Below are 59,447 nucleotides of genomic sequence, written 5' to 3' on the forward strand. Positions count from 1 at the left end.
GTAAGTAGGTAAAAGTTAAAAGCAAAGTGACAGAAATCCCAGCTGGTAACAACCATCCTCCATGGTTTTCCAAGAGATATAAACTGTATGTATTTAGATTTCTTTCATTGCCTATAATAGCATGGAGTATAACTTACTGCCTATGTGTTCCCTTTGTGTGTCTGCCCCCTACACCCCTCTCCCCCCCTAAGTCATTTTTGCTTCTTTGGGCTCTCCCCAGCAGAGTTGTAAAGTCTCATCTGAGACAAGAGCAAAAATTTCTGCTTTTTTTCATTTTAACAGGAATTACTGCCTTCAATGACCACAAATCCCATTTACAAACTGAAAATAGAATTATGATATCCAAGCTGGATTTCTGATACAGTAAATTCCAACTGAGGATCTGGCTTGAGATCCTTTCTGTATTTATTAGTGACACATCTGTAGGCCCCAGAGTTCCCAGCTCTCCCTAACAGGAGAGCCATGCAGATGTCAAAGGTAAAGGAGGAAAAACAGCAATTGTGTACTGGTTGCTTGTCATTCAACAATGTGCTTGGCTGTGATGGGTCATACTGTCAAGAGAAATCTCAGTGCTCACCTTTCTCCAGTGACTTTTCATCTAGAAAGACTTTTCCTGTGGCTGACTTGGTCAGTGCAGGCAGCATGACAGTGTAATTTGTCTCCCAGTTAAGGATCTTTCAAGTCATTCTTTATACACTATGTACAAAGACAAAAAATGCAGAAAAACATAAGGAAAAGCTGTTCAGTTTAAAGATGAGCAGCACTCCGTAGCATTAGAAAACACAAGATAAAAATAATTAGAAACCACAGCAGTACCAGCCTTCTAACAAACTTCCTCCCTTACCTTTGCTGCAGGGAAGATGGGCTGCTGGAAGCAAGAGAAAAGAAATACCTGGACTTTTCCCACCCTGATCCTCTGCCTCTATGGATTCTGCTACATGATGAAACCATCAGAACCTTTCCTAACCCCTTATCTAACAGGACCAGATAAAAACCTTACAATTGATGAGGTATGGTTTTATTCTGCTCGTCTTTTCTTTTTTCTAACAGCATTAAAATAAAAATGTAAAACTTCGACATTTTTCAACGAAGATAATAAACAAAAAAACCCCACACCGTAACCACATTTGATAGGCTATGATTTGCAGCAGACAGCACAAAGATACATTTAATAGCCTTAAGATCCATTCGTCTGCTCAAGCCACATGCTGCTTCAGCATGGGTATGTATTTTATGAATTCCTACAGAGCAAAAGCTTTCCACTACAATGACATTTTAAATAAATGAACTTATTTTCCCTAAGAATAAAACCACAGAGGTTTCCTCTTCTCTTCCAGGTTACAAACCAGATTTTCCCAGTGTGGACATACTCCTACCTCGCACTCCTCATCCCCGTCTTCCTCATCACCGACTACGTGCGCTACAAGCCCGTCCTCCTCCTCCAGGGCATCAGCTTCATCGTCACCTGGCTCCTGCTCCTCTTTGCACGTGGAGTGCTGGCCATGCAGGCCGTGGAATTCTTCTACGGGATGACAACAGCCACTGAGGTCGCCTATTACGCCTACATCTACAGCGTCGTCAGCACCGAGCGCTACCAGCGGGTGACGAGCTACTGCAGGAGCGTCACTCTGCTGGCAGCCACCCTCGCCGCCCTGCTGGGACAGCTCCTGGTTTCCCTGGCAGGTGTATCCTACTTCCACCTCAACGCCATCACTTTGGCTTCCGTCTCCCTGGCCTTCCTCTGCTCTTTTTTCCTCCCCACGCCCCACAGGACTATGTTCTTCCACAGGAAGGACGGCCCAGAGGCTCTCCCGGCGCCACAGAAAGGCCTCGATTCCCTCAGGCCGGAGGACCGGGACTCGGGATCTGACGGGCAGGGACCCGCACCCCAGCAGCAGGCAGAGGGTGCCCAGGCCCAGAGCAGTGTGCTCAGAGTGCTGGTGCAGCTGAGCAAGGACCTCAGGGATTGCTACAGCTCCAGGAAACTTCTCTACTGGTCCCTGTGGTGGGCTCTGGCTACGGCGGGCTTTAACCAGGTTGTGAATTACATCCAAGTGCTCTGGGACTTCAGAGCCCCCTCTCACAGCTCAGCAGTGTACAATGGAGCTGTTGAAGCAATAGCAACTTTTCTGAGTAAGTCAGTGTCTAAGCATCAATCACAAAGGCAGCTGATAAAGTTTTACTTCATAACAGTTTTTAAATGCCATGCTAATTCAGGTGCTCCAGGAAGGCAGCACATGCATTGTACTTGCAAAATCTAGTTACTTGCTGTACAGAACAGTCTGACTGGAAGCTATGATATCTTTCTTTATGACTGGGACACCCAGTGCCTCCTACCAGTATGCAGGGAGAGAGTTACAAGTCACACAGACCCTTCATCCAACAGCTAAATCTGCTAAGAGGCCCCTGTGTTTCTTTTAATGAGCTTGGTGGGGCATTTTTCCCCCCAAACAAGTAATCACACAGTTCCCATACAAATGGCATCAGCTTACACAGAAGAGTGAAGTTTCCCAAAAAATATTATACACTAAACAAACAAACAAAAAAACTAACCCCAAACCCCCCCCTAACCAAACCAAAAAAACCTTAATCCTCTGATTAATATCTTGCTTTAATGAAATACTCCTGCACAGCAGCAGATGAAAGGAGAATTTTGGCCATGCCAAAGTAGAGATCTGCAGAAAAAGACCTTACAGAATTAATTAGGCTAATGATAACTATTATTCTCTTGCACCGGAAGCAGATGTCCACACCATATAACCCAAATAATGTTATCAAAATGTAACATCAGAGGTTACCGCCCTGGCCTGGCAGTGTTTCACAAATTCATATTGTTCTACTGCAAAGAATTTGCACAAGACACAGGGGTGTGATCCACCAGGAAAAATAAACATATCTACATCATACCTGGCCATTCTGCTCACTCTCATAGTCAGGAAGGAGAAACATATTTCTAAGATCAAAAATTACTCTCATCTTGAGGTAGGCAACTAAATAGACCAACTGAATCATGAATTAGAAGTACTTAAGTCTGATAATGCACACTCCTTTATTAATTCCTTTTCCCTATGAAATGGCCTATTTATCAGCTTAGAAGTGTCTACAGAACTTTTAAAATATCACAAGACCCCTAGGAAGGATAGCCTACACTTGAAATAGATGTGTCTGCTTCTGCTCCACCAGAAGCAAACAGTGCCTATCCTTTTTCCCATTTATCTGAATTTATTCACTTGACACCTTATAAAACTGCCCCCCCACCTCCTTTTTTTTTTTTTTTTTTTACAGTTTAGCCTGTGTATGAGCTGAATAGAACAAGACTGTTAATCTAGAAGGCAACTGCTTGCTAGTTTATCTATAAATTAAATTAGTAGTAACGGGAAGAATTGTTCTGCTTGAGCTCCAAGCCATGTCCCTAAGCCTCTCCCTAGAGATACAAGCCAGGTACAGACAGCTAAATAATGAATCCTTCTACAGTTTATCCTGTGAAGTGAAAAAAAAAAATGTTCAGAAAGGAATGGATTTAAGCAGTTGTCTAAAAATGACCCGTCATCTGCCTGACTTCAGAAGTGATTAGAAATGCTCTCAGAACACTTGAACTACTCAAGCTTCATGCTTCAGCATTGCCCATCAGCCTGTGAGAGTGGCAAGACTTGGTGATAACCAAAAATATGTAAATCTGTATCTGTAGCTTTGGTTTGTTTTTTTTCTCCTTTTCTAGGCTCAGTAACATCTTTTGTAGTACAATATATGAAAATTAACTGGGACCTTTTTGGAGAAATGGCTTTAGGGATTTTCTCAGCAATAGATGCTGGCTCTCTGTTTCTCATGCACTTCACTACCAATACCTGGGCATGTTACGCCAGTTACCTCATTTTCAAAGCATGCTATATGCTCCTCATAACAATAGCAACGTAAGTATAAACCCTTATGCTGCTACTATTATCCATGAATTGTTTCTCTTCATCAACTAAACTGAGAGGAACAACCCTCACCCTAGCGTGAAGCAACTGACCTGGCAGTCTCACCTTAGGTTCCAGATTGCAGTCAACCTGAGCATGGAGCGCTACGCGTTGATGTTTGGCTTCAACAACTTTGTTGCACTGGTGATTCAGACCATCCTTACAGTTGTTGTTGTGGATTCAAAAGGACTAGGACTGGACATAGTGACTCAGGTAAGTCCTATTAACTTACTTCCCCCTTATTGCTCAGCCAATTCATCTTAGAAAGTTGCCAAGAAAGACATCGTGAAGCCAAAGGACAATCTAATTACCTCTACAAAAATCTAGGCACCTAGCTCTTCCCTCATGTTAGCCATCATTCCTCCTTTTTGTCTTTTAGTGCTGCATTTAGGATTGCAGATTCTAGCCTTTGACTTTTTAAAGGCAGCTACACCAGAACATAAATAATCAGGTCCTGATATCTTACCAGTTCTTGCCGGTTAAGGGGACACTGAGTAACATCCTTTCAGCCCAAAATTCAGACTGATTCACAGATGCAGAATCAACACAGCCACATGTTGTTAGGGGAGTTCTAGACCATGAGATACAGCCTGGATTACTGAAGTTATTTCAGCTCAAGTAACAAGGAAGAGCTCAAAAGACCTGACTTCTAATTCCAGTTCAGAAGCATACCTAGTTTGTATCTCAGCATGAGGAGTAGTTTTCTGCCCATAATTTTGACACTTAATTTAGGGTAGGATCTCACAACAGCATCCCTAACTTTAGTCATCCCCATTCTAACTCACACTGGAGTCAATTGAAATGTGCTGATTTCTCCATTTTCTCAGATGGGATCTGAGATGGGGCAGCTTCCTACTCCCACGGATTTGAAGATGACAAAAGCTTTTTAAATATTCTGCACAGAGAAAACAAAAGTTACTTTAAAAGATTAATGATTGAATTAAACTCTAAAAATTAAACCTTTAAGTTAAGGATGGGAATATATAGGACTTCATTAATAGGCTTGGCACTGTTTTTGGAGATACAGAAACAGAGTCATAGTTTATTTATGGAGCCATTATGGTGACAGAAGTGAGATGTGCAAGTAAGAGCAAAAAATGACTAACTCAGACTCTTCACTTACACTATTCATGATTAGGTGGGTAATGAAGCTACTTCTACATTTGTACTGATAGAAAGTAAACAAAAATCCTGTGCTTATCCCTTCCCCTCTCTGATATTTATAGAGAGGGATAATGATAGGAAGCAAGGGGTGCTTCTCCATTCCTGAAAGATGTACTGTTTGCTGGAAATGCTAAAATTTTGCTTAATTATGAAATAAAAACTTGAACAAAGAGAAACCATGTCAGAACACAGGTAAATCATATAATAGAGAGCCTGTCTTCCCCAGCAGAAACAGTATTTCCCTGATGTGTTTTTCACTAATTCTCCTGCTTTTTTTCTCTCCCTCTCCCAGTTTTTAATTTATGGCAGCTACTTTGCAGTCATAGCTGGGATTTTCTTGACCAGAAGCATTTGCATGCTTGCTTCAAGCAAATGCCCAAGGAAAATAGCAAGATCTTGCAAAGAGCACCTGAACCACGCTGAAGATGAATCCAAAGAGCAGGCTGTAACTGGGTCCCCGACATGGCTGCAGGAGTCAGGCTGAGAGGTTCCTGTGGCCAGGCCCTTGTGGGAGAAGAGCTCCTTCTGCAGCATGTAAGGACGAGCAGAGGAAGGTGAAGGTGAAGATGAAGGTGAAGGTGAACAGAGCCTCCCCAAGCTGCGCTGAATCATCATGGCGCTTCCTCACAACACACGCCAGCTAAGAGATCATCATAATGGCACTGTGCCAAGAAAAGATAAGTTACATTAGATTCTTATTTACTTGCCTATAAACAGCTTAACAGCAGCAGCCTGAGTACAAGAACAGAGCAAGCACCTTGGTGTCCACTGTGGCTCAGCCCCACCTTGCTTGCTCTCTCTCCTGTACAGGGTGCTGCCAGCTGCTCCACACAGCTCTGCTGATGCACAGCAGTCCAAGGCTCTGCTGCCTTTTGCACAGCTTTGTTCTGTGACAAGGAACAAGGGATGTGTTTGCTCCATGACATTCTTCCCTACCCAACCTCCTTTCTCATTTTAAGATCCCTCCTTTCTCATTTAAAAGCCTATGCCAAAAGTGGGCCTTTTGCACACAATGGTGCAGAAAAGCAGGGGCTGCTGCACAACCTGGGAAGATTCATTAAAACACTGCAAAACCAATACACTGCAAAAAATTGTTGCTAAGCCCAAATTTGAAAGGTGCAACCTAAACACAGTATTAAGCCTACAGAAAGCTCAGTCCAGAAAGGAAAAACTTCAGATTCAAAACCAAATGCAGAAGCTCCGCTCCTTTCCCAGTGCTTCCAAGAAAATTAAATGCAGGGCTGAGCGTCTTCCTCTTTCCACATGAAAAGAACGCAAAGGGGCTGAGTAGCATGGACCAAGACAAGAGAAGTATGGTGTTGAGAAATGTGGCTAATTCTGCACAGGAAAATTCCAGATTAGTACAAATATCCAAGAAGATTCAGAACTAAAACAAAAAGCTAGCATCATGTGTGCTTCCAAGTGCCAAATGAGGAGGTCTGCTGATCTTGGCCAAGGATTTGGCAGGGTCAGCATTTCAAAATTTATCAAGAAGCTTCAAGTCATATGGCTCATTTACTCCAGCACAAAGGACAGTTAGTTCTGAAGAAAAAGAAGAGGCTATAAATGAGTTTTCCTAGTCAATGTTTAATTTAATATAAATCATATCTCTATGTTAAATTTATTTCTATATTGCTGTTTGCTTCTAGCTTTAAATACCTACTCCTAACTAATAAAAAAAGCATTTACAGAATATTTCTCTTGTAGAGGCACAAGGTCTCATTTGCAGAGTCATCTGTGCTTTTCATACCACTGTCATATCCTGCAACAAGATAAACTGCCCAGAGGGGAGAGTAGACAGGAGAGATCCAATTTGCTTCAAGTCACAAGAAGAATTGCTGGGATTTGATGAAATGAACCCACAGCTCATATTCTAGTCTTTTTGTTTACTATTGTACACTGTGTGGACTTTCTCTGTTGTAATTCAGCAGCATGACCACTGCAGTTGTAAAAGCAGGAGACATACTTTGCATTCACTGAAGCAGTAAGCATCATTTATGACTGCAGAAGGGAAATCAGGATATTCCTGCCTAGAGAAAGTGGGACAAAGTCCAGGAGAGCAAGGTCTACAGTATATTACTTTTCTTCAGCAGCAGGAGTCTTCTTTCCAAGCATTTAGTTAAAGAACTAGATGCAAGTGGACTGGAAGTCAGTTAGAATCTGTGTTTAAGAAAAAGAAAAACTTTTTCAGCTCCATGGTCTTTAAGCATTTGGTACAGAAAGCTAACAGTTATTTCTCTCAACAAAGCATCTGCCAAAAGGGAAAAAATCAGCAACATTAAACTTTCTGCTATTAAGACAATAATGGCAGTAGGTAGGAGACTGGAGGAAAGAAGCAGGAAAAACTGGTAGAAATAACCAGAGAAGTTCCATTCCAGTTGGAGCTCAGTGCCTTCCATGTGTGTGGGATGCCACTAAGGAACAAGGGAACCCAGCAGACAAAATGGATTTGGTTTGCAGCTGTAGAGAATGCCATCTTTGGTAAGCAGAGAAGACTTTAAAAAAAAAAATTTAAACAGTTTTATCTCAAGCTTCCAAAAGAAAGTTTCCAAGGTTGGGAGCTGGGGAAGCATTTGGTGAACAGTGAGGGGGAGGCAGTGTGAGGAACAGAGAAGAAAGAGGGCAGCTTGAGAGTGTTAGTCAGGACATGATACACTGGAGGCAGAAAAAAACATCAAGAGAAGGGTAAGGCTTTGCATTACTCTGGGTTTTCACCTGCAAATCAGTATTAACCCAGCAACCAGTTAGAGACATCAGCCAAAACAGTAAGATGCACACAGCTACCTGTGCAGTGATGGACACCCCCTTTGGAGAGGAGCTAGTTAAGGCTTAGCAGGTTACAGGCAAGGCTGGAGCCAAAGGCTCTCTAGATCTACAGGAAAAGGAAACTAAACAAATCCACCTCTCCTTGCAGCTTTTAGAATTAAACATTTATCATTCTCCCAGCACACCAAAAGATTCTGTGCAAACATGAAAACCCAGAGCTAAGCACACTGTTCCTCATAGCTACAACCCTATCTAAACACACCACTACCTGCCCTTCAGACATCAGCAGTGGGGGGCACAACTCTTCCACCAAGACACAGTTAAGCAAGCTCATAAGGTCATTTCCAGGCAACAAGGCAGTGAACAAATTGTATCTTTGTGTTCAGATCAGACAAGTATTAAACCAAGCACTGTGTGGGTTACCAGGGACCTACTGCCTCATCTGGACTTCAACAGACCTACCCAGCATCATCTTCCCCCTGGCTCTTTTCTTTTCTCAGAAGCCATTGATCAAGAAAGAGCATGAAACACAGGGGCAGAGCCAAGCCTGGCTTCTCTGAACACTTGCCTGCCTGCTTGCACTACACATAAGAATTAGTGTGAGAAGTTTCCATACCTGTGGGGAAACACCAAGTCCCAGAGCTGCTCTGCACAGCAGAGAGGGCCCTTCCTGCCAGTGCCAAAGCCTTTGCCTCCACTGTCCCCAAACCTCCCCCCAGCAGCCTGCAGAGCCAACCCCCTCCTCTGAGGAGCCTTGGAAGACGTAGGGAATCCTGTTTAAAACAAAAAAGGTAAAGGAAAGGAGAGCAGCAACATTTATCCGAAGCAGTGCTGTCTCTACCTGTGAACTGAAAACCAGAGCTTTTAAAGGTATTTATTAACACAAACTAAATCAAGTGATTGCTTTCTTGCTGTGTCAGCTTCTATTAATCATTAGCTACTTCCAGTCTTAAAGCTTTATCTTAAAACGAGAAATCAGTTCGCTGACAAAACTTGTGAAGGAGAAAGTATCCCCAGCACTCTTCATGGACAAATTGGGTGATGAATTATCACTAATATTTATATTCTGTTAACATTTTATCAAGTTTAAAGAAACCTTTTAGGAAACAGGCAAAGATACTTCTTTCTACTTCCATTCCTAGAGGTCACTTTCTGACTTCTCTTCAAGAAAAAGTTTTCCTAGGAGGAAACTGCACATGAACCCACAGCAAATGCACCACAGCCACGGCTTTGACAGGTAACTGACTGTCTTTGTAGTTATCTGAGAGTGTACTGGCCACTCAGTTGTTCAGTGCATTTGGAAGGGATGCAGTATTTATCCTTATTTCATTGATCAGCCCAGGGTTTAATATTTTCTTTTGAAAAGATAACATATCAAAGGATTTCAAAGCAGATGTACAGAGCTAAGGTTGGGACAGACAGACAGACACACACATATACACACAATAATTTGTGAGAGTAAAATGATAGAGGCAATAATTTGAAATCAAGTTTCAAAGTTAGGGTTGGTTTCAGTAACCTTCCTCTGGGGCCATAGAAATGGTAATATACTACTTATGCTAAATATAAATAAATGTAATCTCACAGTGCAAGTAGAAGCACTTTATCAAAAGTGCCCACTATAAAATGGAATTTAACAATATAGAAGAAATAATTTGTAAAAGCTTGACTAAACATCAGTCAGTGCTTTGTTTTCATGCTGTTACGGTTTCAGAACATTCTTGCTTCATTTGTTTTCCAGGAATGGTGGAACCACTGGTAGGTGGTTATAAAGCAGAACAAGTTAAATAAGCTTTAAAACCACAAATCTCTTTAGATTTCTTTTTTGCTGTCAACTACAGTGAAGAAACAAGTCCCATTCTTTTTCTTTTAACCACTTTGAAAAGTGAAGCTTCCTCCTTTAGATTTGTGAGAAGGTATCACAAGCAGATGGTTCCTGCATCTTTACTTACTGACTCAAATTACTAGGGTGCAACAGATACTATGATTATTAAAATATCTTGAAGGAACTGAGCTCACTTGTGAACTAGCTGGCTGGTGGCTTATATTGTCTGCAAAAAGGCTTGTACTTCTATTGTTCCACTGGTCTCTCAAGCAGCAAATCAGCAGAAAAAAGCCTCCTTAAGCCTACTCATTTATTCACAAATGAGGCCATAATAGAACTTCATCCCTCCTCTGTGATACATCCACTGAATTCTAAGTGTGTCATTAAGAACCACCTTTGATAGGTGGCACAGACACTGGAGTTTACCACCACCCACACTCCTTGATCCAGGTTGTTCATTAACAAGCTGCATCTGCCATCACTGGCAGCTCTAGTGAAAGGAGCAGGGCTAGATAAAAGTAAACCTACAAATAAGTTTTTACCAGCTGTGAAGAGCATCTTCCAAATTCCTGGTGTTGTCATTTATTCACCACCTTTTCTTTTTTTTTAGATAGACTATGGATTGTTGGAAGGAAGCCATGGGCCGCAGCTGGATTTATCCCACTCTGATCATTTGCATAAATGGATTTTTCTCCACTATGAGACCATCAGAAGCTTTCCTCACTCCTTATCTGACTGGACCAGACAAAAACTTAACGATTGAAGAGGTATGTAACTATTCTTTTAATAATTAAAATGCTTAAAGAAGTAAGTCTTACAGCAATGACTGAAGAGAAAGCATTCAATAATACAGATACATTTCATCAAGAGATTCAAGATATTTCTGGAAAAGGGTAAGAACTCACCTCTTGCAGAAGGTCAAACATTTAAAGTCCCTACATTCTTAGGGCTTGGAAACTACTTCAGTAGTTGCTTAAGAAATGGATGCTTTCAGCAAAAACAGGTCAGCCAGTTCCTCTCCCCACCTATAAGCCCAGAGGAGGAGAAACACTTAAGAATTATTTTGACTTATCATGGAATTGATTACACTGACAGTGACAGAGTGATTGCAAATAAGGAAACCAAACAGACTTCCCCTTATGAACTGTTCAATTATTAACTCCACTACAAGACTGTTTTATGCATTCATTGCCCTCTGGAGGTCACATACATATTCAATTTTTTTTTTTTTTAATAAAAACATGCAGTGTTTGTTTCCTTGTTCTGCTCTCCTGTCAAGCCCTGTTTCAGGAGCAGGCTCCCCAACAAAAGGGGCTGTAGTTCACAAGTGGCTGAGTCATGGATCTAATGGTATAATAAGATGACAAGCTCACTACACCCACATACAGCTAATACGAAGCAGCCATTCCTGATGAGTAGTAGCAAACATTCATGCAGAATTTCCTAGTACATTATGAAAGATACCAGTATAAACCAAAGTTTTTTCTGAGAAAAGGTATTTGTGGCTTGGGTTATCATGTTTTGTTTCGTTTTTCCCTTTAATACTATTATTTTTTTTTAGCCACAAAGGAGATTTTCCTCCTTTACATTTAAAAATGCACACATGGCAAGATAGAATGCCTTAATTCTGATTTCAGCAAAAGTCCTTCACTCAGTAAGTGCAGTGCAGATACTGGCTTTTAAGCCAAATTCATCTCTGGTAAGCTAATTCTTTTCATTTCAGTCAAACACCAAAAAATTCTTATCAAAGTCCACAGAAACAAAAGAAGTCAACCAGAACGCTACAGTGAACCTGCTGCTCACCATGCCACTCTACTAAAAGCTCAGAAATGAAAAGATAACAAGCTACTATTTTTCCTTCAGGTGAAACAGTTCCTCTCTAGTCTACTTTCTCAAGCAGAGAATGAGTGATCAAGGACACCCTAGCAAATCCAGCACTTCCTAAGACCTTCACAGATCCTGCAACATGCACATCACAGAAAACTTAATCTATGGATTTATCTAAAAGGAGTCAACATCATGGCTGCAGTTGTAGTCAAGCACTGAGCTTAATAGTGACAGCAAACAGCACCTTCCAACCTAAATGCAGATGAGTAAAAAAAAAAAAAAAAAAAAGAGGAATTTGTTTTCAGAGCACCAGTGCATTGAAGACCAACTGAATTTTCCCAAAATACTGTTCCAAAGACTTGCTCACTTCTTATGCTTTACATTTGAAGAAAATGGAGATGGTGAAGATAGCACAGGAACACTCACCTCAGGAAGTTAAAGTCTGCACAATTCACACAACTCAATAATTACTGTAACAACCATGTTCCTTCAATACAACCATCAGGAAGCTTAAACCACAATACTTTCAGTCCTTTAAAAAGAAAAAAATTCCTTTTTTACTCTCTTCCAGGTTACAAACCAGATTTTCCCAGTGTGGACATACTCCTACCTCGCGCTCCTCATCCCCGTCTTCCTCATCACCGACTACGTGCGCTACAAGCCCGTCCTCCTCCTCCAGGGCATCAGCTTCATCGTCACCTGGCTCCTGCTCCTCTTTGCACGTGGAGTGCTGGCCATGCAGGCCGTGGAATTCTTCTACGGGATGACAACAGCCACTGAGGTCGCCTATTACGCCTACATCTACAGCGTCGTCAGCACCGAGCGCTACCAGCGGGTGACGAGCTACTGCAGGAGCGTCACTCTGCTGGCAGCCACCCTCGCCGCCCTGCTGGGACAGCTCCTGGTTTCCCTGGCAGGTGTATCCTACTTCCACCTCAACGCCATCACTTTGGCTTCCGTCTCCCTGGCCTTCCTCTGCTCTTTTTTCCTCCCCACGCCCCACAGGACTATGTTCTTCCACAGGAAGGACGGCCCAGAGGCTCTCCCGGCGCCACAGAAAGGCCTCGATTCCCTCAGGCCGGAGGACCGGGACTCGGGATCTGACGGGCAGGGACCCGCACCCCAGCAGCAGGCAGAGGGTGCCCAGGCCCAGAGCAGTGTGCTCAGAGTGCTGGTGCAGCTGAGCAAGGACCTCAGGGATTGCTACAGCTCCAGGAAACTTCTCTACTGGTCCCTGTGGTGGGCTCTGGCTACGGCGGGCTTTAACCAGGTTGTGAATTACATCCAAGTGCTCTGGGACTTCAGAGCCCCCTCTCACAGCTCAGCAGTGTACAATGGAGCTGTTGAAGCAATAGCAACTTTTGTAGGTAAGTAAAAGATCATCAGCACGTACCTGTAGCCCCCCCAATGCTGATGGCATTCTTCAGCAATGTCTCTGGTGCCTGTTTTATTTTCAGTGGGAGCCAACGTCAACAACAGCAGCCTCCAATATGTAATATCCAAATACTGTGCAAAACATGCTTTCACTCTACAATTTTATCAGTGAGGCATTCAAAAATAGTCTTTAAAAATATATCATATATATTTTTCCTTGTTAGTGGAATCTCATTCCAAATTGCAGTCCAGAAACCCTGTGTGATGACACCCTGTCCATTCCTCCCTCACACACACTTAAGGTAGGTGATACAAAAAAAAATATATTTAAAGTACATTTTAACAAATAATCTGTCTAAACACACATTGTCTGGAGCAGTGCATTTCAGGTAAGTGCTCCTGAAGAAAGATCTGTATTCTGATCAATGAGTTTGCCTCTGGATGTGATGTACAAGGAAAGGCTGTGAAAGCTGTAATTGCTTGGCCTTGAGAAAACAAGGGAGCTGATTAATGTACATGAATACTGGAAGGGGAGGAGTAAAGAAGACAGAGCCAAACTCTTCCTAGTAGTGCCCAGTGACAGGACAAGGGCCCAGGAGCACAAATTTGTATTGTAATTTGGCCAGAGGTTTCAACATTCCATACCTGGATTTCAAAACCTAGACACCATCCTGAGCACCTTAGTCCAGCTGATCCTGTTCTAGCAGGGCTTGGTGACCTCCAGAGTTCTTCCAACCTCAACTGTTGTGATCCTCATTGGTGATTTGGTCCATTCAAATGGCATTCCTCTTCAGACACAGATCAGAAGGCATATGGATAAAGTGCAACTACATTTAAATAGCTGTGCAGTACCAACAGAGCCTCATTTTTAAGCACACAGTTATGTTTCCTTGATACCAGGAGCTTTATCTTAAATTTCCACAGGGAACTCAGTTTACTCTTTCTCCCTGCAATCAGCATGAAAATGCATTTTACTAAAGCTGTCCCAAACTTGTCAGACTACTGGTTTGAGCAGTGTTCCCAAGGGCTTTTGTTGCTTTTATACCCTCTGGCACTTTACCCTATTTCAAGTGCAGAAAGAAGTACTCAGAACCTCTGGGAACAGCAGTGATGGAAAAGAGGAGGAGATATGACTGATATGACTGAGTTCTGATGAAGAGGACATGTAACTAGCAAATGAAGTCCCAATTTTACACTGCTGTGCTAGCCTGCCTGAAAACAACTGGGCTTCTGGTACTCTCTGGACTCTTAGATGACTGCTGAATAACCTGCCTGGTCCCTATACACTTCTCTTTGTGTCTGAGCTAACCTCAGGATACTGTGTTTCAAAGAGCCTTCACAGATCTAAAGGAATCTCCCTGCTAAAGAATAATTTAAAAAAACCAGCACACAGCTGAATTACCTTCTGGCAGCAGCAGAGAGTATGACTCCAAAACTGAATAGGGGAGAAAAGTAAATCTCATTACTACAGAGAATAAAAAAATATCAAATTTGGACTGTTACATAACACATGAATAAGGGCTTTTACTATTCGTGATGGTCAATAAGGCACCAACAAATGCATAGAATTTGTCACCAGAAGCTTAAAAAAAAAAAGAAAAGAAAGCTTTCATAAAGAAACCATGAAGGAGTGCAATAAATTTCTCCAATATACTTCCATATTTTGGCAGAAAATGCTTAGTGGGATTTTTTTTTTCTCAGTTACAAAGAATAACAATAGACTGAACACTGCTGCCTCCAGCCTTAAGCATGAGGAACTTTTTTAAAGTAAAAAAAAAAACCAAACCCAAACAAGAAGACTTCCACACCACTACCTGAAAACACAAGCCACACCATTATTGAAGCTCACTGTGGCTTTAACAGTCCCAAGAGCTCCTGGCATGGTTCACTGATACACTTAAGCAATGGCTCTAGGAGGACAGTCAGTGTTTCAGAATTTGAATTGTTACTTTTAAATTTTTAGGCTCAGCAACATCCATGGCAGTTGGATATGTCAAAGTAAACTGGGATCTTTCTGGAGAATTGGCTTTGGGGATTTTCTCTGCAATGGATGCTGGTTCCCTGTTCCTCATGCACTTTACAGACAACATCTGGGCATGCTATGCCAGTTACCTTGCCTTTAAGGCATGCTACATGCTCCTTATAACCATAGCAACGTAAGTAAAACACACAACTGTTCTAATAACATGGATTTAAATCAGCAAATGTCATGTTTTTAAATTTATCAAAGTTATACTGGAAGTCTCCCTAGAAATAAGATTTAGTGAGTCATGATAGCAGCATGTACTATTTCTAGCTTATATAAATCTACACTTAAATTATATAATCTAACCATTACAATAGGTTACTCTAAGTGAGACACTACCTTATTCTGCATTTAGCTGTTAATGATCTTTGTACAACTGTTACCTAAATGGTCAAACATATGCAAGTCTTTATTTAGCAAAAATACTCACTCAGATAAGTAGGATTCACAGAAGTGCCCAACTCAGAAAAATAAGGACCTTCTGCCAAAATGAAGCTGCTAAAGCTTAGTAAACAAGACTTAAGATGCTTTAGGTTATGGAAGAATCCACTGTGTACATTAAATTCTTCCCAAACTTCCTCCTATAACTAAAATATAAGAGTCCACACTGTGCATAGTTAACCTGTACATTAATTTTCAGCTTTCAGATTGCTGTCAACCTAAGCATGGAACGTTATGCTTTGATGTTCGGCTTCAACAACTTTGTTGCACTGGCAATTCAGACAATTTTAACTCTTGTTGTAGTAGATTCAAAAGGTCTGGGACTGGATATCAGCACCCAGGTAAGTTCCATTACTTTGCTCTAAAAGAGGGTTCTGCTCCAGGATTTCCCTTTGGGAAGATACTGGGTAAGGACAGTTTAGGAAAGCTTGGGACAGTTACTCACTTGAAAGAAAGGTTCCTTTAATGTAACTGGCAGTAGATAACACAACCTATTTGTCCTCTGGTCCTTCCAATTTTGCGTTTCTGCAATGATTTTAAGAGTATTTTCATAGAGTAGAAGGTAAAGACCAAGATCTATTACTCAGAATGAGGTTTTTTAAAATTAAATGTTTAATTTTAAATGTTTACTATTCAGAACTTTATTGTCAAAATAGCCTGAATAGAAACAGAAAGCAAGCTGAAAGAATCTATGGGTCTATTACCAAGGCAATTCTAAGTTCCATGGTTTCATTGGATGCATCTTTAGATTCATGCAATTCTGAGAATTAACAGCCTCATTACCATTTATTCCAATTAAATGTCTAAAATTAAAGTTTAACCAACCTTACATGATGATCAAACTCCAACCTTCTAGCTTTCATTTTTTCAGAGAACAGTCAAAAAGTCCTCCCTGACTGAGGTGGGGAGAGGATGCATGTCACAGAGTATTCACACCCCCTCCTTATACTACCACATTTGTCTGAGAGTATGAAATCAAGCAGCCAGGCTTCTTGAATCCTTTCAACATGGGATCATTTTGGGCCACAGGGAGTGACAGGGAAGGCAAGGCAACAATGGAGGGACATCCAGTAAACTATTAAAAACTGCTTTTGCTGTTAGGTGACTCTCCCTTCTTCTCCACCTCCATTTCCCAGTTTCTCATTTATGGCAGCTACTTCACACTGATAGCTGGAATTTTTCTGATCAGAAGCATATACACCATCATCTCCATCAGATGTAGAAATACCAGTGTGGTTGGTGAAGGCATCAACCAATAAGTAAGGAGAGAAAAGTAATACCTGCAACCAAGAGCACAGAGGCTGCTGCATCATCAGAAGAGTGCCCATCAAGGAAGACTGCTATCAGCACCAAGAGCTTTGTCTACAGGATGGTGTGTTTTGCCACTTTTCTTCACCAGCAGCTCTAATGCCAAACAATCCTCAGACCATCTTCTACTTCAAGTCAAATTTAATTCTCTCACACCAAAATGTGTATTAGCACCCACTGAGCACAACACCCAAGCACACACCGATGCCTGAACCTAACAGCAGAAAAGCTCTTAGAACACACACCTTTCAACTCCCACTCCTACTGAGTATTTCAACTCAGGCAGAAGATATTCAAAAATTTCTAGGGATCTAAAGAAGCAGTTGCCCCCATAGCAGGAAGATCACTTGTTGGAAAGATTGCCACAGAAAACTTGTGAAAACGTAAAGACTTGGTCTACTAGAAGCTGTGACATGCATTTTTAAAGCAACTTAAATAATAAAATCAGTTTTTTTCCAAAAGACACTACCTCTATGTTCAAAAGCAGACTTCAATGCTACATAGCACAGCAATACTACTTCAGTTTTAAAAAATGGCCAAAGCAGTCATTTTGGACTCCTTTCAGACAATGCACTCCTCAGAAATCTTTAGTTGCAGGACTGTTAGGGAAATACATCATTACATATGGATAAACTTACTGATACAGTGACAGCTTTACTGTGAATTTGTTGGAGATGTACAACACATATTAACCTCTTTTAAGTGTCTGAATGGGTAAACATATGCACACTAATTATGTCTGGAACTGTCATCACCCCCAAAAACTTCCTTTTGGAAGCAGAAAACCCTTCTAAACTAGCTTATTTTTAAGCCATGGGGAGACACTTATTTCACATACTCTTCTGATCACAACTAAGTCTTGTTCAGAGACTGTCATTAGCTTACCTATAATAACTTGTCTTCTGCAGCTAACCATTTCTTGAGTAACTACCCTCCCCAGAGCTTCCAGTGTCCATCATACAGCTATTCTGTCAAAATAATCCAACTTCACTGAACATTTTCCTGATTGATGGGTCACTTCACTTGAGCTAGAACAGCAACACAAAGAAACGTACATATCCAAGTGAGGCATGGGAAAATTTTAGGTTTAACTCAATTTTAAATATATTGCTCTTGCTAGTTGATCTGTAAGATTCAACATAGGTACATATTTTAACCCAATAAAATGTTACTGAACAGAAATAATGCTACACAATTATTTTTTCTAATATTTATTTTTTTCACCTGCAAACTGTAGCAAAACATGATCAGCTTTATTATGCAGACAGGTATCCCTCTAACATTAGAGATTTAGGCATGTATAAATAGAAGAGCTCTTAGGAAAGGAAAACATTTTGAGAAATGAACAAACCTTCAATTTAACTTCATGACTTCCAATACCAATGGTTAAAATGATGTAGCTCATTCATTCCAAGAGATACAACAGCACCTTAAAGTGGCTGATCTATTTCCCAGTAACATTTTTCACATAACAATGTGTTAAAGTTACAAATACTGATATGCACAAATAGCTATTTTCTAAGAAAAATATGTACAGTACTGCAGCATAATGAATGTGGTATCTGCAATAACTTATTAGCCAATTTTAATATACATGATACCTCTATGTTTTACCTGCCAGTTCACAGGTTCAAGGATGTTACCACAGCCCTCTGTTTTGCACGTTATAACCTGGTGGGGGGTTGATTTTCTTGGGTTTCGTGTGGTTTGGTTTTTTTTATTTATTTTTTAAAGGTACACAATGCAGGCTTTTATTTTTACTTCTTAAAGACTTCTTCTGTGTTTAAAGCTAATATCAGTGAAACAAGACAACAGTGCAAGAGGCGCAGAGATGTTATGTGACCACATAAGAGTTCTTTTGGGTAAAGTGTCTATAAGGCTATAAGAAAGGATTGGTTGATGAGCTTCCTGTTGGAAATTGTCCTGTTGGTGCACCAGCCTGGAAAGAAAGAAAAAGTCAAAGAAGGAAGTAAGACAACACTGAAAATATTTTTTTCCGTATCATAAATCATAAATGTATATATAAACAAAAAAAAGCCCATTAGGAAACATTTCTGGTTTATGCTGCAGTTTTTTTTTTTTGTGATTCTCTTTAAAACCATGGTATACAAGTACTTAACAGCCTTACAAATGCCATGTCATTGTAATAATCAATTGCATTCAGGAGATTCACATGCTGCTTTCCCTTATTTGAAGCAAAAACAAACAAACAAAAGCTATGTGTCTCTCTAAATTAAGCACCACAGTTTATGCCTATTTGGACATACAGAGGTTATTAATACCATGCAACAACTCACCATAAAAGGGTTACTAGATACTCCAACAGCTGCAACTTGTCCAAAAGGAGTTACTACAGGCTTTGCCTGTCCAAATGCAGCAAAACCTGCTCCTTAGAAAGATAAGTGAGAAAGAAAGATAAATACTAGTAACCAACCTTCAAAGAGTTCTTTGCTGCAGCTCCCACACAAAAATAAGTGGAAGATTGGACCACATGATCAAAAGGATTGATCATACACTCCTGATAGTGTTAAGTGTATACAAAACACCACTAGGGCTATTGCTTGTTTGGTTGGTTTGTTTTTCAGCTGTCTGGAACTAATCAATTTCCAATTTCTACATCTGCATTCTACATACCTAGATGTTATTTTATCATTTAAATTTAGGGAGACAGTGAGTATTTCCCAATTTTCTTGCCTGTGTTCTATGAGTTAGAAAGAACACTCCAATTGGTTGCAGACACTCCAAAAATGAAGACAAAACAATCCTGCTTGCATAAAAACCACGGGAATACTTACAACTTCTGTATCAGACTATGGTAAAACCTCAGTTATATCACTGCACACAGCCAAACCACAAAGTTCAGCTACAGAGCCAAAACAGAGTGTGAGAACCTATAAACAATGTTATTACCCAGTTCATAGAGAAATAAATACACATCCTCGACTGCTAACTTACATCGTTTTCTTTATTTGTCTGATGTAAATAAGATTAACTAAAAGGTATAAAACCTACCATTTGGCTGCTGAGGAAAAGCAGTCTGTTGAGGAAAAGCTGCCTGGGTTGGGAACGTTGGCTGCTGGAAGTTGCCACTGTAACTAGTAGGAAGACTGTAGGAGGCAGGAGTTCCAAATCCCGCAGGCATGCTCATGGATGCAGTACCAAATGTTGCTGCTGGTAGGCAAAATATCAAATTATTGGTAAGAAATCAGTTGTTTCAGGAGACCAATTACTACACCACCATGCTAAGAAATGTCTCCTAATGCCTTGGTGACCACGGACAAGCAAACTTCCATCTCTACAGCCACTGAACTTATTTTTCAGTTTGGATCATCACCAGCTAGGTGCAAAATTTACTTTTGCCCATTAAAAATGAATGGAATCTGTAGAGAAACAAGATAAACCAGGTGCCTCGAGTTGCCAAAGAGAGAATCCTTATCTTGGCTTCCCTCTGCTCAGGGGTTTCCAATCCAAAGAGCTTGCTGGTCATACCTTTCAGGGAGAGTGTTAGCCCAGGCACTTTTTCAAATCAGGGAGAATGTTCCTGTTGCCAGCTCCTCACACTGCTGCTTCTTTAGACATCTGTACGGTGCCTGCATTCTCCACCAAATGTTGTGGGAAGGGCCTTTCTTGCTCCTGAGGCTCGACGAGCTGCTGGCCTCTCCATTGCCTTGCACAAGAGTGAGCTTCTCTCTGTGGGTGTGTGTCCCACCTTTATTGGCCCCTTGGTAATAGGGGGCCTGCCCTAACCAGGCACAGGTGGACTCACACCCACTCCCTGGCAACTCGAGGCACCTGGTTTATCTTGTTTCTCTACAGGAATCACTTAAAATTCACTAGATTCAGCACATATATACTTTCTGACAGTAAATTAATTTTTTACATTAACATGTAGTTCCCCCAGAGGTTTTTTGGTAAGCATCAGAAACAAGCACTTTCTGGCAGCATAAGCTCCTCTGTTTTTCTCATTCTGAGAAAAGCATGAAAATCTTCCTAGTTCAAGGTGCATTACATGAAGTTACAAGTTTAAAAAAAAAAATATGGGATACATGCACCCCTTCTCTCTTTATCCCCTCCTTAATGCTACTTCACAGGAAATTGTCACCATGCACATTATTTGCACACAAAGTTCCTACTGCAAAAGCTCTTACTGTTGTGGTAAGACTTAAAACAAAAAATCCCCAACTTGACATCTGATTCTCTGCTGAACATTTCAAGTAGAAACCACACAGCTCATATGCAATTCCACATGCCCTCAGCAAACAAACAGGAGCACATCAAGTGCAAAAAACATAATAACAAAACCATTATTCTGTCTTTTGGGAGTTATCCTTGAAAGGAGAAGGGTATAGACCTTTTTTTTGATACAAATACAGACACTAGGCATTTTATTCTAGTCCAACATTACACATTTGAACATTCTGTTTTGACATGTTCAAACTAAGACTTCATACAAGCTCAATTGCTTTGAAAATATATATATTTAATGCATATAGCTTAATTACTAATTGAAAAATTTACCCTAAATGTATTCAAGGGCAAGACAAACTGTTGACAAAGCACAGGGAAAACTAATGCACTAACACACTTCTCATGTTACAGGTAGGGTAGCTATTCAACAGGAAAACTTGCTAGGAGAACACAACAAAATGAGCAGTGACTTGGGACATCCCAAAAGGCATCAAGCTACTGTTGGTAGAAACTTGCAAGAGTCACTCAACTTGTTAGCATGATTAGAATATCAATAATGGTTTTGTTTCAGTTGCTTAGGAGGCTGGCTACGTTTGCTGATCTGACTGCCCAGCTGCCAAACACCCACACCCACTCCATTTTGGAAACCAAGTCTTCCAAAATTCTACGTGCAGAGAACCAGATAGGCTATCAAGAAGCTTTACAAGCAACAACTTTTACAAGCCACAAGAAACTTGATACCAAATGTGGCCACCTACCAAAATGAGCCTGAGGAAATATGTGAGAGTGCATTGCTCCCGAGAGGCCTTATGGAAGCCACAAAGAGACCAGACAATGTCAAATCATTTACACGCTCTTAAACAGTAATTCCTTACTTTTAAATATATATAAATACTTATACACACACATATATGCAACAAATCTGTCCATAGCATGACCAGCAATAGATTAAGCTCAGAAAACCATTAGATATCAAAGCTACAAAACACATGTCCCATGTAACAAAAAGAAAGGCAGCTTAGCATAAAGGACATGGTACAACTTTACACCTTACACTGGAGAGGATAGAAATTATCTTTACTTATCATCTCTGTCACCCAGTACATATCAGTGTAGTTTCCAAAAGGCTGGAACCTCTGGCAAGCCAAGGATAGCTCTTTAGGAGGGGGAAGGATAGAGCTGCCATATTTAAGCAAATTTAAAGAAGCTACAAAATAGCACACTTAGGAATGAGATTGAAATAAGAAAAGGGATATTTGAGGAATTAATTAAAACAAGTTTATCTCAATTAATCTCAATTAATGCATAATATCTCAAAAGAGACTGAAAATCAAAGTCATTTAACCAAGAGGACATGACTTTATCGATTCAGTTTTATCCCAGTAGTTTAATTCAACCTACCTAAAACTCTGAACAAAGCACAGTGCTATGTTAAAATGCATACATCAGCAGATTTTAATCTGTGGAAGTCCAGTTAATAGGTAAAAAGCAACAAAGTTTAACAGTTCCTTTGCATAAGAAAATAAGCATAATCTAGCAGTCATTTAAATCCAAGGTCAGGGTTTTCAAGCAATGCAAAAGTTTGCTTTTCTAAAAGATGGGGGGGTTGTTTATGGAATTATGATTCTACAGAACCCTCCCATAAAAAATGAACATAATTAAGGAGTATGAGGATTACATTTAAACACATTCTTTACTGTTAAAAGACCAATGAAAGGAGGAAGTGGGCTGGTGAGGAACTAAGAGCCCAAAAACCGTTTCTTTCCTGGTTCTAGCCCCAGCTCTTTCAGTGTGAGGGCTGGACATATAAAAAGCATGCTTCAAAGCCAAAGTCTTTAAAGGTGTCCAAATGGTAATATATAGACTAAAAATAGCTGAGATAGTATTAGAAGATTTAAGCAGATCATTTTCATATTTCACATTGTCACCTTTTGAAATCCTAGGATTAGGTCAGAAATAAACAAAAAAAGTAACATCCTGTTACATTCTCAGCCCAATAAAAACCAAGAAGTTGAAGTTGATTTCTTCCAGCCTGTTCATAAATATTGTTCTCTACATTGAACAAACACAACACATCAAATAGATTAGAGGCAGATAAAGCAGAAAAATCTGTAAGGACCAGATTAGACAGCTCTGAAGAAGAGAAGCAATGCAAGTCTTGAAACAAGGTTTCTCAAACACTACTTTTTTCCTAACCTGTTGCTCCTCGGCTATTGGTCTGGAATGGATTCGTTGAAGGTGCCACTGGGGCAACAGGGGCAGCTACAAATGGATTTGTGGAAGGTGTTGCTGAAAGATTAAAAACATTTTATTTCATTAAGCCTTCTAAAAATAGCCTAAGTCACATTAGGTTTATACAGCTTTTATAGATAATGTTAAGTATCAAATTAAGTGAAAAATTAGAACTTAATAATAAAATGCTTAATTGGAAATGTATCACAAGAGTACTTTTTTTGGCATCCTATAGTAACTTCACTATCACTAGCACTATCAACTAGAAGTTAGTAAGATATTTGCTTACAGTCCACACAAAAGGTGTTAGCAACACTTATATACCTCCAAATGGAGCAGGCACACTCGAAGATGCAGACTGTGTCTGTGCAGTAGCAGCCACAGGTACTGTTCCAAAAGCATTGCTGAAAATAATTGATACATTCAGTGAAGTCAGAATGGCTTAATAATTAAATACAACTTAAAATCATCATTAGCATGTGAAAGAATAGAAAAGAAATGCTTACATGGGTTTTGCAACCTGCAGTATAACTCACTGATGCCAGGAACTGAGCCCCAGGTGCCAGGGTCAGAGACTGTAACTAGTGCTAAGCCATGAAAAGTCACCTCCACCAAAAGAGAATCCTGAACAGACACCATCAGCATAAAGGTTGCAAAGCAGAAGCTTTAGGGGTACTTGCAATACCAAGCAGTGTTATAACAGGCATTTGGTATTTAATGATCTAAAAAAGTGGCTGGCACCATTTATTTTATAAATATCTTAATATTCTTTTTGCTGGGGATGCTAGGATTTTCCCTTTGAATGCAAATCATCTCTGCAGGAAAATGTTAACATCTAAAAGGTTTAACACATAATGACTAAAAAGATGCAGAGAACATTCTGCTGGTAGAAAGAACTCTTAATTTTATCTTACAATATCCTATCAGACAGTACTGTTATTACTTAAAACAACAGACATGGTTTCAGTAGTTCTTAACTCATTTAAAATTTCCCCATTTAGTTAAGATAAAACCAGGTTTGAGAGGTTTGAGTAAGTTCAACTTTGAGTAAGTTCTCTGCATATTGCTCAAGTGGAAGTAGGAAGCCAATTACTTCTAACAAAGTACCTGCTAACATTACTGGTGGAAGTATATGCATTGCTGGAGGTTGCTGTGGAGCTGAATACACTGTCTAATTCTGCTAGAGCAGCATACTTGTCTGAAGATGCACTTGATGGATTTGGGGCTGACAACACAGGACCTCCTGATGCTGACACTACTGTACTGAAGCCACTTCCTTGCTCACTACCACCTGGAAAGAAACCAGATTTAAAGTGATGAGGGTGGTTTCACTTTCTGCCCTGCCAACACTGAAAACAACGTAGCAGTTCAGACAGATCAGGTTTCATACTTAAAAATTAAATAGGCACCACAGAACACAAGAAAAAAAGTCCAACAACCATTAGCTATGAGCTAAGTGTCACGCTTGTATAGAGATTCCACAGCTCCAGTGAGCCACTGGTTTCCTTGGAACTGATGACTCAATACTACAGTCATCTTCAACTAGAAAACTGAACACAAGACATACCTTTAAATAATCTATTTCAGAACAAAGCTCTACCTTACAGAACAACATGAGTTTTTGTAAGCCATTTGAGAAGTTAGAGAATAACTGTTTGCTCCTTAACTTAAAATCAACTATATTCACATATCACTGCTATTAGTTTATAGGACACTAGAGCCAAATCTTTTTGTTGCAGAGAGGCAGGTAATCCACTCTGGTAGTTCTCTCCAACAACTGCAGCTCACCCTTCTAAAACCAGGTTTTAGATATTTTCAGCATTGCAGTTGTTTAGATATTTCCACTTACAAGTGATTCATGTTGGATAGTAAGTAGGTTCCCCCCAAAAATGTCATCTGATAATACGCTTTTGGAGTAAAGTTATTAAAACTTGCATCTCACACATAAAGGGTACACTGACATGAAATCCTACTGATAATTTAAAGAAAAGACTTTTTGAAATATGGTTACTGCTTTGACAAGCACAGCCACTCTTGTGGAAATATATACACATATAGGATAATAAGAAGGAAAAAGTTCATACCTTGCCCTGCACTGAAGATGTTGTCTAAATTAGCAAGAGCTGCGTATTTGTCAGCGGACTGGAGATTCGGTTTATTCACTGCAGCTTTACTGGCTGCAGCTGCTGTTGGGTTGCTCTGAGAAGCATTGAAGGCTCCAAAATCAGCACTGGAGGATTTAGGGAAGTTATCAAAGTGAGCAAAGTTAGCATTCACTGATCCAGCACTTCCACCTGTAACAAATTAAGTTAAACATGATCAACCCTTCGAAGTCAGAAGAAGACTCCCCAGCTGTAAGGGAGGGCACAACAATCCCACCTCTTGGAGTGATGTCGGGCAGAGTGTTCCCCCCAACCCAGCCCACATCTTCAAGATGTGCAGTGTTCAGTCTGCAGATGAGGGACCTAAAAAACCCTTGAACTTAAACAGCTTTAAATCACAGCCAATTTGATCTTGAAAAACTGTGTTACTAATGAGCTGTTGAAGTAATTTCAACAATAATGTTCTGCTAGAAAAAAATATTTTTCTGAATATTTACTATAAAAAATAGAGAAGGTTCATTTTCCTGTTATAGTATCTAATGAATAGTGGTTATTAATTCACATTAACAGTACAGTCTTTCACCATTCCAGATGTCAGTTGTTGTCTAAGCAAAAAACAGAGCATACAAGCTGAAAAGTACTATGAATTCATACTGAAGTTGACAGAGATAGTTTAGTTGTATGGTTTTTTATTTTTAGGCTACATCCAATCAGGAAAGAGGTGAGGTGGAAGATACAACACAGCTCTTTTTATACCAAGTCTCCACTGACGTCAGAGATACATTAATAAAAGAGGTACAGAAATCAATTTTGAAAATTTGACTTGCACCCACACAACTGAATTTCAGTTCAAATATGAAACAGTCAGCTTCCATCTCTTCACTGTCCAGACCATTTTATCTAGGCAGGTCATGTACTTAAATTTCAATTAGTTATTCCACTGAACGCATCATGTTTTGTAAAGGCTGAGGATTCCACTTGCACTACAGGACACACAACTTTCTACTGGCACAATCAATTAGTTAAAATAACTGATCACTAGAAATGAAAGTGCTACACTACAATGGCATAAAATGAAGCAAGCTGAGTTCTCCACTGCGTGGAACTTACTGTGTACAGCCTGGAGAGGAAAAGCTGAAGTAAATTCACCAAAACTGCAGCTAGATGAAAGCGTTCTGAACGCTGGACAGCCAGAAATTGTGTGGGGGTTAAAGTTAAAATAAGAAAGGAGAAAGAAAATTTGAAAAAAAGTTTAAAACGACACCACACTCAAAAGAAAAAAAAGGAAAAAAAAAAAAAAGGAAAAGAAAGTCAGTCAGCCAAAGATCTAGACAAACAGTAAGTGTAAGCTCAAGCAGAAGTTCTAAAGCATGATAAAAATAAAGGAAAGCAAAATAAATCTTAGCAATATGCTCTACACATGAAGTCAAATACACTGAAGTGTCTGCATATGTTACACATATGCACAGATGCACTTTGCTTTTGGTACTGTGATGTGCTTTTGAGTCTACCAAACACTTCTCTTACAAGATAGAGAGTCAGCTCAGTATTTATCAGAAGCAGAATGTTTCACTCTTTTCGTACTTATTTCAGGTGTAGAGCTAACAAGCACAGTGCCATAAATCAGACTTCTGAGAAGCATTAGGAAAAAAATAAAAAAATAAAAAAAAAATCAACACCAAACAAGGAATTAATTTTGAGTTTCCCCAGAGCTTGATGGCTTGATTGCATTATAGCAGGCAGATGCAAGAAATAAACTCAAGTACCTTACAACATAAAGGTAAGGATTATTTCAGTTAAATATTCATCAAAAGTGCTAGGAGTTCTACCTGTATTTTGGGGTTGAAATGACTGTCTTGCTGTGGGGAAACCTCCAAAATTACTCGAGCCACTAGACTGTCCAAATGCATCAAAGTTTGCAAAACCCTCATTTGCAGAGTTCTGCGCTGTAAATTGCAAAGGAACAAAACATGTTAATGGGCATGGGAAATAAACACAAAAACAGATGTATTAACTGAATTCATGGTCATGACAGCCACCAAGGGTTATGTACTACCTTAATTCTTTTTATATGGAAAAATTAGACATAATACTCTATGACTGAAAGGTGTCTTTGAACAAGACCTCATAAATCACCTTCACAGAGCTGTACCAGTTCAGGCTACTTCTCTCCTGCTCACACATGCTCCTACTCTCAGCTGTGTGACTTGAGTTTAACACTAAAGTGCTTGCAGTGGTGGATGGTCAGGGAAAAACAGCCAAAAAGTACCCAATACCAGATGAACCCAACTTCCAGATGGTAGTTTCCAAAACTAGTATTTGTAGACTAACTCAACGTATCTTTGGAAATAAAAATCAGAAGGTATTCCTGTAACATACTGAGAATTCAATGGGCTCACACACAAGGTGCTGCTTCTTGGATGAATTTAGTTTGGCACCACCTGAGTAGTTTTGGCTAGGTTTTTAAATTCATCTTACTAGGAAACTGTTATAAAAAAAAAGAGTACAGAAATATGAAAAACACTACCAATGTCAAGAAGATAGCATTCCTAGACAGTACCCACAAAATAAAATCCAAGGAAATTTGCAACAGAATTTCAGTTTTCACCTTCCCTCCATGCCATACTATAGGAGAATACAAAAATTAAACCCATCTAATTTCAAACAGACATTCAAGCATCCATAGATTCAACAGGAATTGTGTGCCTAACTGCTAAGCTCCACAGAAACTCTCAAGCACTTCCAAGCCATGAGTAAGGGAAAAAATACAAACTAAAAACCCCCTACATATGGGTAACAAATTACTATCTAAAGCAAGCCCATAGAATAGCAGATGGCAATTTACAGTATAATGGGGCCAGATTTGTTTATTCTGGAGGGATTTTGTAGATGAAGTATACATAAAACCAATAAAGTATGCTAATTACTTAGGTACTGTTACTTAGTATCCATATAATGCTAATAAAAAGATTCATTTTCCCACCTGATTTCTGCATTTGCACTACAGATTTATAAATAAATAGATATTTTTATACAAACAATTGTGTTCCATAGTGCTGCCAAAATGAAAGTGCAAGTATTTCTCTTTACAGGTGATGTCTGACTCTACTTGGTACCACTTTTTACTAAGTGTGCATGCATATTGGGTTTAGATGGCAGTCAGGAACTGGGGCTAATGGAGGGGATCCCACACAGGAGCAGGTTTCCTGGCAGGACCCACCCTGGAACAAGCCCATTCCTGAAGGACTGTGCCCTATGGAAGGGGCTCATGCTGAAGCAGTTCTTGAGGAGCTGTGGTCCATGGGAAGGGGCCATGTTGAAGAAGTTTGGGAAGGACTGCATTCCATTGCAGAGGAAGGATCCCAGAATGGAGCAGGGGAAGTATGAAGCATGAGGAGGCAGAAAGGACAGAGATGAAGTGTTACAAACTGACTAACTCCTATTCCCCATCTCCTCCCACGGGGAAGAAATAAGAGCCAGAAGTGAAACTGAGCCTAGAAAGAAGGGGTGAAAATAGTTTTAGATTTATTTTTGTCTATCCTACACTATTATCAATTGACAATAAACTAGGTTAGTCTTTCCCAAGTCAAGTCTGTTTGCCCATGGCAGTAACTGGTAAATGATATCTCTGTCCTTGTCTTCACTCAAAGGCTCTTTCCTCCTATTTTATCCCTCCATCATGCTTAGGAGGAAGAGTGAGAGGGCATCTTGCAGCCATTCAAGGTACAGTCCACAACAGTGTGAATGTCAACAAGAAAAAAGAGAGAAATCAAGATCTTGGGAAAGTTCGGTCACAGAATTTCACCTTCTGATTATTCAAGGAGAAAAAGTTTACACAGAAGAGGAATCATTTCTATTATTACATCATCTGTACTGGTTCAAACAGCATTCTGCAGGCTACAACTCCAACTTCCAGTTTAGTGGGTTTTGCTTGTTTTGTTTTAAAACAACAGCTTTTTAAGAGGAAGAGATCAAGCACCTTCCTTTAAAAATTAAAGCAATGCTTTCAGCCCAATGCAGCAGTTGCACAGGTGCCACTCTGAGCCTGATGCGCAGCTGATCAAATATGATTAGGTATATAAATGTCACTACCATTGTGACAATTTTTCATTTTAACCACTCAGAATACTGTACTGACAATGTTAAATTAGAATGCTCGTGTGTCTAGATTAAAAACTTATATTAGAGGCCACTTTTAGCAATTTGCTCACTTTTACCCTGAGCAACTGGGCTCAGGTTAAAACAGTAAACTCTGCAAAAGAGTATTCAGATGTTCATCTTGCTTTGGTTTATGTGGTTAAGTCTAAATCCATGTAGAAGTGGCACATAGGTAAAGACCACTTAAAACTTGTACTTTCCTGTGTCTAAACAATACCTAGATGATGTTTTTAAGGATGAACTGGCAAGATAAAACCTAAGCAAAGTAAGGAACTGCAGTGGATTGCAGATTAGCACAGATTTCCAACAGCTGTTGTGACTGCAGATCAACGAGACAGTAAAAAGTTAGATTATTAAAGCTAGTAGAAGTATGAGAACACTAGTCATGGCAATGGAAGATGGCCCTGTGAGGTTTGCACTGGCTCATGTGGAATAAAGGCATGAAACATTGCAAAACCAAAAGAAAAAAACCTGTAAAAGCCTGCATATATTACATTACAAAATTCAAAATCATAGTCTAGAAGACTATAACTCTGTTGTACTGTTATTTTTGCTGAGTACATTCTCTTTCCCCACGCTTGACAGAGTTGTAATGCATTACTACATCTTTTTCAAAATCTTTTGTGCAGGTCTTGTAGCCCCTTAGCTCATAGGAAGTCTACATGCTAATTTTTTTTTTAATCTTTTATATCATTATTACCAGTCTGTAAATTATGGAGAACAGTTATCCATAGTCACTTGAAAAATATCATTCAGCAGAAGTTATGGAACTTTGTAAATTAAATACAGGCAGTAGACATAAGGTCAACACGTGAGGGCACAGCTAAAATGAATCCCCAAAACAAGAGCACCAGACCCATAAACTTCAACAAAGTAGTGCTGGACTAAGTGCAGTTTTTTCCATCTTCTTCTTTAGTGCATGATTACTAACAAGTACTGCATATTTATGCAGCTCCCTAAATAAGCAGCATTTAAAACTTACTCAAAAATAAGCAATTTATCAAACAGAAGATGAGGGATTGATCTGTCACACACTTCCTGTGTTCCAAAGGGAGAACCTGTAACCTTTCATTATTATTTTCAGTTAACATTGCCCTGTAGTTACTGCATACAGAACAAGACTTAGAACTGTTTTACCCTACTGAGTCAGAAAAAAAAACTTTAAATAAACCACTCTGCAATACACATTCAGCTATTTCTGTCTTTTAGAAACTGAAGTACCAGCCCTGAAACTGTTTTGGGGTCTAAAGCTTTGGGAGAAGAGTCAGGGCAAAGACTACAATGGTTTCCTACTGAAACAGAAAACTAGCCAGTGCAGCTGACTACTCCTATGAACTTTGATTTTCTGCACTTAAGTATTTCAAACAGATATTAAAATACTGTCATAAGATTACATTTCTTCTGGAGTGTTCATATTGCTTTTTATCCTTTTAAAACTGCCCAGAAGACGTGCAGTGAAATTTTACCTGGATTTGGAACAAAGTATTGAAATACTGCTTTGATGGAGGTTTCATCTCCTAAACCCCATGAAGTGTAATTAAGTGCATTTAACTACAGAATTGTTCAGCAACAAGTTTATAAAGAATACATTATCAGAAAGAAAGGAGTATCTGCAGTCTCTTCAGCAACATTGTACAACATTGGCCAGTTGTCCAAAGTTCTCCCAATATACCTTCAAAAAAAATTACTAACATGAAACCTTATGGTAAGGATTTTATAAAATACATTGCAGCAGCAATTCTTATTCTGCATTACTAAATTCAGCCAATTACTGGTATATTTTTTGGTTTTTTGAAAGTTAACTTTGAGAAAGCCTTGAAACTTTGGCCCAGATCCTCAGGTGCCCCTTTGGCCCTTTCCATCGTGCTTCCTCCTCTCAGCTATTAACAATTTCAGGACTGATTTGCAAGAAATACATCTTATTCTTGCTGCCTTAGCATCATTGCTGTTTCTCTCAGAAAAGCTGATGAAAAGGCCATTCAAACAAGGCAAGCAAAGGTACTTTCCCACAAACAGCATTATTTCACTGACCACAGAATCAACTTTTTATCTAGGATAGATATCTAGAGCTCAAGATCTTTGGCTGAAAATAAACCTTTAGGGCTCAATATAATTTACAGAAGTCATTCTTTAAGAATTCAAGGCCTACCCCTATCTTCAGTCAAGACATATGCTCAAAGCTTATTTATTTTTTAGGAAACTACAGAATATTACCCACATGGGTAGCATTCAGTCTCCAAATGGACACACACACAAAAGAAGAGGTCATTCTTTAAACTGAAGAAGCCTTTGTTTTTCTCCTAACAAACTGAGTTGTTTTCAATGCATTTGAAATCCCTTGAAGTTTCTGTATCTGCTTTCTTTCCATTAATGCTTTTCCTAATAATTTTCAAAAGGCAAATTGAAGGACTAATAGCAGTTTCTCCTTAAATTGTTACTCATCCTCTTCACTCTCACATAAAGGATTTAAAGTTCTAGTAGTAGGCAGCAGTCTAATCATACATATCATAGAAAATAGCTTTAGCAACTCCCATTTCAAAAAGCAGGATTATCAGCCTTTATGTCTTCAAGCTTTCTTTATAAAGATTTTAGGGAAATCTTGAGCAATATAACTTAAGTTGCAGAAAGTACACGTTTTGAAGAAGTTTAGACTAAAGGAATCAAAAATTAAAACCACATTTCATACATTTAAAAGGGATGCACTGTTCAGAATACTTACCTGTATGACTGTTGAAGTGTGCAAAATTAGCAAAGTTTGCTGTAGCAGTTGACTGAGGAGGAGCAGAAGCAAAGATATCTGAGCCAAGGTCACTGAGGAGGTCAAATTGTTTCTTTTCCTGCTGTTGCTGTCCTTGAGATCGAACTACAACAGGAGACTACAAACAACATTGCAATTAGCTGATAAAATCTGGTGTTTCACCAACTGACTTTTGCAAAATATGAGGACAGAAGGAGCATATTTCATTAACAGGCTATTAAGTCCTGATGTTTATGATGTCTACAGAGCAGACCCTTCTCCTATAGTACATGGAGGACAATCTATTTATGTGCTCATGGTGGCTTTTAAAAGAGCTCTACAGCAGATTTCCATGGATTAAGAGGGCCTAGAAGAATGAAGCAGCAGCATATAAGCAACTTCAAATTATGCATTTGTACAGTTTTTTAAGTTTAAAAGACAACCAATAAAGTTGGAAAACAGTTATAATCACTGCATTCTGAAAAGAGTCTTTAGAATTCAGTGCAAAGGGGGGGGAAAAAAATCAAAGAATTATATAGCAAGGCTGCAAACTGCAAATTTATACTGTTTGAGACCTCAGAGGCCAACGCAAGAGCAAGCTGTATCCTGAAGATAAAACAGTTTTTAAAAAGACTGTCTTCTCTTCAAGTACATAGTGCTGTCTGGCTTTACATAACAGCCCATACATCCTCCCTGAAAGCCACTTATTAAGACAGTTATCAATGGGAATAATAATGAATGTGTGTGCTTTTCATCCACTTATAAACTCCTCAGCCATTTTATTGCTTTCAAATAAAAAAAATGTGAAAATACATCACATAAGGTTCAAGCTGTAGACATATTTATGCAAAAGACCGTAATTAAACTTGTCAATCATACCAAAGTGCTTACTGAAAAATATATGTATATATTTATAATAAATACATATATTTTATTTAAAAAATGCTTACTGAAAATAAATATTTAAAAGAAAAATCAATCTGGTCAATGGAAACAAGCTTAACCTGATCTGCAAACACCTGAGCACTTCAACAAAACACATCAAGTTCTCTTTAATGATCATATTAGGTAACAGTTGCTATTGCAAGAATTCCTGTGCCACTTGAAGTGCTGCTGAAAAGCTGAGGGCTCCTCAGCTCTGTCACTACTCACTTGGCTAGGTGTGCCCTTGTTTAAGTGCAGTGAAGGTGCAGCTTCTCCCAAGAGAGATTTGAGTGGCTTCACCTCAGGTGTGCTGCTTGTACTACTGGCAGAAGACCCAGATATGGATGCATGGACTGATGCCACCACCTTTGCTTGCTCTGGAGGAACATACCTACATTCAAAAAGAGCAATGGTTGTTACAACTTTTAGAAAAATAAGTTATGATCATAAAGGCTCAAGTGTGAGAACTTGTGAATCTTAGGTCTGCTATTCTAAGCAATTAATGTAACAAATTCTATGAGTAGTTTGCAAAACACCAGTGATTTAAATAAGCCAGATATTTTTTAAAATAAAGACTAGAATTCCAAGACATCTATATTTTATAGCACTTAATTAACACAAAGCATATGTGTCTTCCACCTCCTAATTGCAGGAAGCAGAACCCTTATTTACAATTTTTTTGTTCCATCACTATGAACTACACCTTTAGAAACTTCTTTAAATAGTTTCTTCTCTGCTTCCCAGTCTGATTAAAGTTCAGAAATCATTTCACTTTGCAGAGCTGTGTCATCTAGTCCAAAAAGCACACAAAAAGGAAAGCCCACTGAAGAACATGAGGATAAGAAGTCTGTCTTCACCCCTTGTCAGAGACCATCTTGACATTTGCAAAGCTATCTTACCATCTCTTCTTTTCATATTTTTCCTGTAGAAATTCCTTTACTTTCTGTGGATCCCTGAAGTCTGGAATTGCTGATGATCTATCATCAAATAGGCCTAGCCAAATCTGTTTGCACACCTTATCAAAAGAAAAAACGAAACACACAAAACAAACAAGACAGAAAAAAACAAAAAAACCACAGAATTAATCAGAGAAAATGTGTTAATTCAAAACCTCTTTACATTTACAACTGTTAATACATCATACCATTAAAAAGCATGTGGCTGCATATTTTTTGTTCCAGACTATGCTTCTTTAAAAACTGACTGGTGCACCATGTACTGCTCTAAATCCTTCAAGTTGAAAGACCATCTGTCACAGCAGGGCAAGCAAATCCTAGCATCCCATTTCACCAAATACCCCCCTTTTACAAAATATTTCTAGTATGTACCCAGGAAGGGGCAAAGGACCCCATTTCCACTTGTGATCTTAAACAGTCTTCACCTAATTCTACACATTTCCTTAACCTGTACTTCAGGGTTTAAACTGTTTCAACAGATTCCATACACCACAAGCCCCAGATGGTGGTGTTTAAATGATTTTAGTATTTGTGTTTACTATTTGAGTATAAGAACTTTTTTTTTTAACAGCCCTTATTACCACTATGCTGTTCCAATGATATCATGTACATTTGAGTGAGGGTATTTGAGAAAGGGCAAAAGTCCTCTTGCTCTGGTTTAATGTTCTAATTGTAGTTGTGAGTGGAACTGAACCAACTGCAAAATTCTCAGTACATTCAGCTTTGATTCCTGATCAAAACAAGAGGAAAGGAGACTGTTCCCACAACTAAACAAGACACAGGAGTTGTCACACTTCTGTTTTCTTTAAGGACTAAAGACTACTCTGCAAGTAACCTCACTGTGGATGCTAACTATATACCAAACATTAGCTGCCCTATAAAACCAGACTATTTTAAAACAGTTTTTTTCCACAGAAGGGGAGACAAAAAAACTTTGATGCATACCCTTATAGCCCTGACCAGTCTCCTGTGTTGAGCTCTATTACTTCAATAGTGTCAGGTTTTCAGCAGTGTCCACCACCACCTTCAGAGAAGCACAGGCTCCAACATGCAAGAGCTGCATAAACTGACTGCCATGAAAACTGGCAAATCAAGGTACACACTGTGATACTCCCACTCCTTACATATTCCCCAGAGAGATGCCAACTTATTCAGGTTCTACTTTACCTGGCCAGCTAACAATTGTAGCAACTTAATATCTTTGATAGCACTCGTTATCAAATGTGATAAATCATGCAGACAGTTTCTAAGATTGCTCAGGATGAAAAAGATCAGACAGCCTAAGAATGTATCTCATACTTGATGTCTTTATTTTACAGAGCCTGCTGGCATGCCCAATGTTGGGAGTCCTTTTTGGAAGAAAATGGGCATGTGAGCAATCCTGACTACTTAGCATTAGCCAGAGTGAGCTAAGTAAGGGCCCTGAGGCCCAGCTGCAAGGTTATTAAAAGATCAGCTACAGGCAAAAGATAAGGGAGCTGGCAACAGAAAAGAATAACAACAGGATGGGAAAGCATCACATAGACAGCACAAACAGTTGTATTTAACCAGTTAGATAGTGCCCTGTGGCATGTGAACAAAGTGTTGTACCAACCAGCAATATGCTTATGTTATCAGCCTGAATGTGTATAAAATTCTCAATAAATATTAAAATATAAAAAATATAAAATATAAATATAAAATTCTCAATAAAACTCTCAATAAACAGCAATACTTTGATTATATTCGTCTGCGTGTTGTCCACTGATCTCCCACACCCAACATTCCCAGTCCTTATTGTCTTCTATTGGATAGAGACAAACAACAACAGCAAAGAATCTAATTAACAAAAAACACCTCTAAATTAGTTATCTAAATAGTCATCTAAAAATATAATGAGTAGTTTCTACTTCAAATAAACTCAGCTATTCAGTATTCATTTAGTGACTGTACTCCACAAACAGGTCAAGTGCAATGCACTGATGTGAGTCTGCAAACTAAGTCATTATCTGCAGAACAGTAGAAGAAACAAAACTGCAAGTATTTAGTACTTCAGCCAAATTCACAAGATACAACTTAGTAAAAAAAGTTACAAATCTGTTCTAAAGTAACCGATAGTACTCAACATCTTAATAGTGGCAGTTTTTCACATACGCACTATGTTTCGCTGACAAGATCTGTAAAGGCAGAACATTCACAGGTATAGCTTTAAACATATGCAGTGGATATTCTAGTGTAGCATTTCTATTCTTTAATTTCTAAGTGTAACTATACCACCTAGTAGTCACATGATTACCCCAAGTCCTGCTTATATGTAGCCACAGAATATCTGGCAGGGGGAGCTGGTAGTGTTTGAACCTACCCTGTCCTGCTCCACTCACTCCCACCTGCCCAGATCCAGCATTGGAGGGAACACCAGGAAACGCTGAAGAAAAGAAAAACTTACACCTAATTTCAGACAAGCAGAAAGAAGTGGTAGAAAATCCTGCGCCTGGCAGAGTCAAACTCAGGCCTGCACTACGTGATCAGCTTGCATCCTACCTAAGATGTCCTGGTGAATTCAAGAGATGCTCTTAGGTTCAAAGATCAGGCCATTAAATTACTCCTTCTCCTACCACCCAAAAGAAGTCAGATCAAAGAAACTCACTGTGATCATGTCACCACTATCACTGAAACCTGTACCCAGATCAACCCACAGCAACAGTAAACCACAACCCAGTTTTTCACCTTTCTCCCTCCCAGTTTTTAGCTTCACTTTCACCCTGAACTGCTTAAGCATTCAGAAGGGGAAAATATGAACAAAAAACAAACCCAAAGCAGAAAGATCTAGACTTAGCCACACAGACTTCCACAAGAAGTTCCCATTATAACAGTTTGACAGCAGGAGCCACACAAACATAGGTGAAAGCATTTACTTTACCACAGAGATGCAGATTATATTTTATGTAAGTTTCCTTACCTACAGGGTTCTCAGACAAAGTACAATTTCTTCAAAGTCTTAAATACAGACAACTCTTTCAGAAAGCCAAATGTTAAAGCTTTAAGATCACACAGGAAACTATTAGAATACACAGTTTTGTCTCTTTTTGCATGAAGTACCACACAATGCTTTGAACATCAGCGGCCATTTCAGGCAAGCATTCAGAACACAATAAAGGCCTCATTGTCCCTCCTTGCTGGCTGGTGACCTGTATGCTCCTTCTAGCTATACTTTTGTTACTATCATCTGACTTAACAGGGATCCACAATACTGCATTGATTATGCTTCAAGTGAGCCATAATGCACAATATTCAGCTATTTACAAAAAAATTGTAACACTGCTGTGCTGTGCAATACCACAGGACGAAATAAAAATTGGAAATTTTTATTATTACACATTGATTTTTATTCATGTGTAACCTTAAACATTAAAATTTGGAAATATACAGAAGTCCTACTGTGCTACAACTGCTTTTTGAAACAGCTGTCTTTTAATGGTCTTAAAGTCACTAAGTACTGAATCCTAAGCACATAAAAGTTTGTGGTGTTAAATGTGAATATTTATATGAATCAAACTATCACATTTTTTATTTCAAAGCTATTTAAAAGTTACTCTTATGATAAAGATTAAGGAAACTTATGCTATACAATTTACTGTTGGAGTTATGGTGGGGAATGACTACTTTTATATCTTTGGTAGCCTGATTATTCCTCAGTAATCACAGCTTGAGATACTAAAAAATTGTAACAACAACAACAAAAGAGTGGAAATGCAGAAAAATCAGATTGGCTCAACCTGAGCTTCAATCCTGGCCTGCCAGCTATTTAGGAAGGACACCTGAACAAATCAGCACACTTTTGTTTTAACAGCAGGGGCTGCCCAGTCTTTAGTTGCAGGAGATGAGGCAAAAAGTGCAAAAAAAGCAGTAAAGGCCACATAAATCTACACAAAATCAAGTTTGTTCATAATTCAGAAGAGTATGCTTTGAGAAATCTGCATTTGATATCCCAAAGAGCAGGTATTATTTTAAATAACCACTCTAAGTCATACATAAATCAGACTTGCAGAACTGATTCAGAAAGTGCTACTGCCCAAGTTTCATGACAAATTTCAAGCTCTGTTTTGACAGAATTATTCATTCCTTTGCATTTACAGATAATCCAGGAAGAAGCATCCCAACTCACCACAAAGTTACACAACATTATAATTAAGATACCGGTGCTTACAAATTCTGTGGCTTTCTGAAATGCTTCTACATTGCACCATCTTCTTGGGGATGCTCTGGTTCAGCCATTTGACACTAATATTGTTCTTTCTGCAACAGCAGCATAAATAAACCTCTGCTCAAAAGCTCTGTTCATTCACCAAAAAGCCTTGCTATATTTCTCCTTTTGGTAACCAAAGCCCCATTAAATAAAAAGCTCTGCTTAGAGAAGAGTCTGGCAAGCTGGAGCCAAGAGTAAACATTCAAGTTATGTGGAAGCCCCTAGAAACAGTGGAACATATCCAACAATCCATAATCATTGTCCACTGTCCCTGGAAAGTATAATTAGTCCATGTCCCACTGGTTCACCAGTGCAAGGAGAAAAAAGAGAGCATTGAAGTCAGAATGATTAAGCGAACACAGGATCTGAAAGTCTACTTTTGTTGAAGGGTTGACAGAAACAAGACTTTGAAGTTCTGGCTCCCTCTCCTACATTGTGGGAGCTGCAAAGTAACAAGACAAAGCAGAGTTTTAACTTGTCAGGTAACAGTAAGTAGAAAACAAGACTTAGCATTTATCTTCAGGAAATTTAAAGGATCATGAGAATCCTTTCACAACTGGTTTGGGAGGAACAGTAGCACTTCTCTGCCAACAAGCTCCTATCTTGCCATGGATGCCACTAGATATTTAGCACCTAAGCATCAGGAAGTTAAGAATTAGATCAGTAAGCACAGCATAGAGGAAAGAGGGAACAAGAACCACAACCAGCTTCAGCCTACTCATGCTGACCTAAATAAAAACCCAGGAGGTAGTGAGGCAGAAACTGTGAGGTGCCATAACTTAAATATATCTTTGAAAGGAGAAATTGGGCCAAGTGCATCTTGTACGTTATAATAAAAGTCTCTACCTATATTTCTCTTCATACCATTGGCTTCCCTGAATCTGCACTCAACAACTAGTCTATTTGAGGAAGAAACTGCTTTTTGCTAGAAAAACCTCCATTTACCTATCTTATTTTCCATACACTGTTTATATTTGTAGTCCTGCAGTTTGAGTAATTAGCTTTGTTTTCAGCTTTAACCCAAAGGAACAAAAAACTCATCACATTCATTGTCCCTCTGGTACTCCACAAAACAAAGCTGACCAGAAAGTCTTCTGTTTTAAAGCCCACTCTCACAGTAACATTTCATGCCTTCAGGAGGCCAAGCAGGCCTCGAAGTCTAAGATGAAAATAAATGTGGTGTCTGTGTTGTTGGAATTTAAAAAAAAAAACAAAACACCTCAGCAGAACCCATCAAATTTTGCAGAATGCCTGAGACAATCAGATTTCAGTGATTTCTCTTCCAGTGCTATTTACTTCAACTAGCAAACAACACTTTACCATGACATAACTATTTCACTGACAGAGCTTTCCAGTGTGTGTGGGAAGGTGGTTATGGGAGAGAGAAAGGCCTTCTGCTTACACAACACATTGAGCCACCACACTTTAGAAATTCCTAGTAGCATAGCTGTGCTAGTTAGGAATAATAAAATTCAGTTAGGCCAGCAATTTTTATTGCTCCTGAAACCTTCTCTTGTATGCAGTGAAGGCTGCAAGGCAAGGAAAAGCTATACTAGGAACAGTACTTCTGCTGGTAGAAGCTGCACACTACTGCACCCACAGCATTAAAGCACCTCGTTTAGACCCAGCCATACCACTGCAGAGGCAGACTACACATCAGTCTAGTTTCAAAAGCTCTAATGAGATAGAACCTTTCAGGAGTCTGGTAAACACCGAATTATATTTCTTCTTCTCCCTCTCCCCCAGAACAAAATAACTTTAGTTACACACCAAATGCTAGAAGTGCAAAGAGCTACAGATTACCACACAACAAAACTATGTCCCAAAACATAAAACTCACCTCAGGAACAAAGATCTGGAAACAGCTCCTTTATGTGAGCAAGTTGTAGCTTTGTTTAGGAATTGAGCAGTTCTGATGTCAATATTACTCATTCATTAATCTCTACAGGTACTGCCAGCATACTGATTTCAGAACCAGTTTGGGTCTGAAGCAGGGAGCTCAAGGTACTTTAAATCCTGGTAACCAAGACAAGGTGTGTAGAACAATCAGCTCATGTATCCCCATCGTATTAGCAGACCCAGGGCTGTTCTAAAAGGACACCTGGCTGCACAGCTCATGCTGTCAGGACTCATCATCTCCAGCTTAGCTCTGCTCTTTCCACTCCAGGGCTTCCAGGCCACACTCCACAGTAAAGGAGATTCTAGGGAACCATTTTGGCCAGGCCAAACATCGGCTCTGAACCAGCCCCACACTGCTACAAGTTGTGCAACTGCAGGTTCTCTCAGAATCTACAAATGGAATCTAGCATGGAAAACTGGTAAGAAACATTTGCACAGGTGCTATCAAGAGTCAGAAGCACTGGCACAAAAACCTAAATTAAGCACTGCTAAACTAATTGCAGCTGAGCATACCCACACAGCCTGCTACCCATTAGCTCATGTAAACATGAACTTAGCCCCCAGATGAACAGATTTTCAAAATCCACTGCCATCCAAATAATTTTCTTCTACCATATGCATATTAGAATATGCTGTTTGGAAAGATTATAAAACATATGGCACTGTTCAAATGTATAGTATAAAAATTAACAATGTGACTGGCTTGCCTCATGATACTATTTTTCAGCTTCAGGGAAAAGCTTCTGAATAAATATTCAAAGCTCTAACAGCAACATGAGAGGAGTACCACCTCCACCTTCTGCAGAGAGTTCACTTTCTACTATCACTGCACTACTGAATCAGAGGCCTAATCAACTTCAGCATCATTTGATTATGAGTATTCAGAACAGAACCAGCTCCATACCACTCTCTCCTCGTTCCTAACATGAAAATACAGTGTAAAAACACTTCACACAGCTCATGATGAAGATAACAAGGAGGGGAGGAAAATCCTACCCAGTGAGTCAGAGTTGCCTTGATCCTTCTCAAGGATTTCAGAAAGCACTCCAGGAGTATCAGCATGAAGATGTCTCGGTTTTTCCTGCAAAAGTGAGCTAACCCCAAATTAGGAAACCAGTCTGGACATCTTTCAACACCCACAGATAAGTAAGGAACACAAAAATACAGGTGTCTTCCAATATAGTAAAAAGATTGAAATCTGTATTTGAGGTAAAAATTCATCTGCAAGCAGCTCAGGTTATCTGTGCCAGAAAGATTTTCCTTGGGTGACATATATACAGGGGAGACGATGGTGTCTCACACCTGAGGAAAAGCTGCTTTGAATAATCTCTTCCAAAGCAGTTGTTTAGTAACTGAATGTTTACCCACATGTGCCACGAAGATAACAATTTGTTACAATTTAAGAAAGTTACTATTTTGGAGATTAGATTTATTTTTTTTAAAGAAAACTTCAGCCTCATACAACACATTGTCCCTATAAATGCTCCTTCAAGGAGAGTGGAGAACTACTTCGTCCAAGAACTGAACACCTTAGTAATACCTTTACCTCACAGAAGCTTTCTTGCTATTTTGTTTTTTATTCTGAACAAGCTTCCTATTGTACACCATGATCTACCCATCTGGAAGCAAGAAGACTTCCCAGAGGCATTGGCTATGTTGGAGAAAGACTGGGAGGACAAAGTGGGAAAATATTTTACAAGCTACAGAATAATTGAAGTTAAACATCCTAGATTACATATAAAAACCCTCAACATTTTGCACAGCTGCACCAAATAAAAAACAAATAAAGGTTACAACATCTAAACCATCTAGTGATTGTACCTGTACATCACATTCTAAAATATTGGACAATTACATATTTGAACAAGTGTATATATTAAGAAAATAGATTTTCTAGAATAAACAAGAGACCTATAGTGAAAGGCAAGCTAGAAAAAGAAGGGGTTCTTGGTGAGATGGGATCAATTTCATCTGCCCAAAACTTTATCTTATCTGCAGGTGAGTATTCCAAAGTTCAATACCAACAAGAGTAAGCAAAATGCTTATTTAACTACTTGCAGTATACAGCATGACAAAATGTGTTAAGCTGCAATATTCTAAGTATCTAAAACATCATCATTTCTGTCCAGTACATGAGCACCTGTTAAATATTCCTTCTGCAATTACAAATATCCATTTAAAGTTAATATAGAATTAAGGCAATGCACTGCTATCCAACCACCCAAAATTAAACCCAGGTGAAGATAATCTTCATTTATAAGGTAGCTCCTTTAAATGACTGCAATACTTTAATTAGAGGAATCAGTACTAAAAACATAAAGACCCTTGCTTCTGAAGCCTCAGACAGCATTGCAGAAATACATGAACTTTTTTTAAGTCAATAATGAATTATGTATCAACTAAATCATCAGGACTGGCAGAATGTTCAGGTCTCTGATGAGAAAGACAACTACACTAACCGAGTAGGGTAAAAAATGAATCTGGTAACATTCTCAATTGCAGATTCAGTGAAAAGACTGAAATGAAAACAGGTGCAGGGAGGGAGGGACACACACATTTTCCTTTACACTTGAAGCTTAAAGCAAAGTTGGAGTTAACAATCTAAGCTTACTGAAAGAAGCTCCAACACATTGTATGTAACCCACAAAATATCCTTTATTATTTTTCCCTGTACAAAAAGCAGCAATACATGTTATACATGTATGATGTATATACATACAAAGCTATACAACTTTAACATGTCAAAACAATTTAAAAGAAAACTAGTCAAAGCCATTAAGAGTATTTTATAATGCCTGTAAGAGGTTAGATCTTGTTCTAGCTCTATTTAAAGGAATCACTCACTATAACAGTCATTTCAACAAATAACACATTTACTAGGACAGAGAGAAATTGCTGCTTCTATTTTCATTCTTTAACCTGACAGCTGTGAATGGGACAAGCTTAACAAAGTCAAGTATCAGCCTTTTAAGCTAATGATGGGATTTATCCCCACAAAGCTTCACAAGAACATGTTAATAAAGACACTCTGTAGCCTATAATCAATAGTTCTACTAAAGCAGAACACAGGCACAATCAAAGTGAAATACAACTTTTCTACAGAGAAGCAGCAAAAGCTGCCTATAAAATCCTCAGTTCCACAGTACAGTATTAAAAGACAAAACGTCATCTTCAAGTCAAAACCAGCCACATTCCAAGTTTACATGTCCCAGAGAGCCAATCCAACATTTACATCAGATTTAGCTTTCATATAATTAAAAAGAGCAAAAAGACAGCACACTAGAACTTTTTGTCTTTAAAGACAACCCAAGCCACTTTAAACATATAGATACTTACTAGATATCTTTTGAGGACAAAATTCTCCCTTTGCTTCTTCACTTTCAAGAAGCTTCAACACTAAAATACTTTCATTAAATAAAGAGGCTATATAAATTACTAGACTTTGACACCTATTCTGAAGAAACAGAGCTACAAGCAGCAAATTTATTTTTGCCATGGTATACTCTTCCAGTAAACATTGCTGCAGTCAGTCTCAAGGTCTAAATTGGCAGGGAAAAAAAAAAAAGACAATAGATGCATATTTTGCCTTACACAAACACAAAACTGAATTCAGAAACACTGATGATATAAATCTAGATTGTCAGGGTTGGGCAATAACACATAACAATGATAATCACCTCTTTAGAGGTATCTCTTCAAATTGTGTTGATTTTAAAAAAGTGTTTTTGCTATGAAAACACAGTGTTTTAAAGTTTAATATTGAAGTGCCAAAACTTACATGCTCCAAATAATACTTACTTCATTTCCATGTTTTTGCAGAAATTCTATTTCCTGTTGTGTGAAAGTAGTCATTGAAATTGACTTCACCCTGTGGGGTGGATTCAAGCCCCGTCTAAAAGAAGAAGAAGCAAGAAACATTTAGTCCATGTTGAGGAAATCTGCCATCATACAATCATTTTTAACATTACAGCCAGAATTCAGTTTTAAACTCAAGAACCATCTCTCAAAAAACACTCATTTAGACACTTCCATACAACTTAAGCTCACCTTAATGTATCATTCAGCATGCAATGTCAAATAATTGAGCTTTAGGGGAGACAGATTTTTATAACTGGATATGCAAACTCACTTTTGCTCTTTCTATGCAAATTTATAACCACAAAATTAGACATGTCTAAATCTTAATCTGCTTCTACAAACCTGTACACCCTTGCCTTTACTCCTTCCACCTCTCAATCCTGGACCCTTCTGTTGTAGTTTTCGTTCCCTCCCACTTCTCCCTTACTTCAGCCTTACTACAACTTGTAACAAATAACTAGATTGCTTCAAGCTCAACTCCCAAGCTCAGTCTCATTTTCTCTTACTTTAACTTACACCTCCTGTTTCCTCTCAGAATCCCTTTCTAGGCTACTATTTTTCTGCCCCTCCATCCCTAGGTCTGCCTTCCTCCTCCTCCTGAACACTACACAAGTAAAAAGACAATCATAGAATCATAGAATTGGCTGGGTTGGAAGGGACCTCAGAGATCAAGTCCAACCCTTGATCCATTCCCCCCGTGGTTCCCAGCCCATGGCACTCAGTGCCACATCCAGGCTCTTTGGAAAGAGCTCCAGACACGGAGAATCCACTACTTCCCTGGGCAGCCCATTCCAATGCCTGATCACCCTCTCCAGAAAGAAATTCTTTCTCATCTCCAACCTAAACCTCCCCTGGCACAACTTGAGACCCTTTGTGCCCTCTTGTCTTGCTGAGAGTTGCCTGGGAAAAGAGACCAACCCCCACCTGGCTCCAACCTCCTTTCAGGGAGCTGTAGAGAGTGATGAGGTCTCCCCTGAGCCTCCTCTTCTCCAGCCTCAACACCCCCAGCTCCCTCAGCCTCTCCTCATAGGATCTGTGCTTGAGTCCCTTCACCATCCTGGTTGCCCTCCTTTGGACCTGCTCCAGGACCTTGATATCCTTCCTGAACTGAGGGGCCCAGAACTGGACACAGGACTCAAGCTGTGGCCTCACCAGGGCTGAACACAGGGGCAGAATCCCTTCCCTGGACCTGCTGGCCACGGTGCTCCTGAGCCAGCCCAGGATGCCATTGGCCTTCTTGGCCACCTGGGCACACTGCTGCCTCCTGTTCAGCTTCCTGGCAATAATGTTTTTACTGTGCTCTCAGATGAGAGATGCCACTACTAATGCAACAGCTTAAAACTTCAGCAGCTCTGCCTTAAACAAAGATTGGCACCATGCTCTCATCCACACCACAGACTGCAGCAGCAGAGCAAACAAACTCAAGTCACTAGTGCTGCCAAAGCCTGACGTGGTCAAACCCAGTGCAGTCAAAACCTGCAAGCAGAGAGAAAAATCCTGCTGAGCAACAGTGCCTGGGTAAGAAAAAGCTTTTTTTGTTTTCAAGCTCTTTCTTTCAATCCATGCTAACTACAGCTTTTGCCCACCAATACTTACAATGAAAACCAAGCCATGTTTTGCTCAATGGAAACAAGAGCATTACATCCCACACACAGGAAGACTGGATGCAGTAACTCAGGGAATACCACAGGGTTAGTTTTAACACTCAAGTTAAGCAGGCATGGATTTCTGCCATAAAAAAAAAATTATATAGATATATATACACATTACTTCAAGATATCAAAGAACACAAAATTCTGTGTTGTGGGTATGAAAAGGAAGTTTCCAGAAAGGAAGCTGGGGGAAGCTTCCCAGACCTAATACAGGGCTAACATATTTTTAACTAGTCAACTGATAGAAGTTTTATTGACTGTATTTAAGATGACAAGTAGTTTCCTTAAAACTTCCCATCTATTTCAAGAACACTATCAATTGTTATCCATCAATACAGCACACAACAGAAACATGATGTTCTGAATATTAACACTTTATACTCAACTTGTAAAGAAAAGTATTAGCATTCAATTCTAAGTACAATGGAATTGATTTTGCACAGAGCTTTCAAATTCTCCTTGACAACTAAATTCACACTGTACCTGTAAGAAGACATTTCTCATTCCATGTTTGTTTAATTGCCACACTTGCAGTTACAATTTAGATACTCATTAAAACAATATAACATTTTTGCCTAAGTTTCATTAAAAAAAAGATTTAAGGCACTTAAAGCTTGAAAGACTACTAAAAAGAAACTGATTTTTTTTTGCCAACAGATACAATGAACTTAAGAGTACCTTAAAAACAGCAGTGACACACAAGCCTACTGGCATGAGAATGTTACAGAATGCTACATTTTTCAAATCTTAGCTTATTAAATTAGACCCCATAATTCATCACCTCAGCAAGAGGCCAGAATAAGTTTTCAGGTTAGAGAGGGAGGTTTCAACATAGTTTATGCAACTCAACCATCAGCAAATTAATTTGTTGTTCCAAAATGTTTAAATTCCCTGGTAAACAAATAGCAACGTAGCATCTTTCATCTAGTTTTAAATAAAATCTACCTCATAAATAAACAGAGCTTACTAAAATACCGCACTACTATCCAAGATCTTTTTGACAGAAAAATCCATTTTAAGATAATTCAACCTAAAAAAAAAAGAAAAAAAATTGCTAAGAGTTCTACACAGTGAAACTTCATCGTTTCAGAGCTGGTGCTAGTATTAGGTTTGTTTAGGTTTCATTTGGCTTGGGATTTTTCTTTTTTTAAAGACTTTCTTGGACCCCTGTCAATAATTAGATTTTCCTAAGCAACACTATAGAATGGCATATTAAGTGTTAGCATAGAAACAAAGTTGGCATGCCACAAAAACATGAAAAAATACCAAATACTACAATCACCCTTGCTTTAACAATAAACATAAAAGTGGCTCTGTCTGCTCTAGTCTGTTCAAATTTACACTCATCCTAGTTAAGATGCATAGTTTGGAATTTCCAAGCTACTTAATGATGATATTAAAAGCAATAATTGCTCACTACACATTGACATGTTTTTATTTGAAGTTTCACTAACTTCAGCTGGCAACTGATTTTACAATAAATATAGTTTAAGTGCTATCCTGTACCTCTGTTTGCAACTGAAAGCCACTGCATAAGTTATTTAAGTAGTACCTACTCTATACACATCTACTGGGGCTCTTCAAAACCTTTACAGCAGCCAACACCTATCTTCAGTCCTGTTAAACAGCACCAATAAATGCACTTAAAGCACAGATCAGATTCAGTTTAGTCCAACCAGAGACCTCCTACATGCCTCTCTCTCCAGTGCAAACTGCTTTACAGTAATACCAAGGTTCTGGTTATAAAATGACCCAATTCACACATTAAATCTCTGCTGTGGGATAAAACGCAGACCCATTTCTTTAACACCCTCCTACTTGAGGAGGATGCATCCTGCTCCTAAAGGGCAGCTCACAACACAGCCACGTCAGATGGCTTGCATGATGGTGGTGAAGGAAGATTGGGAATCCTGAACTTCTATATCCATAAATGCAAAGTTAACTATTAAGCTGCACTACTATACATACAAGTTATTTGTATATATACAAGTAATTTTTTTATTTAACTTGGCAAGGGGTGGAGCCAATCCTATGAAAAGCCTCCTCTAATGCTAAAGGTGCATAAAAAGTCAGAGTGGAACAAGGAATTCAAGACAAGAAGCTGCATTACACAGCACACAAATACAACCCAAAACATATACATTATATTCCTTAGATAAATTACTTTGATTCTACCAGCAGAACAGCCAAAAACCTATTTTTTATGCCTTCTCTACCTAGCCTAAGGTACTTTCAATAACATTTTATTATACCTATGAACTGTCTAGAATCTCCCTAAAACTGAGCAGCTGTGAGATTTATAAAGCAGAATTCAAGGACCAAGTCTAAGTACTAAAGCTGCTCTTCAAAATCCTAAAATATTTTAACCTTCCTTACCTACTGAGATTACTGGATGACCAAAATAACTCATAAACAATTCATCTACATATGGGGGAAGCTTGCTGGTACACAGCCAAGCACAACTATTCTGTATGAAGAATTAACAAACCTTTTTAATAGGAAAATATATCTACTGCTTTCTTTGTTTCTTTCCATTTATTTCACAACTGATTTGCACAGCTTTAATGCTGTACAATATTCCCTATGGAACAGCAGAGAAAAAAAATGGATTCTGGTCCCTTAATCCAAATTAATAATGCCTCAATCTAAATTGATCCTGCACCAGTATTTGTGGCCTGCAGTGGTATCACTTACTCCTTTCTCTACTACAGAGCTGCAGAGGAAAACAGCAACCAAATGCTACCTCAACACTTAATGAAGGTCTGAGCTATCTCCTAAGAGGCCCTTGGGAAAAGATGAACCCACAGGACTATTCTGCCATCTGCACTTATCCGGCACACCACAGCTACAACATCCCACACAGAGATTCCAATCATCACTGTCAACTTCTTGATGCTCAGCAGGGGTTATTTCTGGGGACAGCACTGTGACCAGAACTTCCAGCTCTAGGACCACCTTCCATTGGATCAGTCCAAGCTTCTAGTGACACACCCTGGCATAGGGAAAGCTACAGAGAACATGAGCAGAACATGAGACCTCTGGTCTTTTAGAGATGTCCCAAAGGAAGCTTTAAGACCACAAGATTCTGAAGTCTGGCAAACAAAACACTAAACATTCAAAACTCAGTCAATAAGCACTGAGAATTTGTTACCAACACAGTTTAGTAGCAAATTAGGGTTGAACTTGTGATTGTTGGCAAAGCAGCCATTCCTGCATTCATCTCAAATGTCAAAGATGTCTGCAAAGGCCAGTGCTGGGGGAAAAAAAAAACAAAACAAAAAACCCCAAACAAACAAACAAAAAAAGCTGAAAACCAAAACCCAAATCATAGAAGAATGGGCTCTGCTGGAATAGGTTGTATCTGTAGGAGGAACAGTGGGCAGACAGCTTCTCAACACTGCTCATGTCCCCTTGTATCAGACTCAAACACTCCCTCAACCCTAGGCCAGCAAAATCTGATCCCCTGAGAAGGAGGAAGTTCATGAGGCAAGTCAAATGCCAAAACCACCACAGAGCACCCTTCATCCCCACGTCCACGTGTCTGGAAAACAAGCTTTAGAAAACCCAATGTCACAGCATTTAGAACTACTTCTATGCTACTGTTATTAGCAAAAGAGAATATTACAAGAGGTACTGGCCAATCCTTATACTTTTAGACCTCCCTGGAGACCCTCCACCATCTCACAGGCTCATTTATTTTTAACAGCAAAAAGCTCATGCACACATTTAGAAGCACAGACAAGGTTGATTTAATTTTTTTCTTTAAAAAACTATCAAACAACAAAACCACCAAAAAAAAAAAAAAAAAAAAAAAAAAAAAAAAAAACACCAAACCAAAACAAAAAACCTATATGGTTTCTGAATTGTGATATAGAGAATACCTTTGGTCTCCACCAAAACCAGGAAATACAGTAGTATAGGAAATACCTTTAAAATATGTATAATGCATACATACAACAGAGAACCATTTTCTAAACATCCTCCTAAAAAAAAAAAAAAGGACTGGAAAGTTAAGCCAACACAGCCAGAACTACCCTTCCTCTAACACTTTTTAATTAGAACACATTAATTTCTGCAAAACTTCTGGGGAAATAATTCACTAGCATTGCATAAAGACTTTTTTTTTTTAAGTTTATTACCATCTGCCATAAAATACTCCAAACTGGCTGATACAGAAACCCCCACCTGGCAAAATTTTAAAATTTTCAACTAGGAATAATACAAGCAGGAAAAAGAAGATCACATGATATAAGAACTGCAAGAAACTTCATTAAAGGGCTTTAGCATTTCCCACAGCAAACACAGTTTCTAAACATTCTTTGTTTCTACTTCCTGACACAGAAGTGCAAACATCTGAACCAGAGACTTCCTCAGTAAGCTGGGAAGGTAAAAGTAATGAGGGCAGCAGTGTGGAAAGGGGTAGAAAGAAAATCCTGATTTTCACATAAGTGGATTTTACTAAAAAAAAAAAAGTTAAGAATTTCAGTAGTATAAAAATTGTGGAACTCTTGGTGACTCTTGGTCAAACAGGAATATTTAACACTTGAGAATTAAAAACCAGTAATTTTATACAAGTTAGGAGGAAGCTGAGCAGGAGGGGTTATAGAAGTGCTTGAAAGCCAAGATATGCATGCACAGCTGAGAAGCAAGGCATTTGATAAGAGAAAAGAGGGATGTCACTGCCAGCAGAACACATGGTAGCATTCAGAAACATGACCAGAAGAACCTCACCACCATTTCCCAAGATGTGGTTTTGCTATAAATCTCCCAGTTTTTAACTGGTGTAATATTTGACCTGAGAAGACAACTCTCCCCTGCAGCATCTCTTCTACCTCTCAGGGAAGATGTTCCTACATACTCTACATTCTTGTCTTAACACCCAAAAGTTGAATTAGGCAGAGCTTGTGTGATGCTAGGGCATTTTATTCCACATGAGGAGAATCTGAACAGAGCAGAGATATTTTATACAAGCCACTATCCCTGACCTTTCCCCTTCATCAACCGTTTTGCATAGACAAACTTTAGCTCTGGTAAACCCAATCTGATGGGAAAACTTAAAACCTAGGTATTACAGAACAGGACCTCCTTCTCACCCTCAAGTAAGTCAGAAAGAGATGTCTTCAGCAAAGTCACTAATTGTTTTGATTTTTAGAACAAATTAGACATACTATGTTTGGAAAGAGTTAAGAAAATGGACATTTTGTAAAGCTACATGTAGCAATAAAAAGCAATGGTCTCTTTCTACACATAACAGCATTAAAGGAAAACTAATGATAGATCCAGAACAAAGGTTTTGGGTTTGCAGAGCATGTCCTTGCCAGGACGAAGAAAACGCACTTCAGAAAACTTGGGGAAAAAAAGAAAAAAAGAAAGAAAGAAAAAAAAAAGTTATACCTCAGGCTCAACAAGTTTAGAGTTAACATGGCTGTATATAACTACACTGATGTTAGCAATCACTTTTAATTAACTGAGCAACCTTTCTGAAGGAGACTTCCTGGGCACTTCATACTTGAAAAAACTCAACTCCAAGAATACTTCTACTCAACTCCAAGAAGACTTCCAGTACCAGATTAGAAAAAAATAATTAAAAAAAGAAGCAACACAAGCCACTCACATAGCATACAAACAAGATGAGGTAATAAGATTATTAAAGCCTTACAGTAAAGCAAGTATTATGAGGTACAATGCAAGCAGATATGGAGCTCTACAGAAGCAGCAGCACTTTTACACTTATTTGCCATTATGTGGTTTCTTTCCAAGTCATTCCCCTCCACTGTGGAATCTAGCAGTGAAGAGCATTTGGAAACAGAGGTTATGTGAAGGATTATTCTGATAGAAGTATTAAAAAAAAAAAAATTAGTTTCTAGTTTAGAAACAAACATGACCTATTTTCACACAAAGTCTCAGAAGTAACAAAAATATCTCACTGGCCAGCATCTAAGGTATTAACCAACACATATCCTCTCAGACAAAAAAGTTACTAAAACATTTCCAACTCAACATGAAAGAAGGAGCCCAAATTTATTTCAGAAGAAAGCCTGAAGTTCTTTTGAGAGTCCTTTACAACTACAAGCGTAGGTGCTATTAGCTGTAACAACTAAAAATGTTCTGTGGGTTATTATAGAAACACAACAATACTGCATGATTAGAAGGAAAGAGCTATTTGCATTTTATTAGAATACCAATACATTAACAACTGTTCTTCAGAAAAGGTTTCTCTCCTTGATAGGAGTGAATATCCAAATTTAGCAGCAAGTGACAGCTGTCCCCTGCTTACCAGCTGTTCCACTCCAGGTACATCCTTTTGGTTACTGGAAATTGGGCTATCCATACCTCCCAGTCAACAAAAGGAACTACTTTTGAAAGCCAAGATATGCATGCACAGCTGAGAAGCAAGGCAAGGAAAGAAAAGGTTCCTACTGAACCCAAGCTAAACACCTCAACAGCATTCATAATATGCTTGTCTATTAAGGTCAAGAAGCTTAAAAAAAAATCAAAGAAAATATTTTCATGGAGCAGTTTTATCATGCTGTCAGTTTAACCAGTAAGAACATGAGCAACCATTAAATAAGTTCTGTAGAGCAGCTTAAAACAGTTTCACATGCCAGCACAAATAAGTTTGCTAACAGAGCAAACAATAGCCAGAGCTGGCTGATTAAGTAGCATGTGTATATCAAAAACTATTTTTTTTTTCAGTTCCTGAACCTGAACGTGTTTACCATACTTGCATCAAGGTTGTTCAAATGTCTAACACAAAGAAGAAGAAAAAAAAAAAACAAAAACCCAAGACTAATTAGCTGTCTAGTAGCACAAAAGGCAGCTTGTTCCATGTGAATTCTTCACAGAACTAACATGTTTGCTTTGGTTTGAGTCTCAATATAATTACAAACTCTGTTTTAAAACAGCAGACCTTACTTGGAAGGCCTGTGTGGGGTATTTAGTCCTCCTTAGTAAGGGGAAAGAAACAAGTTCAGGCTTCTGAATGCCTTTTATGAACTCAAACCCTTAGAAATACAAATCCTTTGACATACTATTTATTACTTTGGTCACTCTTTGAATCTACTCCATTCCATAAACACAGTGCCACAGAAACATAAATAAGCAAAAAACCTTCAGCTACAGAAACAGTAACACTGAAGACTGAAAGGGTTTTTTTCCCCCAAGTTACACACATGTAAATGAAATTCAGAACTGACTGATGTCAGCTCTTAGTTCCATACACACTATTGTGGAGGAGGAAGGGTGGAAAAGGGAGGAGGGACGGGGGGAGGCCCACGCAGGAATGAGGAACAGGAAAAATGCAATCCACTTTATCGGAGCCAGTCCCTAAGCTTTATATACATAGTTTGTAGAAGTCATAGGTAGAAGAAAAAAAAACCTTCTACTACTTTTCTGATCAATCATATTACACTATTAAGGCTAGAGCTTATCCTCTAAGCTAGAGTTTAAAGAGTTCTCTTACAAACTACTGACAAGCGTAATTTGACACACAAAAGGCTAGGCTGGTAATTTAATTCAACATTAAAGTAAGACTTAAAACTCGGTATTCACTGCAGGGTTCATCTCTCCACATCTTTAAGACCTCTCATGAAAGCCAACTGCTCAGCCAGGTGCCCCCTTCCCTTTCCAAAAGTATTCTCCAAGCACTCGTAAAAATAACTGCACCTTCAATGCTTTCGGTGGAGGTGGTGGTGGGGCTGCCCCCTTCCCCTCTGTGCCGCAGCAAACGCCTTCACTCCCTACGTGCAGGAGAACACCTCCCCCGGAGCAGCCACAGCACCGACCGGGACCACTGCTGCCCTCCGGCCGCCAAGGCTGCGGCTTCCCCAGCCCGGCACACACACCCCCGGACAGCAACCACCACCCCCGGCGGCACGGGGCTCCCACGGAGGGGGGAGTTCAGCGAATACCCACGGGGAAAATCCTCCCGACCGCCTCCCCCCTCCCAGGAAGCCCCCGCCTGCTCCCCTCCGACGTGGCTGACCCAGCAGCCCGGCGCTCCCCTGCGGCAGGGAGGAAAGGCAGACTCCGGGGGGGAACAAGGCCGGCGCTGCCAAGCCAGAGGCGAGGCGCTGCTCCCCGCCTAGCGGATCGCTTCGCCGCTGCCTCCCCCGCCAGACGGGTCCCTCGGCGGCTAAGCGAGCCCAGAGGCCGGCCAGGGGCGGAGGTCACCCCGCCGGCACCGGGGCCGCCCTACCCCCTTCCCGCGCCGCTCGGAGCCGAAGACCGCTCACCCTCCCCCCCTCACACCGCACTCACAGGATGCCGGAGCAGGAGGTGCAGACGAAGCTGCCCACCGTCATGTCGGTGTAGGTGGGGCCGCGCTGGTCGCAGTCGAAGCACTTGCGGTTGGGCGGGAGGCTGCTCATCTCCCTCAGCAGCTTCAGGTGCTTCTCCTCCTGCTTCCGCTTGGCGCTCGCGGCCATGGCCCCGCCGGCGAGGGGACGGCCCGGCACGGCGCCGGGCCCCGCTCACACCCCGACGGCGGCCGCGCTCCGGGGCCCGGCGGGCGGGAGAAGGGAGCGGGGCGGACGGGGAGGGGGGAAGGGGAGGAAGGGGCGGGGAGGGTGACCGGCGCCGGACGAGCGGCCGGGGCGGGAGTGCAGTGGCCGGTCGCGCCGGCCGGCGGCACCGCGAGAGAGTCCGCGAGTTAAGGCGGGGCGGGAGGGGAGGGGAGGGAGTGGGCGGGGCGAGGGCCGCGGAGCGGAGGAGCCCGGCGGCGGCAGCAAGGTCCGGGGCGGCTGAATGACGAGCGCGGGCGGAATCTGCGCGACACCTTTATGAGATCAGACAAGGAGATGGCGGCGGCGGCGTAGCCCAAGGCGCTCGCTAGCGGCAGCGCCCCCTCCCGCGCGGGAGGACGCACTACCTCCCGCCGCCACCCCGGCCCGGGGGAGGCGGTGCCGCGGGGGCAGTGCCACCTGCCGGGACACCGCCCACCCCCCCACCCTCCCCTCAGCAGCGGGGAGCGAGGCGTGACAGTCCCGTGGAGAATCCCGATAGAAAAACCTCAAATGTTCGTTTCGGGAAGGGGCCGCCCCCAAACCGTGTGCGGGGCTGGGCCCCTCCAGCGACGCCCCCGCAGCCCCCGCAGTCCCCGCCGGCCCCCGGGGTGAGCGCGCGCAGCGGCCGTTGGGCGCCCTCAGGCGCGGTCTCCACGCAACCGTCGGTCCCGCTCGGTGCGGGCCCAGTCCCGTGGGTGCGAGCAGCAACCCCCCAGCCCGGGCCCTTCCCCACACACACACACACTCCCTGAGTATCGCTAGGAGCCGATCGCCTCTCCCCAAAGTCTGGGAATTCGGGCGCGGGAGGTAGCGAGGGGTCCCGGGGTGTGAGGGGCTGCAGTAGGGCTTGGTGAGGGCTGTGTGTGGGATCCCCACGAGGCAGCGGGAGGTGTGAGGGCGACTTGTGTCGTTTGGTTAAGGAAATGAGGAGTGCGGTTTCCCCTCGGGATTCTGGCTCCTGGTGCCCGGGATGGTTTCCTCAGCAAAGGAAAGAAAGCGGAGCCAGGAGTCACGTACATCTGCTGATATCCTTGAGGAACCCTGGGCTCTGGCTCGGACTCAAATCAGCTGCTGATCTGCAAAATAACGTGTTTGTTCCTTACCAAAGCGCCTGAAGGAATATTTTTTTTCAACAGAGCACAAAATGTTTTTTTAAAGAAGTCTCATTGTGCTTAATGATTCGGTGATTTAATTTGCAAAACTGCCTGGCAACTATGTGAGATTAAAATCTTCTGAGGTCTAATGATTCCCACTGCCGTGTGTGTAGGGTCAAGGTTTGTACCTCTGATGGCAATACATACGTTAGCACTAACTTGTGCAGGGGCAAGATCTGATCCATCGTGTTTTCCTCATAGTTTTAGTTAAAAAACACCGAGGACTAGATGTTCAGCATCAGTAATTTGCCATTCCTCCTCCGATTACTCTGGATATGCTTTTTGATGTGAGCTGATCAACGAGTCCTAAGTTTTAAACCCAAAGTACAGGGCACTGATCTCAATTTATTCTAATACTGCTGGCAGGAGCTTTTCATAGTGAAAAATAAAAATCAGGAAATCATTAAATAATCACAACTGCTTAAACAGCATTCTTAAAAGTAAACATTCAATGTTTCCACTCTCAAAAGGGCCAAATTCTCACTGCTTCCTCTATTTTTTCACCCCTCTCTGAAACGCTGATATCTTTGTTTTTCAGAAGCTGTAAGTTTTTTTCTGCTTTGTACAAAACATGCTGAGACTGGAAATTTGCCAGTGACCTAAACAGCCAAAAGCAGATGACCTAAAGTTGGGGAAGGAAAAAGTTTAAAGGTTAAAAAACATATTTTTTATATTTATTTTTTTTCCCCCAGAAAATACTTCAGAGAGCAACAGTTGGCCACCACACGTGCTGTGGTGGAGAGTTGCCACATACAGCTGTGTTTTGTTGCAGCAAAGAGTCAAAAGTTCTTGGCAGCTGGAGTGAGAACACCCAACTTCAAGTGCTGGTGTCACAAATGTACTTGCTGGAACAGTTATTAATACAAATAACACCATCGTGCTTGTAGCTGTCAGTGTCATGAAAATGTGGAACTGACCCCCAGGGAAGATGCTGATGCTGCCCAGGTCAGCCATGCAGCTCAGCACCAGTCTTATGGATTTCATATTAGACTGGATCAGGTTCTAATTGGCTTAATGAAGGAACAGTTCTGATGTTATTCATGGTCAGCACCAAAAATGATCTTATGCCAGTAGATAAATGTCCTTGACTAACAGTTAATTTGGTTTAGAAATTATTTTTTAAAACACCAAACTTCTCCCTTCTATATTTTATAATATAGGTTATTTTAATGTAATATATATATTTTATATATATTATTATATATATTATATTACTATAATATATTCTTCTATATATCATATATTTTTCTATAATATATATTTTTATATATCATATATATTATACATTATAGGAATATATATTCCTATAATTGATTGGGTTAGGGATCAGCTGAGTAATCTGGACATCCATAAGTCGATGGGTCCAGATGGAATGCATCCAAGGGTGCTGAGGGAGCTGGCGGATGTCATTGCTAGGCCACTCTCCATCATCTTCAGTAAGTCATGGGTAACAGGAGAGGTGCCTGAGGACTGGAGGATAGCAAATGTCACTCCAGTCTACAAGAAGGGCAAGAAGGAGGACCCGGGTAACTATAGACCGGTCAGCCTCACCTCCATCCCTGGAAAGGTGATGGAACAACTTGTTCTTGTCACTATCTCCAGGCATATCAAGGACATGGGGGTCATCAAGAGCAGTCAGCATGGTTTTATCAAGGGTAAATCATGTTTGACTAACCTCATAGCCTTCTATGAGGAAATTACTAGGTGGATAGATGATGGAAGAGCGGTAGATGTGGTTTATCTTGATTTTAGTAAAGCATTTGACACCGTCTCTCACAGCATCCTTGTAGATAAGTTGATCAAGTATGGGTTTGGTGATCAGGTAGTGAGGTGGATCAGGAACTGGTTGAAAGGAAGGAGTCAGAGAGTTGTAGTCAATGGGGCAGAATCTGGTTGGAGGTGTGTGACTAGTGGAGTCCCTCAGGGGTCGGTGCTGGGACCGGTGTTGTTCAATATCTTCATCAACGACTTGGATGAGGGTATAGAATGTACCCTCAGCAAGTTTGCTGATGACACTAAGCTGGGAGGAGTGGCTGACACACCAGAAGGCTGTGCTGCCATTCAGAGAGACTTAGACAGGCTGGAGAGTTGGGCAGAGAGAAACATGATGAAGTTCAACAAGGGGAAGTGTAGAGTTTTGCATTTGGGGAAGAACAACACGATGGCCCAGTATAGGTTGGGGGCTGACCTGCTGGAGAGCAGTGTAGGTGAAAGAGACCTGGGGGTCCTGGTAGACAAGAGGATGACCATGAACCAGCAATGTGCCCTTGTGGCCAAGAAGGCCAATGGCATCCTGGGGTGCATTAGGAAGGGTGTGGTTAGTAGGTCAAGAGAGGTTCTCCTCCCCCTCTATTCTGCATTGGTGAGGCCGCACCTGGAGTATTGTGTCCAGTTCTGGGCCCCTCAGTTCAAGAAGGACAGGGAAGTGCTTGAAAGAGTCCAGCGCAGAGCTACTAAGATGATGAAGGGAGTGGAACATCTCCCTTATGAGGAAAGGCTGAGGGAGCTGGGTCTCTTTAGTTTGGAGAAAAGGAGACTGAGGGGTGACCTCATCAATGTTTTCAAATATGTAAGGGGTGAGTGTCAGGGAGATGGAGTTAGGCTTTTCTCAGTGGTAGGACAAGGGGTAATGGGTGTAAATTGGAGCACAGGAGGTTCAAGTTGAATATCCGGAAAAATTTTTTTCCTGTAAGGGTGACAGAGCCCTGGAACAGGCTGCCCAGGGGGGTCGTGGAGTCTCCTTCACTGGAGACATTCAAAACCCGTCTGGACACGTTCCTATGTGAAGTGCTCTAGGTGGCCCTGCTCTGGGAGGGGGGGTTGGACTAGATGATCTTTCGAGGTCCCTTCTAACCCCTAGGATTCTGTGATTCTGTGTGATAATATATAATATATACATTATTCCTATAATATATATAATATATATTATTCTTATATATTATTCTTATATCATATATAATATATATTATATATATAAATATATATTATAGAAAAATATATATGTATAATATATCATATGTGTTATATATAATATATGTGATATATCTATTATAGAAAAATATATTCTATAATATGTATAATTTATATAGGATATATGGTTTTTATAATACATATTTTTTATATATTTTTATAATATGTGTTATTTTTTACCCCCAGAAAGTGCATAATGAGACTTCAGGAGGTGTTGCAGACACACTCTTTCCAAACACACATAAAATCCGTGGGACTTGGATTCTTCTGGAGGCTGTGAGCACAGAAATCTCCAAAATCTTCAGATCTGATTCGACTCCTGGGTTCCTACAACCAAGCACCTCCATCTTACCACTTGGTTTCCCATCCAGCCCGGTGCTTGAGTGACGCAACTGCCTGTGTGTAAGCACTTGTTACCCTGTTGTCACTACAGCTCTGAGAAGTGGATACATTCATTTCCAGTCCTGATTCACCTCCCCACCAGTGAACCAGCAGAGGTGCTGCTCTTCCACTCCTATTTTTTGCTGGCATTCATTTCCTCAAAGCAGATGGCTTGTGAGTTCTAAGGATCTAAGGCTTGTGATTTGCTAAGGAAAAAAAAAAAAAAACCCACAAGTAATGCACATGAATAAACCCTCTACTCTTCAGAGTCATGCTTTGGTTTTCTTTTTCCTGATACATTTTTATGGTTTTCTACCCTAAAATCTGAATTTCCTTTCCTATATTCCTCTGTCCAAATGTGTTCTACCTCATTTCCTCCTAATTACCAGATTTAGTAGTTGGAAATGTACTGACCTGCTGTTTATTCCAAACGTGCTTAATCCCTGCTGCACCTGCTTTTAGCGTGGAAATTTATTTCTTAACAAGAAGTAAAATAATGATTTATTACTCTTGCAACATTTCTCTTTACACAAAAAATAGGATTTAAAATTAGCCTAGTCATGGGTAATAATGTCTGAAAGATGTTGCTTCAGTAAGCCCTTAAATATGGGCTAATAGGGTATAAATTATAATACTCAGGCACATGATCTGGGGTATTTATTGTCAGGACCAAAAGAAATGAGCCTAAGAATGTACATTTGGGAAAAGAATAAGACATTCTGTGTTTGTCACTAGGATTCAGGTCAATAACATCCATTTTAAAGCAATTAACCCAGCAGGCTAAGTGACAGGAAAATTCTCATGCTGAAAGACTAAT

The 59,447-nt window shown here is 40.1% G+C and overlaps 3 protein-coding genes and 1 long non-coding RNA gene across 10 annotated transcripts; 3 read left to right on the plus strand and 1 right to left on the minus strand.

Annotated features, from left to right (window-relative positions):
- Positions 1 to 860: 860 nt before the first annotated feature.
- Positions 861 to 5,607, plus strand: LOC103527320 (thiamine transporter 2-like). The gene is made up of 5 exons (XM_030456292.1): positions 861 to 1,010; positions 1,338 to 2,133; positions 3,719 to 3,911; positions 4,031 to 4,172; positions 5,416 to 5,607. The coding sequence occupies exons 1-5, from the start codon at positions 861 to 863 to the stop codon at positions 5,605 to 5,607; spliced, it is 1,473 nt and encodes a 490-aa protein (XP_030312152.1).
- A 4,592-nt stretch (positions 5,608 to 10,199) lies between these two features.
- On the plus strand, positions 10,200 to 17,805 carry LOC103527321 (thiamine transporter 2). Its single transcript, XM_030456058.1, has 6 exons — positions 10,200 to 10,232; positions 10,325 to 10,481; positions 12,113 to 12,908; positions 14,879 to 15,071; positions 15,582 to 15,723; positions 16,519 to 17,805. The coding sequence occupies exons 2-6, from the start codon at positions 10,332 to 10,334 to the stop codon at positions 16,639 to 16,641; spliced, it is 1,404 nt and encodes a 467-aa protein (XP_030311918.1). The 5' UTR covers positions 10,200 to 10,232; positions 10,325 to 10,331; the 3' UTR covers positions 16,642 to 17,805.
- Positions 17,806 to 17,886: 81 nt separating this feature from the next.
- On the minus strand, positions 17,887 to 54,118 carry AGFG1 (ArfGAP with FG repeats 1). Of its 7 annotated transcripts, none has more exons than XM_030456057.1 (14): positions 53,881 to 54,118; positions 43,910 to 44,003; positions 33,931 to 34,046; positions 33,260 to 33,422; positions 32,090 to 32,246; positions 27,042 to 27,158; positions 26,323 to 26,394; positions 25,195 to 25,404; positions 24,305 to 24,401; positions 23,435 to 23,514; positions 23,075 to 23,167; positions 19,703 to 19,861; positions 18,988 to 19,079; positions 17,887 to 18,629 (listed from the first exon to the last, which is right to left on the minus strand). In XM_030456057.1, the coding sequence occupies exons 1-14, from the start codon at positions 54,045 to 54,047 to the stop codon at positions 18,570 to 18,572; spliced, it is 1,677 nt and encodes a 558-aa protein (XP_030311917.1). In that variant the 5' UTR covers positions 54,048 to 54,118; the 3' UTR covers positions 17,887 to 18,569. The 7 variants fall into 7 exon arrangements, with proteins under 7 accessions (XP_030311917.1, XP_030311912.1, XP_030311913.1 ...); XM_030456052.1 differs by having other exon boundaries at positions 19,703 to 19,858; positions 24,218 to 24,401; XM_030456053.1 differs by having other exon boundaries at positions 18,988 to 19,073; positions 24,218 to 24,401.
- A 587-nt stretch (positions 54,119 to 54,705) lies between these two features.
- LOC115598772 lies at positions 54,706 to 58,809 on the plus strand. Its single transcript, XR_003987909.1, has 3 exons — positions 54,706 to 54,733; positions 55,818 to 55,930; positions 58,436 to 58,809. It is a non-coding gene; the product is annotated as an uncharacterized LOC115598772 (long non-coding RNA).
- The last annotated feature ends 638 nt before the right edge of the window (positions 58,810 to 59,447 follow it).

Source organism: Calypte anna, chromosome 9 (genome assembly GCF_003957555.1).
Source record: "Calypte anna isolate BGI_N300 chromosome 9, bCalAnn1_v1.p, whole genome shotgun sequence".
NCBI lineage: Eukaryota > Metazoa > Chordata > Aves > Apodiformes > Trochilidae > Calypte > Calypte anna.

Coding starts and splice junctions, on each gene's coding strand:
- LOC103527320 (XM_030456292.1), top strand. CDS start 861: ATGGGCTGCTGGAAGCAAGAGAAAAGAAATACCTGGACTTTTCCCACC. Junction 1,011..1,337: donor AAAACCTTACAATTGATGAG/GTATGGTTTTAT, acceptor CTTCTCTTCCAG/GTTACAAACCAGATTTTCCC. Junction 3,912..4,030: donor CTCCTCATAACAATAGCAAC/GTAAGTATAAAC, acceptor GTCTCACCTTAG/GTTCCAGATTGCAGTCAACC.
- AGFG1 (XM_030456051.1), bottom strand. CDS start 54,047: ATGGCCGCGAGCGCCAAGCGGAAGCAGGAGGAGAAGCACCTGAAGCTG. Junction 23,168..23,434: donor TGTGCCTGCTCCATTTGGAG/GTATATAAGTGT, acceptor TTAATCTTTCAG/CAACACCTTCCACAAATCCA. Junction 19,862..23,074: donor CAATAGCCGAGGAGCAACAG/GTTAGGAAAAAA, acceptor TTTGCCTACCAG/CAGCAACATTTGGTACTGCA.
- LOC103527321 (XM_030456058.1), top strand. CDS start 10,332: ATGGATTGTTGGAAGGAAGCCATGGGCCGCAGCTGGATTTATCCCACT. Junction 10,482..12,112: donor AAAACTTAACGATTGAAGAG/GTATGTAACTAT, acceptor ACTCTCTTCCAG/GTTACAAACCAGATTTTCCC. Junction 15,724..16,518: donor GACTGGATATCAGCACCCAG/GTAAGTTCCATT, acceptor TCCATTTCCCAG/TTTCTCATTTATGGCAGCTA.